The sequence below is a fragment of the Nuphar pumila genome, chromosome 6 (genome assembly GCF_984573655.1).
Source record: "Nuphar pumila chromosome 6, dmNupPumi1.hap1.1, whole genome shotgun sequence".
Taxonomy (NCBI): Eukaryota; Viridiplantae; Streptophyta; class Magnoliopsida; order Nymphaeales; family Nymphaeaceae; genus Nuphar; species Nuphar pumila.
The window spans coordinates 129,324,410-129,396,498 of record NC_143254.1 but is presented as its reverse complement, the minus strand read 5'-3'; the positions used below and the strand labels follow the sequence as shown (position 1 = coordinate 129,396,498).

Sequence of the window (72,089 nt, the reverse complement as noted above, 5' to 3'; positions counted from 1 at the left end):
TAAACTTTTATAATTGGATCCAATATGACATTGAGTATGCATTTATATATCAAAAAGTATTAATTCTTATTTTTTAGATTACCCAAATTTTAAATATTTTTTAGTTTTTAGATTCAATTTGATATCCATATCTGGTTTTAAAATAAATAAGAAACATGTTAAAACACTTATGTGGTGGATCGATTGAATAGTACGATCCAAAACAAAGTTATCTGACCTATTACCCATATGTGTCTAAGTTGTCCTCACAAAGTAAAAATCAAACAGCGAATATAACTTTTTGTCCAATCGACACAAACGTTGAATATAGTAAAGTTGTTACAGAATAGATAGGACATGTGTTTTGTCTGTTATGTTGTATTGTTTCATCTAATCTTAGACAATCAATCAAACACACCCTTAAGGGATGTTTGATTGCAGGAATGGCCCCGTCTGCAAATTCCTGCAAGGCGTGAGGGTCACGTAAATGCACGAAGCATAGACAATGCATCATGCACCATTCCATGCCTACCCCTAAAACGGTGGTGTGTGAACGCCACAAGATGCCTCGAGGAAAAAAAATCCCACACACCTACCAATAGGGATGGCAGTGGACTGGGGTGGGGGCGGGGGACAAGGTCTCCACCCCTGCCCCATTTCAAAATCCGAACCTTCATCCCCACCTCCATCCTCGCATGGGGATGGATTTCAACCTCCACCCTTGCCTCCATCTCCGTTTCATGTCCTCCATCCCCGGTCCAAACAGGGGCGGGGCACCGGGGCCCCGTTTCCCCTTAGTCTATAGTCATCCCTTAAAGGATTGGGGACGGGACGAGGCTAAGCGGGGATTGGGATGGGGATAGGGCAGGGCGGGGAAAAGCTTAAGTCCATCCCCGCACGGGGATAGATTTTAACCTTCATCCCCGCCTCCATCCCTGTTTCATGCCCTTCATCCCCAGTCTAAACGGGGAGAGGCGGGGTGGAGCCCCATTGTCCCCCGGTCCACTACCATCCCTACCCACCAACCCTAAATTTGTCTCTTTCTGCTCTCCTTCGTTGTCAACAGCCTCTATCTCTCACACACAATCATCTCTCTCTCTCTCGTGAACCCTAACTCAATTTTAGGGTTAGGGTTTGCTAAATCTGAATTCGAATATGCTTAGATTTTAACATTTTTTTGTAATTTATTGAGTAACTGATGCTTAAATCTAATTCTTTTGGATATGCTTTAGATTTTAGGGGTTTTGTATTTTGATCTCTGTTTTTGCAATTTATTGAGTGAATGATGCTAAATTCGATTTTTTATATGCTTTATATTTTAGGAATTTTGTATTTTAATCCTTATCTTTGCAATTTATTGAGTAAATAATGCTAACTTTAATTTTTTATATACTTAAGCTTTTATTGATTTTGTATTTTAATCCCTATTTTTGCAATTTGTTGAGTGAATTATATTAAATTTGATTTTTTTATTCTTTAGATTTTAGGAATTTTATATTTTAATCCTTATTTTTGCATTTTATTGAGTTAATAATAAAAAATCTGATTTTTTTTTTTTGCTTTTGATTTTAGGGATTTTGCATTTTAATCTATAATTTTCAATTTATTGAGTGAATGATACTAAATCTGATTTTTTTTAGGTATACTTTAAATTTTAAGGATTTTGTATTTTAATTTTAAATTTTGTAATTTATTGAGTGAATGATGCTAAATCTATATTTTTTTTATGCTTTACATTTTAAGAATTTTGTATTTTAATCTCTATTTTTGTAATTTATTAGGTGAATGATGCTAATTAAATCTGAATTTTTTCTGTGTGCTTTAGATTTTAGAAATTTTTACATTTTAATCCCTATTTTTGCAATGCATTGAATGATGCTAATCTAAATTTTTTTGAGGAACGCTTTAGATTTTAAAGATTTTGTATTTTAATCCCTTTTTTGTAATCTCTTGAGATGAATGCATCGGACTCATATTATATATTTGTCAAAGTTGTTCGCAAAGATGAATCAAATGATACACATGGACTGTAATGTTCTAACATGGTTGATGCAAACACTGAATAAGAAGGGTTGTCACTGTCCAAGACCTGGTCAAGACATAACCGAACAAAACAGGATGTCCTTGTCCAGCATTGTCCGTGAATCAAACGGGCCCTTAGGGTTTGATTCCAAACAGGCTTAGACAAGGACATCCTATCTTGTCTTGTCCTGTTCATGGACAGCTCTGAAAGAGGACGTGGACACTACTAAAATATTTTTTTAAAGTGTAGAGAATATTTTGTCCTCTCCTGTTTCAGGGGAGAGGGCGGAAATCCTCTGGATGCTTTTTCAAACTTGTCCTGCCTGTCTGCGCTTTCTGCATTTGCATTGGTGCATATGAGCCCCATGCATTGCGCAAACGGTGGACACTGCCTCCATGCAATCAAACGCCCATGGTCTGAGAAACTTCCTTTGGGTTCTATAAATGTTTCCAGTATCGTCGGCCGATACGCACCGTTTGGGAAGAATTTTGATACGCTGCAGGGCTCAGGTCGGTTTCTATAAGCTCGTTAAGTAGTAATAAGCATATTTTAAATATATTTTGCAAACTGAATATGAACAACCGATCTTTGGCTCAGCTCGGTTTATATAAGCTCGTTAAGTACTAATAAGCATATTTTCAGTATATTTACATCATACAATGTAGTTGTTGTACAACATGTGATTGAAATATTTCGTTTGCAAGGTTAGAGATAAAATCTTGTTGTTGATAACTGCTTTGAAACAATTTATTTTTTTTATATATAATTCTATTACTTCCAGCTTTGAAACAATATATTTCTTTTTTGGTAAATTACAAGCAGCTCGATCTCGGCTCATTTGGATTAAGCTTATTATGAGCTCGAACTCGACTCAGCTCACCACGAGTCACCCACTTTGCCCCCGTTTGGACCGGGGATGGAGGACATGAAACGGGGATAGAGGCGGGGGTGGAGGTTAAAATCCAAACCCGTATGGGGATGGAGGTCCGGATTTTGAGATGGGGCGGGGGTAGAGACATTGTCCCCCGCACCAGTCCACTGCCATCCCTATTAGCTGGTATGGGTGATTATGCATAATTGTGATGAGAAGTGAGGTCTTCTCACCTTTGTATTTACACTAAAGAATGGAATTCACAGCTACCACCTGCCAAATCCAGGATTTGGCGGTTTCCACTTCTTCAAATGGCACTTTCTATCCTAGCTATTAGTTTCCAAACAAGGCCTAAATAAATAAAGAAGAGTTGAGGGCAAGCATATTTTATGGAATCATGTTTGAGTTTGTCGACACCCACTTGTCTTTTTCAATTCCTTTGTTTTAATCTTATGGATGTGAGACGGATAAGCTATGGTACCCTTGGTAGTTTGTTTTCCCTGTTTGAGATGCTTAAGAAAAATTGAGAGCTGGATAAACAGAAAAAACTTTGGTGAATTTTTATGGAGCTGAGTTGGGCATGGTCAATCACTGGTAGCTTGGCATGTTGCAATAAAACAAAACTGTTGTGGGGGACTGATGCAAGAGTAGATATAATTTATTTTAGATTTTGTTTTGGATCTTTGTGTTTAGATATAGGTTAAGTTTTATTTTTTTTTAAAAGTTATCTAAATAAGTTAATTAATTTAATTGTAATTAGTAAACTCTCATCTATAAAAAGACGAGATCTAGGAGCTTAAGCAGTTTTTGAAGAAAAGATAAATCTCAGTTAATTTCTTTTAATTTTCAATTTCCTGTCATTTTCTGCCTTTTTTTAGCTTTTCCTAGATATAATAGCAGATGGTAGATTTTTTTGGTAAATCGAGTCCTCTGTTTACATCAGAGACTTGGAATTTGGTGTCTGCAAATCCTAAACTATGGTTTGATTCTCAAGGGAAAATCCAACTGCCATTTTGGAAGCTGGAAAAAGATTGTCAATTCACCATTTTCTACTGCTATCATGTTCAGCTGGAAGATGATGTGGAATAGCTACCTGCTAATGCCCTTTGGAGCTTTGGCCCCTCTCCAACATCGAGCGAGACACTTTGATTGAATCCTTCTTGTTGGACAGGACAGGTCAACTCACTTGATCGAATCCAAAAGATTGGGACACATTAGGGCAACGGATGCATTTTGTGTAGGGGTGTCAACGGGTCTGTTTTACCCGGACCAAACCCTATAGGGTCCGGGTACGGTGACTAGGGATGCACACTGAAACCGAGCTGGCTCGGACTCGACAGGTTCGATAAGGCTCAGTTCATTGCAAACCCTGTGTATATAATATCTTTGCAAAACAATTGAACTGAATTGTTATTGTAATAGATAGAGCATTAGTCTTATTAAGAATGTGTTAGGTTCGAATCCTTCGGCTTGCACCTTTTTCGTTGAGAAGTTTTAGTATTTATAGAATTTTTCAGTAATAATAATTAAAAGACATGTTTTAGCTTAATGTTAGGTTCTTTGGATAGTGGTAACGAGCTTGAGGAATCAAATGCCTCCTCTGCAATTTTTTTTTTAAATAAATCTTGTTTAAATTCGGCTTGGCTTGAGCTCAGAACCGAGCCAAGATCGAACAATGCCTTACAAGCTCGGCTCTAAGCTCAAGCCGAGCTTGGACAAAGTGATTTTGAACCAAGCCGAGTTTGAGCAGCCCAGGCTCGGCTTGTGTGCATCCCTAATGGTGACAAATAAGAAGACCCATGTTCAGACCGGAAGATCCGATTAATAAAATGGACCCGGGTATAGTTTGTGAAATTTTATACCAGACTCGGACCTGACCCGAATTCTGTTTAAAACCCGCAATTTTTCAATGTAAAAATGATAAAAAATATTATTTTACCGGGCATGGTCTGGGTTTGATTCATGTAGTTCTTATTGGCTTTGGGTATGGTTTCTCTTATAGTAGATCCGATTAAACCCTAATCCAGACCCAAAAATCTGATCCAAGTCTTGTTCCACCTGGATCCCAATCAAACCCAACCCATTGACACCCTTAATTTTGTGCTTGCAAGACGAGGAGAATGATACCCATATATTATGATCTTGCTTTCAGATGCTCCTTCGCCGCTCTTGGCCGAACATCGAAATGAATATCGACCCACAATCATGCTTCAGGCAGCTGATCATTGAACCGCTATGTCTATGCCATCCTGGGAAAACATTTCTTATGGAAATGGTGGAGAATTGGAATAAAAGAAATTAGAGGTGGGTGAGTCCATTGCTCAGGTGCACCGTTTGATTCATACAGATGTCTTCCTTAACTTTGTTGTTGTAAATGGATGACTTCTCATCATTCACTGATTCATTTCATTAATAAATTTTTTTATTCCTTTAAAGAAATTTAAATACCAAAAGTTAAAAAAAGTAACCATGAAATTTTAAAAATATTTTTTTTTTATAAAAACAATTTACAAAATATCTTTACTTTTAAAAACATTTTAGTCATTTCAACAAATTGAAAGCATTTAATGTTAAATACAACTAGCTTAACGTTAAATAAACACCCCCACCCACACACAACTTGAGAAGAGGGAAGTACGACTGTTAAATAATGGATGAAGCCAAGCATAATTTTGGTGACCCAACCCACTTGTAAAGAAGAGGCAATGAGGATTGGAGAAGCCAAGCATAATTGCAAACCAAATGTGACCATTTCTATATTCTGAAGATGCAACTTGCGTGAAGGGTAGAATTTAGGCATTATCAAATCGGACATAATTGGATCTTACCTAATCAGATTCAGCGTTGGAAGAAAAAAGATAGAACCGAATCCAGATTCAACTAGTCTAAAATCCAATATTTACTCTTAATCTGATCCCATTCGGGTTTTAGTCATATTTTGATACATATTTCAATGCGAAATTAATACTGAATTCGAATATGATTTTTTATCGGATCTGGATTAGGCTACGAAATTTGTCTAATCGGATTTGGATTTGGGTCGGATATCGAGTTTCATTGATGCTTTTATGTCCCTACATAAAGCCTAGGTTTTGCATTATCATTCCCCAAAATGGGCAGTCGAGTATAGGTTAGCCCATGTTTTACTTGCAACTGGATCAGGCTAATGCGTTAAACCCTAGATTCTGAAATTAAAAATTTCAAATATAAGTCATGTTTGAAATCCCAATTCCATAATCCATAGACCAGGTCAGCAAGCTTAGAAGCCCATAGAGGATCATCTGGACTTTGGATTCTGAGATCAAAATAAAAGTCTGGCAATGCAAATGCCCTTTCATTGTTCGAAATTCTAATTTCAGCACCCACAAGTCCAGATAATCCAGGTTTTTACAAGCCAACTTTGAAGTCATGCGCTTAAAGGTGTCAAACAAGGGTGTCAACGGGTCGGGTTTGGTTTGGACCCTGGTGGAACAATATTTGGACCATATTTTGGGTATGGTATGGGGTCCAAATCCAGGTCTAATTGAATCCACTATAAGAAAAACCATACCCAAACCCGATAAAAAACTACATAAACCAGACCCAAACCATACCCAGTAAAACCATATTTTTTATCATTTTTACATTGAAAATTTGTAGGTCTTACTCGAAACTTGGGTCAGGTATGAGTCTGGTATAAAATTTCACAAACTATACCCGATTCCATGTATTAATCAAACCATCAGGTTCAGACTCGAGTCTTCGTATTTATCACCTTAACCAGACCCTATAGGCTTTGGTTCAAGTCGGGTATGGGTAAACTAGGCCAGCTGACACCCCTAATGTCAATGTAACACCCAAATTTTTTAAATAAAAAATTTAAAGATTTTTTTTAAAAATCCTCTTTACATGATTTTTAAGAAATAGAACAAAAACTCTTTCAAATATGGTTCAAATCTTGAGTGGGTTATAGTTCTCAACTCACACATGTAAGACTAGAATTAACCAAATAAAATTATTAATTAAATTAAAATAAGTCAGCATTAATCTCACTTACTCAGAGTTTATAAGTTTAGTGAAATGTTCAAATCATAACTAATAAAAATAAATCAAGTCCTCCCAGAAGCCTAAAAAAAATGTGACTCTCTTGACACTACCCTCAGTCTCCCACCATCCCCAGTCAGCTTACTCGCTACCTGAAAATGGTAAAAGTATGGGCATTAACAACGGCCTCAATAAGAAACATCACACAATATAAGCATAAAAGAAACACAACACATCCCATACATCTTTCAATAATCTAAAACATTTACAACATGATAATTGCATGGCATACAAACAAATATAATATGAGTCAAGATTTCACATAACACAACAAGGATACAAGCATCTCTAATTAACTGATCTTACCCACAAGTAAGAGCACCTACAACTATATCCGATAAAAATCCAAATCATAGACAAATACAGTACAAAGTATATCAATATTCACCACCTATGCATATCATCACAAAAATATGCATGAAACGCATAAACATACATAACACTGATTTACTTGTAAACATTTTTATTGCATTGTTATATTATTTCTCTTTCCTTACCCGGGAGTATACTCTCAAACCTTAACTTTCACTCAACAATCATTTGTGAGGTTTATTATTATGTGTATTTTAATTACCCTAAAGATTCGAAGGGTATATAAACTTTCACTAGGATGGTCTATAATGGTGAAAACCTATAGTGAACCATACGGAATCCTGATTCCCACTCTGCCGAGCGATAAACTACCTACCTAAGCCTTTTTGATAGCTTGGATTCCTATGTCCGAGGATGAAGAACTCTTTGCTCTCTAAAAGCATTAACAATATTTTTTCTGATCGTGTGTACACCGACTATCCTCTCCAAGATAGTCACGGTTTGAATAGGCTACTAGGTGTTCTTTATTTACGGTTGTTGAAGTGCTCTCAACACTAAGGATCTCATAGCTCAAACCCCTTCGAGGACTACAACATAACATAGGTTTTTTGTAGTCATTCAAGATCGAGCTCGCAATCATACCCCATATGGATACCCTTGAGGTTTAAGTGTGTATGTGCATGTCAATCATATATTTAACTTGATGCTCATTAGCACCCATGGTTCCACTGGACCTAGCTCACTCACAACCTGAGTGAACGCATATCTTACATAACTTACAACACATCACATGTCACATACCACTCAACATGATGCATAAGACTCATTTCAATATAGTATGAACCATGAATAATATAAAACATCATATGTATGCCAATGCATATTATATGACTCATCTATAATGCTCAAAACTCATATGCTAACATGCAGTCTCTTATGTCATCATGCATAAATCATAAACATGCTTGTATACAACATAAATATGGAACATCACATATTACAAAATACGTAATTAACAATCCATATCATAAGCAAGCATAAAATATAAAACAAAGCAATTTCACAAGACATGACATGTCCCAAAGAGAGACTGTATATAGTAGAATTTTAATGTTGTTCTCGAGTCTGTTAGACCATCTTATAGAACACATAAGAGCCCTAATCATAGATACACCAAAGGGTGTTAGCTTTCCTATCTAAGTGATAGTTCAAAGAAAACCAATTTCATTGGACCATAAAAATTCACGAACCAGAAACTGTTTTTTAGTTTTGTCAAAATATGATAAAATTTTGCTTCATAAAGAAGCAGTCTCCAAACTCAATCTGGTTGGAATCTTGGCCTATTTTCTAGTGATAGCTATACTTGTTACCTTTTAAATGAATTTGATTTCATTAAAAAACTTCATTATATGAATTTTCAAGATTTTCTGGACTGAACCCTGTTTGAAACAGTTTCAAATCTAAATTTTTTGCAGAAACTTGAATTTTACTCGACTTATGTGAGATTCTAGGATTCAGAGATAATGAGTCTAATTTTTTTGTTATTTTTCTCAGATTCATTCACATAACAACCATAATACATCAAAAATCAACCATAAATACTAAATCATTGTTTTATTAGATTTTTCACAAAACTGATTATCGAAATTCACTTTGTCTTGTGTTGCAACAATCATAACCAGCAATTTCGTATCACAACTTGGACCAAATTTTTTTCTGGAATACCTTCTAGATGTCTAGAAGGTCATCATAAAGAATTTGGCCAAAGGTTGTTCGATTTGAGAGTTATTATTTTTTTACCGCAACCGGTCAATTAAGAAAATCATGATAATATATGCATCATAAGACAAACATGCTTTAAAAAATGATACACATGCTTCAATGTATAAAACTAATTTACAGCCATGCAACAATCATATAAACAGTATCTACACACCATGTAGGCTCATGAAAATCATCACATGATCATAAGATATACAACAAATCTTAAATTATTCATATAACTCATTATTTATGCAGAAAATATATAGTTTAATATGCTAGGATGATAAATCATCATAAAATACATGAAATAAACTTGTAAAACCATGATTCATGTTGTAAACACATGAAATATATCAGATATTCATTTGATCATGCTGAACCAAAAGGAGATCTATCATCCTATGCCAAGATATAGCATTAACCAGGCATGAATATGTGATTTTTCATAAAAACATGTATTTTTCCTCTTTTAATCATGCAAGAATACAATAAACCATAAAAGAAAGTTTTTAGAACATAATACATGTTGAATACATCAAGATTCATACAACACCTAATCTAGAATTACATAGGAACACAAAATTATACGTTCTACACTACTCGATTTTCCGATTTTGGGCATTTAGGCATAGTTTTACCGAAAACATGTTTTTCAATCATTTTCAAAGCATGATATTGATTCAAAAACAATTTTAAAACACTTTTATAACTTGTTTCATGTCTGATCTACCATGGATCAGCTTGTAGAATTGGCAAGACGCACGATCTATGCGCTTGTACTTGATCTATGATTATGGATGAGATGAATCTTACCTTAATCATTTTTTCAAATGTGCACTCGCCTTTGTCACTCATCGTGACACCTTAAAGCAATATTAATGGCTACTAGAAATTCTTCACTTAGCTTGAAGAAGGAGAAAAAGAGAAAGGGAGAGATAGATAAGGCGTTGGAAATATGAGAAAGAAGAGAGAGACTTATGAGAGAGATCTCATATTTATAATGGATAGGTGGTTTCCCAAACTTACCAACTTAGGGAAAGAGAGAAAGAGGGAGTTACCAAACTCTTAATGTTTTATGAAAACTTCTCTAATTATCTTAATTTTTAATTATTAGATAATTACCCAAAATTTTAAATATTATGAGACCCACTTGTAGAATCTTTAAGCATTCTGAAATCACCACATGGTGTAGAGAGGGTGCAAAAGATTATAATACTCATGGCTACCTCTGCAGCCCCAGGGGGCCCCTTACATTGACACGTGGTGCCCCACTGAGATGGGTGTGACCCACTGAGCCCCATATGCCACTCATGTTATCCTATTGGGACTCTAGGTTGGGTCTGTAATTATTAACATAAAAATTTTTGAATGGAAAAAGCTCGGACTCACCCGGATTCACAAAATCTTTTTTTTAAATTGTGTGAACATCGTATGCAAGTCTTAACCATCGTTTGCCCGAAAAAAAAGTTAAAGTCAAGACAAGTTTTAAATTTTCATAGCTCGAAACAGATCATCGCAGATTCAGATATGTAAATAAAATAAAAACGTGTATAAGTACCAATCAAAAGAATAAACGAAATTGAAGTAAATAAATTAGGGATCTAAAAAATATATTTTTTGAACTCGGGGGTTCATTTAACTTTTAGGCTCCTTTAGTTCCGACAACACCTCTACGTAGGTACGGGGGTTCTTCAATGGCATTAGAACAAAGTGCCATTAAGGCTTGAGTAGACTTGTTCTATAAGGCCAACACCTAGTTATCTAGTTTTCAAATCCTCCACTTCTAGGAGAAGGGTCCTATTTATAAGTTTTTTGGACGGGATATAGACTATTGGATTCTTGAATCTGAATCCAACTCAGATGGGTTCAGGCCTATCCCAATGAAGATAACACCTACCTAGAATAGTCTCCTATTTTTTAAAAACCCATGAAGAGAGGAGAGAACAGTTAGGGATAAATCAAATGGCTTATCTACACATTTGGTGTACTAAATGATAAAAGGCTTTTGTAGTCCACCGATCGAAAGACAAAGCTTTTTTGCCATCCCCAAACCTGGATGGGTCAAACTGAGATAGGACTACACTATGTTGTGTCGTCTCCTAACCTAAACGACATTAATGAAGTATCATTACGAGGGACAAGACGGTTAGACAAGACACTTTGCCGTCCCCAACACTAGATGACATTTCTAGAAAACCACACTCCTACCATACAACAAATTTCTATCGGACAATAATTCCTAAAATTTAGGGATTTTTTCATATTTTGGGTATTTTTGATATTTTTATAGGATTTTCTTAGAATTCTAAAGGTTATACCCAACCTTGAAACAATTTTTTCTAAACTAGGGTAAGAAATGACTCGATTTTGGGATTTCCACCTTAGGACATGAAAAAAATACTTTTTAACAATATCATTATTTGAGCATCTTGAAAAAATTAGGTGTCTATAATAATACGGCCCGATCAATTTTGAAAAATTTGCTTTTATATCCAATCTAAGTTTAAAAACCTAAAATGGATGTCGGTTCATTTTAAAAAATGTATTTTTTGAATCAACCTAAATCCAAAATTGTCAAATCCGATCTCCTAAGAGATCTATGTCTCATAACAAATCTAACTAGTGTTCCAATTTAATTTAAACTTTTGAATTTCACTTGAATTTAACTTAAATTTTTCTCAAATTTAAAAGTTAAAAAAATAAAATTTACAGGTATTACAATCAATGGGTCAAAACTGACACGGACCGAACCCTATAAGGCCTAAGTTTGGTGATAAAGAAAGAGGTTCAATTAGAATCCGAGTCAGACTCAAAGGGTCCAATTAGTAGATGTAACTGGGTTTAGTTTGTGAAAATTTATATCTGTGTCTGACCCAAGTTTCAAATATTGCCAGCCTTAATGTAAACGGTTTGGAATTGGTTAGGATGTGTCCAATACCAGATCCAACTATTCAGATATTGGTTAATTGAAGTCGGATTCAAATTCAGATGGAAATAAAACTTTACTGAATTAAATTTTTTTATATGAAATTGGGATTGAATATCCATTAGATTTGGTAGCAAAACTCAAAACTAAATTCAAATACAATTGTTAATCATATTTTATTTGGCATACTGAATCCAACTAATCAAAGTCAGGTTCAGTCAGATCCTAGAAAAAAGCTAATCCATTGACATGAGATACTTTTTCATCCATACCCAAACTCGACTTGTTTACGACTCAAGCCGGTTAGGCCCGACTTTTATCGGGTTTGGGGCTGCACAGGCTACCCCAGCCCAACCAATCTCGGGTTGGGCATCCGATTACATATCGGAGTACCCAATGTTAGCCTCTCTTATAGGTAGGGCTGGAAACGTATTGGATATCATCTGATATCCAATCCAAGTCCAACATGTTATTTTCAGATCTTTTAAGTAAAATCTGAATGTGCATTCAAATTGGATTCAGATATGTTCAATCTGATTACTTTCAGATTCGGGTCGGATTCAGATCAGCATTTTAAGGCAGATCTGGAGTTGATCCGAATAAAAAAACTGACCTGATTGAATTTTTTACATATAAATAGTTTGTTTTTGTTTTATTTTTTTCAGATCCAGTATTACCACATGTATTTTAGATTGAGATTCAACCTTACCTCTCCAGATCTGATTCGGATTCGGATTCTGATTCAAACTTATTGTTACTTTAGGATTCGAATCTGATAAGATCCGGCCAGAATCCGACCCGTATGCACCCCCCCCCTACTTATAGGCCCTGAATTGAGAGAATTCAAAATGGTTAGTGCCTTGGGAACAATTGGCTCTCTCTCTCTCTCTCTCTCTCTCTGTATGTTCTTATCAAAATTTTGCTTTAAACTTTTTGGGTTTTTGATTTAGTTCCTTATAGATGGTGATGGTGTTTATGTTTCTTGTTGTTTTGCGTATTCAAATGCTGTGATTGTTTGTATTATGACAACGGTGATGATGGTGATTGGATTATATGATTTTGATTTAGAGTTTCACCTTTTAATCTGCCCTAAACTTGTAATGTATCACGAGAGCATGTATCTTGTTTTTCTGCCCTAAACTTATAAGTTATATCGGATAATATCTAATGAATACCAGATATTGGTATTTTCTGATACTAGTCTCCTGTAATATGATATTTTGGCCATTAGCGATGTTGGTTGCCTTTGCATCTTATCAAACTCTTTTGTGCTGCATGACAGTCTTTCAGCTTTTCCCTGTTCTGCTATATACTTTATGCCATGATACTGGATACTGCTTAAGGCATATATGGAGAATGGACATGAAGAAATTTGCTTTTCTGAAAATATTCAATCAGAGCATGCAACCAGATGGTTTCATTCCAAGGCCTGTTTGTCTCGTGCAGAAGGCCTCAAATGGGGTTCCCCGTCCGGTTTTGTTTCCGCAGATTGTCCAAGGTTCTGTAGAAACAAGTTCATGTTTTAGTTGACACAGGTGAGGCACGCAGAAACAGCGCCATCCATTTCTGTGCCACACAAACAGGTCCTAAATGCAGCTATTCATCCACATGCGGATGGAGCAGGTAGGCATGCACAACGAACCTAGCTGACCCGGGCTCGGCCCGGTTAAGCTCAGCCCAAAGCTCGTCCGTTCTTTTAAATGAGCCGAGCTCGGACGAGGAAATGAGCCGATCTTGGTACTGAGCTCGAGTGGTCGCAGCCTACTCGCCTTCTCCTTCCCTGCCACCACCAGTGTCCTCGTTGCCCCTCGCCCTCTTCACTCCAGTCGCCTTTTCACCCCTCACTGATGAGTTGTGGAGCCTGATTCACTGTTTTTGCCCTTGCAGGAAGGGGGGTCCGGGGGCTCCCGCTGCGCGGTCAGCGGGCGGGGGTCCATGGGGGGGCCGCCCCTGGCGGGGGGTTATAGGGGGGCAGCGCCCCCCCCCCCCCCCCCCCCCCCCGGAAGATTTTTTTTTGGGACTTATGTTTGGGACTCGGTTTTCAGTGGATCCGACCCGATTTGGTTAGGGTTAGGGTTGTCGCCCTTGCCTTGTTTATATTCTCGATTTTCTTTCCCTAGCTTGTAACTGTCTGATAAGAGTAATAAGATTTCTCTCTGGGCGGCCGTGGTTTTTTACTCTCTCTCGGATTTGAGAAGAGGTTTTTCCACGTAAATCTGTGTTCTTCTTGTGTTTCGTTAGATTGTTTTTTGTTCTTTGTTTCCTTTTGGTTGTTTCTTGCTCGTGGTTTTCCTAACACTCACCACTCGCCCGTTCGTGATTGTGACTTCATCCCCTTCTCCTTTCAGCTTCCGCCACCTCCAGTCCTGGTAAGAAAACAAAATCAGCTTGCCAGTCGGCTCGGGCTGAGCCCATAGCTCAGAACGAGCTTACGAACTGGGCCGAAAAAGAACTCGATACTCGGCACAAGCCGAGCCTGAACACCAGTGGTTCAGGCTCTGGCTGAGCTCAAGCCAAGCCTGTACATCCAGTTTTTTGGGCGAGCCGAGCTCGTACATGCCAAGTTATCCATAATCATTCATGTTCTTGAGTTTGTTAACATGCCAGTCTTGGCGTTTCAGAAAAAATTGTGGGTTGGGCTGAGAGTTAGAGCATGAATGGTTATGGATAACTGGACAGCTTCATGGTTAGCAGTACCTAATGCTTGTTGATCTATTCTGTTGATAGATATTGGATTTTTTGTGTCATATGACCATGGTTGATTCAGTGCTAGTTGGTTCTCCTCTTGAACTTCATCTAGCCATGGGCATCGGGTCGAGCAGCCCGCAGGCCGCCTATGGCTGGTGCTGGCTCATGCGAGCCTGATTGTTCATCTCGGACTGGGTTGGACAACCCCATGACCTGTCATTGGCTGGTCAAGCTTGCCCATATATGGACCTGTGCTGAGCCGGGCTGCTCCTGTCCATTGGTTTGGGTCGCAAGGCTCACAGTTCAGCACATCCACAAACCAAGCCAGGCCGAGCTGCTCGGTTGCCTACCCATAAGTGCTGTTGTCGAACATTTTGGATATGCTAGACGCTAAAAGGTATCAGATACTGTCCCAGATCATTGTTGATCCAAATCTTGAATTTTAAGTGATAAATCTGAATCCGTATATGAATCCATATAAGATCTGATGAAGTAGGATCCAGATAATTCTATATGGCAGTACTGGTTCTAGGTAAAAAGGTTGGAAACAAGCTTGTTTCGTACAGAAATAGCAAACGAGGATTGAATTTGATCCTGATCCAAATATAGATCTAATAGAAACTTGTGACCTTAATCCGAAAAAGTCCAATCAAACGAATTCAAATCCTATTGCATGGTGTATTTGGATCTTATTACAAAAACCTTTTAAGAATAAGGTGTTCAGCGACATTGCTTGGTACAATGATAAAGTGCTTGTGCTGTTTTTAGAGTGGGTCCAGTTTACAGCTCTCGGCGATCCGGTATCTGAATATCTAGTGCAACATAATGGACACGGAATATAACACTCAATTGTATGTTTTCACACATTATTCTTGAATTTGGATCTAAATGTATTTTCTGAATGGGTATTCGGGCTGAACTGATCGGCAATTATTGGATTTGGATCCAGAATTCGATCAGTATTTTTGGTCAGATTTACATTTGGATTTGAATGAAATCCAATCTATTTCTATTTTTTCACACGCAAGACCTTCACTCTCAAATATTTTTCTACCGGGTCTGCTTTTATACATATCAAAGCATATCCATATTCAACCCAACACTTTTGGAGTTAAATTGAATATGGATTCAGTATTTAATCTCTACCATATAGATCGAACTCATTAAATCCCCAGTCCACTCGACCCAAATCAGATTTTGTGCCCTCTATTGTTATCCAAATGAATGAGGATCTTGAAACCTCAGGGGTAATATACCCACCTAGCCAGTTAAATGTGTGGAAGTCATGCTCTAAAAAGACACTGATTTGGGCTCCTTTGTGGACCTGTAGTCCGTGGATTTAACAGGCCTCTGTTTGTATTAACCATAGCTTCAAATATCAGCAATATTTTGAAAATATCATGTTTTTTATCAATATATTTGTAAAGCTGATACATCTTCAGAGAAAACGTGATATTTCTAAAATATCATAATTTAGTGTTTTTAATTGTTTTATGTTTTTTACAATTTTCTTGTATATATAGAGAAATGGGTAGGTGCAAAATTGATATTTGCTAAATGGATTTTTCTGCCCTTCTAGTGTTTTTTTCGCAGTTCCAACCCCATTAATGTGCTGGACATGGTCGATTTACGAGGAATCCTCACCTGGATCATGTGTTTTCGATGAAAAAATAATATTTGGAGCCTTAAAAATTTATAAAGATTTTGGACCGATGATTCTTTGAACCTTATAAAAACCCACCTGTATCAGAATTGAACACTTCAAGTGCTGATAAATCAAGAAAATATATCACATCTATAAGGTTAGAATTTAAAAATAAAATAACTCAAGAACTCATTTAGCATGTATCATTTCGCACCTATATATATATATATATATATATATATATATATATATATATAGAGAGAGAGAGAGAGAGAGAGAGTCACTAGTCACTAGTCACTAGAATATGAGAACTAATGTGAGCCATGATTTTCATAGATTTTTTGTACTTTTCTCTTGAATCTAACAATAAGAATGTGATTTATATGGTTGGTTAATCATCTGATTTTGATGCATAAATGAGATTTTTTTAAGGCGTAAATATTCAAGCATTCAAAAATTACATGTTTTCATCTCAAATAGATGATCCAATGTTTATTTCCTAGCAAATTCACCGTGCCAAGCACATCCACATGGTTGGATTTGCGAAAAAATAGGGTTATAAATGTCCATATTTCTTTAAAACATATATATATGTGTGTGTGTTTTAAATGCCCACAAAGGCTCCCTCATTTAGTGGGGGAGACTTTTGAACGTCACCTAGTTGACCGGACATCCCAAGTTCAAAATTCATCAGTGACATCCCTTGTCGCATGGTCAAAGCTGAGCATACTCCCTGGCGGGGGGACCTCAAGGGTTTATCAACGGGAGGCCAGCCAATGTGGGTCGGTGATGGGTTTTTTCTTTGTATTATCCAAAAGGTTATATATATTTTAAATATGATACAAAACTTGTTTTTAGAAAAAAAAAATTCAAAAACATACGTTTCAATATATCTCAAAAGTTGACTTCCCCTCATCGGCAAAGAAATCTCGATATAGATGCATTTGACACTGGCACAAACCAGGACTCATTGGGTCTAAAATCTAAACCCACTTCATTCTGCTTGGGGTTGGGAATTGGGATACCTGATGCCTAGTCCGAGTAAACTGGAGTGAGAGATCCAAAAATCTAAACCGTTTATGTCCAGTGGAGCCATGCTACAAATGGATCGGATTTGGTCGGATATTCGATCCAAGTCTGACATGTTTTTTGGGATATGGATGGTTTAAATAAAATCTGAATGTAGATTCGGATCGGATTTCTATCTATTCAATCGCTTTTGGATTCGAGTTGGATTCAAATCAGCAATTTAAGTCGTTATAGAGTTGATCCGAATCAAAATCTGACCCGAATGCATTTTTTTTACATGTAAATAGATCGTTTTGTTTTGTTTTTTCAGATCCAGTATTATCACATGTATTTCGGATTCGAATTCGAATTCGAATTCATTCTAACCTTCTCGGATCTAATTCGGATTCGGATCTACTGTTTGCATTTCGGATTTAGTTTCGGATCTGAGGAGATCCTGACCGAATCCGACCCCTAGGCTGATAAAAGAACGTTTCTTGCCCCGAAAGAAAGACGGGACTCCATCGAATCGGGCGTTTGCTCTTTTGCGTTTTTCTTCGTTTGGGGGGAGACGACGATCGATTCACTTGTGTTGCCTTCAGTTTCTGCCCTAACAGAAGAGATGAACGTCAGCTCTCTCTCTCTCTCTCTCTCTCTCTCTCTCTCTCTCTCTCTCTTGCCGGAGGATGGCTGTTTTCCGATCTTCGCCTGAAATCTGTTGTTTTTTGGGTGTTTCAGATGATGGCTTCCAACTCTTCCGGTGAATCCGTTGGTAAATTCGACGCTGATTCACAGAGAACTCTGTAAGATCTCCTCTGTTTGCTTTTTCTCTTCTATGTTTAGGTTCTTATCTGCACATGCATGATCGATTCCTGAGATCTTCACGGTGATGGCTTTATGTGGTCTTTCTAAGTGCATTTTAGGGTTTTTTTGGCAGCGTTTGGCCTCTGAGATATTAGGGTTTGATGATACTGGAATGCGACGAAATGCTTCTTCTTCTTGTTCATACCCTAAATTACGTGTCAGTGGGTTTATTCGCGTGGGAGAGCGTTTAGTTAAAATGGGTTTTCTTGTTGATCGCCGGAATAGATTGTTTTCGCGATTGGGACGAAAAATCCAGTGGGATTCATGGTATTTTTGACATGGAGAAAGGCAAATGGCTGGTGGGTTGTAGTATGGGCATTCTTAAGATCATGGGTTAACAGTAAACAAGTTGCTTTCTTGGCGTCTTCTGATTTTCGTGGGAAACTTAAGCATGTCAAAATCAAGTCAAATTTGTTTTATTCGGAAAAAGATGGAGGATGTAGAGCTTGCTGGAAAATTTGTTGGAATGAATGGACAAGGGGATGCTAAATTCACGAAAGTGCTTGAGTGGTTCAGTGTTAAATTGTCGAAACTGAAGGTACCCATGTTGGTAATGAACACAACACAACAATATTGGGCTGGAAATCATAGGTGTACCTATATAACTCAATTTGGCCACATAGATGTGTCCAGAATGGTTTGTTTGCTAGGGTTTACACCTTGAATTATGTTTTTCTGAAGTAAAAACATGATTGCGGACTGATGATTTTTGAAACCTTTGAAAGACATTCTTACACATGATCCAAGACCCGTTTTCTACTAAGAAAACCATGTAGAATGCCTGTAGGGTCTGTTCTAAAAACGATCAAAAGTGATTTCAGTAGTGCAGTACCTTGAAAGTTTAAGCAACATTACTAAGATCATAGAGAGTGACCTGTTCATGATAGTATATATGTTTATTTTTTTTATTCAAGGATGTTCGTTACCACTTTACATATGATATATGCTAGATGACAACATATATGCTATGAATATGATTAGTTTTGCAAGCCAACAAAGAGGATATCATAAAGATCTGAGAAAGTTATGTCATTTCTTTCTTAGATTGTTTATCTGTTTCCAACATTTCTAATTTCCATGCCCTTAAAGTTTGAATCAGTTCTTGTTGGAAGGACTCTTCATTGGTTGAATGTCTAATTTGGCTTTTTTAACCAACGGGAACTTTGCTTGTTTGGTAGGAGCAGTTAGTGAATGTCACCATGTAATGGAACATCGCAAGTTCGATACCCACTGGTATGTAGGTGGTTGTGTAACCCTTGTAAAAGGAGGGGCACTTAATTCCCCCAGCTCTGCTATGGGAAAAAAATAGGTTTGTTTATTATTTAGAGCTGACACAATAAGATTGTCACATTTTTTTGTGTAAAAAATTAAAACATCTTTTGAAGAAGAAAAGGGAGAAATAGAATTCAATATTTTGATTTTCCATATGTCCTGCTCCTAATGTCTTCTTGAACCCCAATATCAAAGAAATGTTTCGTATTTGGTAATTGACAGGCTAACATATATGATTTCTAAACTTGACTTTGAGACTTGGAGTGATATCTGTAGTGAAGGACACACTTATCGGAAATCATCTGATTGATCAAAGTCAGCACCCTCATTGTGTAATTTTTAGTTGCTTCCTGAGTATAATTGCCGGCCTATGTGCTATGATCAACTGTAGACTCTAGAGAAGGAAATTTAGTGGGTCATAGTTGTGGACGTCAATGTACAGAATGTTGTGGAGTTTTTATTGGAGGCTTTGGATGGACTCAAGATTCAAAATCATATTGACAATTTGGGCATACAATACAGAACATGAACATGGGGAATTAATTTTCATTTTCATTTTTAACTTGTTTCCTTGTAAGCTTGTGGGTAGTTATTGCCTTTGTTTTCTTTTTATGCTTCCACTCTTCTTTTCTTATTTTGGATGTTTCATTCTGTTGCACATCTATTATCATCTGCAATGGTGTTCTTTTCTTCAACAATCAGCATAATTCAACCGGCGTCCCATGAGCTTATTGAACTTCTAAGTTTCTTTTGGGCTACTGGGCTGTTGATTTCCTTGAGAGAACTTGCTTTTTTCTTGTGACATGTTGATATGCTATTGACACTTAGAATGTCTTCGTGTAATTTCCAAGTTCTAACTTTGAATTTGCGTTCTTTGATTGATATTGCTCGAAATGGTCTCTGTTTGTTGTTTAGTAGAACTGCCACTTATGTTATCTTGCAACTAATTACTTTAAACTCCTAAATGTTTCATGGAATATTTCTGCATGCCAATCATGATGCTACTGGAAGATCTATGCATAATTATCCAAATTGGTGTATCTTTTGTTAATTGTATAATTAACCAATGGATGGATCCTTTTGATGGATCTATTATGGTGAAATTCCAGTCAGGGCTCTACTGAACCTCATGTTGGGTGATGCCTTTAGTACTGGAGCAGTTTGGCTGAATTGTATTTGACTAGTATAAGTGGGAATCAGTCCTGGCTGTTTGAACTCGAAGCTCCTTGGACTAAGAATTGTCTGAGCCTTTCAGGAGTTGCTTGGTTTTTATGTCTTGCATGAGGCTCCATCAAGTTGATGTGAATCATGTTTCAGATTTAGGCTCTTCACTCTATGATGTGATGATATCTCTGTTCATTTGGTAGCTAATGTGATTGCTCAACATCTGAATTTTTGTTATTTTGATTTTCTTTCTTGATTGCCTTCAAAATGGATTTTGAAATTTGAATTATAACATGCAGAATCCTTCAGAGTTTATATCTCATTAAAAAAAACTTGTTCTGTTGAATGCATGAAAAGTAAAATAGACTTGTGCATCTGCAGTTGTCCATTTATGTGTTTTATTTCATTTACGAGAGATTCAATTGTCCTATTGCTTCTGCAGGTATCCATATGTCACTGGTACATCTGTTGTTGCTGTTAAATACAAGGATGGAATTCTTATGGCTGCTGATACGGGAGGTTAGACACTGAACTCTTTGTTAGGATTCAAATGAAGTTATCTTCTTATCCAATGAAAGGCAAAGCAAGATGCTCAGTACTTTTTAAGTAATCTATGGTCTGATGATGGCTTATAACTTCCTTGGTTCTGTTTCGATTCTGAATCTGAAGGGCACTAGCATTGCGAGAACAAAAATGATTATTGTAAAGCTAACTGAATGTATTTCTAAGCTGAGTTGAGGCCAAGATGCATATGCCACTATGCCTATGCATTTTGTCACTTGAAAATTACCTTCTTTTTGGTTTATGTTGTCATACTTTTTCATATCACCTCTTTTCTCCTCTTGGATTTTCTTTTCATGTTTCAGTGATTTTTTCACTTTGTGTATGTTTGCATTCAGAAATTTCCACTACCCTGATAAATTTCAAAATTCCATGGAAGTACTGTCTTGTATTGCACCACAAGAAACATTTTTTTGTCTTTATTTTGAAAACTACAACTAAGTTACTAATGAATTCAATAATTCTTTATATAACTCTTGGTGCTGATGATTCCCCCTTGTATACTGGCAACATGTTTGCCTGGACTTCATCTAATAGGAAGATCATTGCTGACAAAACTCTGTTTTTTATTACTTGCTTGCTGCTAATGTTACCTGTCTTGGGTATGGTTATGGATGAACCTCTTGTGGCCGGTTCTTGTAGAACAGAAACCAAATTTTTACCTCTGATAAAGTCCATATTCCTTAATTTGATGGTTCTTTCCTTTCCTCATCTTGCTTTCATTGCACTCAAGGGCTGTGTCATATTGAAAACTCAATAAAAATGGCCGTATCCCCATGTCCGCATCTGTATCCATGTGACATAGCTTAAGGGTGATTGCTTATCACCCTGCTACTATATTTCAATCAAAGATTCCATCTTCCATTTCCAAAAGATGATGTAACTGTTTGTGTAAGTAAATTTGTTTAGGCAAATCAGTTTAATGTTTAACATAGTAAAAGACACTTATTTGAATTATAAGAGTTAACAGTTTCCCTCTTAAAGGCCACAGAGGTATTATATCAATAAAAGAGTTCTAGACTCGTTGTACATTTGGATATAAAAAGTTCTAGATCCATTGTATACCTGGATAATTTTCTTTTGATATGGTATATTTTTGTTGGCAGGTTCCTATGGATCTACTTTACGATACAAGAGTGTGGACAGAATTAAACCAATTGGTAAACATTCTATTTTGGGTGCAAGTGGGGAAATAAGTGATTTTCAGGAGATATTGCGATACCTTGATGAGCTGATGTATGTATTCATTCCTGTGATTCTCCCTTTTCGTGATAAGAGTAGCCATATTATGTTGGTGCAAACTTATACTTTTCTCTGCTTTATAGTCATTAATGGTTCAAATATCCGCAGCTTGTATGATAATATGTGGGATGATGGGAATTCTCTGGGGCCTAAAGAAGTTCACAGCTATCTTACTCGAGTGATGTACAATAGGCGCAACAAATTTAATCCCCTATGGAATTCACTCATTCTTGGAGGAGTGAAAAATGGCCAGAAGTACCTTGGCATGGTAAATAACTGTTTATGATCTTTCGTTACTTTACAATATTGACTCTTTTGGTGCGCGATGATATTTTGGCTTCAATTTGTCATTCGTTATCATCCAGGTCAACATGATAGGGGTTCATTTTGAAGACAACCATGTTGCAACTGGGTTTGGAAATCATCTTGCCCGGCCTATCCTCCGTGATGAGTGGCATGAAGACATGAGTTTTGAGGAGGCTGTTAAGCTGCTTGAGAAATGCATGCTCGTGCTTCTATACCGCGATCGATCAGCTATCAACAAGATTCAGGTCGCTATTCTATGTTACCTGGTTGTATTTATTACTTTCCTTTTAGATAGCCAATGGGAAAATAGTGACTGTGTAGCAGTCGTTGAAGGTCTCTCCCAAGGGCCCAGGGGGCTAGCCAATCTGGCTAGATCGGTTGGAAAGTTCATCCTCCAATGGGAAATAGTGACTATGTAGCAGTCATTGAAGGTCTCTCCCAAGGGCCCAGGGGGCTAGCCAATCTGGCTAGATCAGTTGAAAAGTTCATCGTCTGAGTGGCATCCTCTAACTGAGGTGTAATCACCTTGAATAGATAATTACATTTTCTATTAAACTGGTAGGGGTATGCCTAATCCCAGTTTGCCTATCCAAAAAAAAAAAAGGAAAAAGTTCTCTCAAGGGGCCATCTTAACCACTGAATCATGTTAACTAATTTTTTTGTTACAGATTGTCAAGATTACCGACGAAGGTTTCCAGAGCTTCCAGCCTTACGCTTTGAAGACGTTCTGGGGGTTTTCTGCATTTGAGAATCCAGCAAAAGGAGCTGTAGGGACATGGTAGATGCTTTGGCAGTTCGAAGTTGGCACTATCTAAAGGCAAAGTCCAGAGCGGTCTCCAGTGTGTTTGCTCTTTCTATCAAAATCAGATATCTGATGTATGATTCCTTGCCCATCTGTTCACAATGATGATTCAATTCCCAGGAACTTTAGCTGTTCTGCAATTAGCCAACTTCTACTGGAATCTCCGTTTACCTTTTTCTGGCAAAAGTTTAACTTGCTATTGTTTTCTACTTTTTAATGCATACGTTGAAATTCACCTTTTGAAGTAGCATATTGAAGATTTTTCTCTGATTATACCTGGCTGTTGCTCTCACAGCCATGGAGGTGTTGCCGAGTCCCACCTTACTCTGCCAAGATTGCAGCAGAATGTCCCGAATAAGCAGAAACTTTCGATGATCTGTTTGCCAATCCCATTTGAGCCATTTCTAGGCGTTGTGGTTGATGTTTTCATGGAGACCCTGGAAGTATTCGGTTCCCTTGTGTTCTTTACAGAGTTGTTTTTCTCATTTGGAGAAAAATCATAGGGTCCAATTGCAAGACACACACACACACACACACAAAAAGCAGATAAAGTGCATATCTTATACTACACGTTCCTGCACGCACGTACACCCACAACCCCACAGATACAATCAGATAAAGTTCCTAGATTATACCACATGCAAGCATCACACACACACACACACACACACACACACATGGATGCTGAGGGCATGAGCTATGAGCAGTCAGGGAACTAGGGCTGGGCACAGTCGGGCTACCTACCCATGGCCAAGCCATTTGTGTGGGCTTGGGCTGTTTTTTTGGGCCTCTACCAAGACAAGCCCCGCCCGGGGCTAGGCCCCAACCTGTGGCTTATCAATGGGCTGAGTGTTACAATCTATGCACAGGCTAGGCTAGACAGGCTGCCCATGCAGAACGAATGTGTAATCTGGCTTGCATGGGCCAGGCCTTGGCAGGGATTTTGAGCCCCTGCACTTTGTCGGACTAGCTTAGCCCAGTCGATTATGGGCTGTGGCAGGCTGTTTCCCACCCCTACCGCACAATAGCTGGTTAAGAATTGATATTCCAATCTAAGTCTAGATTTGGTATATGATAACTGGACTCAGGGCTATCAATGGGTAGGGTTTGTGTCCAATGCCTGACCTGAATATCTGGCTATAGGAATGAAAATTACTGAACCAAATGTTATTTGGGTTGATCTGAACTTTGGCCCAATTAACATGCAGGTTGGGTTTAAGATATGCTCCAGTTAACCGATCTGGTCCACCTGATCCTAGCATTATGGATGTATTTTCAAGTGTAAACATAAGTATTGAATTTTCTTTAAATTATATGAGTTGGGTTTGGATTCCATTTTCTTGATTTGACGTAATCCGAACCTGAACTTAACTGTTTATTCTGGGTGGGTTTGAGTGAATAGCGATGAGGCAGATACCCTACCAGTTGACAGCCTGGTAGATTTTGGTTTCGGATCCCCCACGTTTTAGCAAAAAAGAGGTCTGGAACTGACTTTCCAATTAAGGCAAAATTTGGTATGTGATAGTTGGAGTGCAAGTGTCTTAGGCTCTGTTTGGGAGCCCATGATGGGGGTTAACTCCAACTCCCTCTTCCATCTCCGTCACTTAGTTTCTCGATTTTGGGAGGGGCAGCCGAGATGAGAGCAAAGTTAAGAGGGGTGATGCAGTAGAAATCAGCAGATTCAAACAACATTCGCAAGAGGATATTGTTACGAAATCTGCCGATTTTGTTCCCACCCCTCTTAACTCCGTTCCCATCACGGGCTCCCAAACAGAGCCTTAAACAAGCTGGAATATCCTGAAGTTGGAAAGATTAGAAAACTAGTAGACTAAATTCTTTTGCGTGGGAGCACTTCCAAAATGCTTTAGAGTGGAATGTGAATAAAACCATGGCCCAATTTGTCGACGGTAACCCACTTGGCCAATTTTGGGTGGGCAGCGTTTTGAACTATCAGGTCTGAGAATTGAAGAGTTGACATCATTGCTTGTGTATTTTCAAAAGTTAGCAGTAGAATGTTGAATCAAGGACCACCTTTTGGATACATGAACCTGTATACAGCACCCAACCATTTCTTTGACAGAAGATGGTTTGACATATGAATAGCAACAAAAGACTTCCAGTTGTGCTCGCGACCACGAGATTGGCAAGAATTCTTTAGAACCTTGGGCAGGATTATAAGTATTCCATTATAATAAGGTTGAGAAATAGGAAAGTATATAAATTTTTATATTCCAAGTTTGCCACAGGCGGAAGCCTGAAGTTGTAATAAATTCAACTACATCATATCTCAAAACAAGAGGACTCGGAGGTAAAAAAAAGGAAGAGTACACGTTAATCCACTCCAACAAGTGGACTACAAAAAGGTGAAGGGGGGATACAAGGGGGAAAAAGAATCGACCTCATAAGGTTAGAGAAACACATTAATTTACAAGAACATTGAGAAGAAAAGGAGTGGAGCAAAAGGAAAAAGAGGTACAACACATTTGATGCTCTGGCCATTCCGCTGCCACAACCTAATGGTTCTAGGATGTGGAAGCAGAGCACACCTCCTTAGAAGCAAAATACTAGAAAGAAGATGACTAAACTATACACGGTCCCGGGGTGGACGGCCAATTAGCCTGCACTGTTCGGGAAGCAATGAAGCAACAATATGACCATTCATCGGAAGAAGCTCACCGTCAATGCCACAGCCATTATGGGCATTCTTCCCAGGTGTAAGCCGCAACGATTTTACCTGCATCACCATTGGAGCTCACAATAGGTTAGCATTAGTTTCATAAATTCTCAAACAATGCAAGCTCATTACATGTCTTTCCATCAGAATGGATCGTGTGCAGTTTAAATGAGACATACCTGTACATACTCCACATAGGGCAGTGAAAGGTGTTTGCCAAATTGCATTAGCAAAAAGAATCTCAATAACTTTAGCCTGCCATTCCCATGAACTAGCAACAAGTCCAATGCCTTGTCGTCATGCTCTGCTTTCGGCGCAAGCACTTGCGAATTCAAATTCTGCACCGTCTTGCATGCGTGGTTGCAGAGCAACACGCCAAGGAACTCTCCTTTCTTAGCAACCCACTTCTCTTCTTGTTTTGGAACTTCATTTTTCTTTCCTGTTTCTATATCATCATCTAGTCCCAGCAGCTTAAACGGATCCTCAGGAATCCAGGTGGTCTCTGTATTCCACTTGGGCTCAGTGTCCCACTTCGGTTCTGAATCCCAGATTGGCCCTGGATCTGACATTGTTGATGAAATATCTTCTTTGTCATTTCCTGATGAATTTCCCCAAGGTCCCCGAGAATCATTTGTGGAAGTCAAACCTGTCCAACCTTTATCAGTCCTTGATTTTGATCTTGTCCTTGGCCAGTTAGGGTTTGCTGATAACTGCAGGTGAGGATGAAGAACTTCTTCTGGTTCATGCGTTGCATTGTTTCTGCCAGAAGACATGCGCTTCATTTTGGGGTCTATACCACGAACATAATCAGAAGGTTCACTGCCCGCAAGAGTACTGCAAGTTGTATCCAGATCCCCTGACATTCGACTTGGAGTCAAACTGGAGTCAATACTTGATAAACTTGATGCCCTAGGTATGCCAGCAGTTGTAGCCTTTCTCATTGTGTCTGGATAAATTGATGAATCTTGGAGATCTCCATTTGCTGGAGCAGTTCCTTCAACATCTGGTGTGTCCTTTGACACAGGAAGATATTCCACCTCAAAGCTATACTTTGGCAAACAGAAAAATTTGAGTACTCCAGCCACAAGGTAGCGAAGAGGTCCAAAACGCTTCTGATACTTCTCAGAAAGCTCCAGTACTGCAACAAGAGAAACCAACAAAATTGCTACAACAGCACTCCTTTATCCATGAAACTTGAAAAAGTGAACACAGACTCAACAGATGAACATTTGAGGCAACACACACACACATTTTTTTTAGGAAAAAGTCACTAGTTATCCACTATGAAAAAAGCAGCACCATCCGTTGCACCAAATCCAGAATGTATGGAGTCAAGACACATCTGAGCATTCATATCTTTCCAGAGCTTAGCATGTTTGCATGTGCACGTGAGCACACACAGGGACACTCCATGGCAAATTACATTGATAGTAGTCATTTCCACAGGATATTTCACAAGGACAATGACAACCATGGAGGTCCATATCCCAGATATTCCAGGAATTAACATATGACTAACTTGAAAGTCTTACTAGATGACCACAATACCGTTCAGCTTACCAACATTGATGCATCATGCATGTACAGGATAATCAATCCATGCTGGTGACAAAGCATGCTAGTTAAAGTGACAGGCACACTGGCTTGAACTAGGGGCGCCCTGAGAGGGACCTCCAATGTTTTCTGTGTCTACTAGGTAATAGCAGTGGTTGCTGACAGAGAGCAGATGTCACACTATACATTCAGTGACATTGACATCAGAAAAAAAAAAAGAAACATGGAAACGGAAAGCAAGGAGGAACACAAAAAAGCATGACATTTAGGGGCAGACATTGGACTGACCCAACCCACCTCACCTGATGCCCGCTAGAGCCCAATGGGCCATGGTCTGCTGACAGCCTAACCCAACCCTTGTCAGGCTCAGGCTGGGCCCAGGTCTTAACAAGCTTGGGTTGGGCCTCAATGAAATTTCTTGCACCCCGGCCCCAGCCCAGTTTAGTGCCCAGGACAGGTAAGATCTGGGTCTTATTGAGTTTCCGGATGCACAGGCAGACAAACCCATCCCATCTCAGAGCAGGTACCCAAAATCCCATCCAGCACCTGACCTCACCCTTAGTGACGTGCAAGATGATACCCATTACTTTTTTTGTTATGAATAGGAACCCTTGCCGAAGTGAGGAAAACCCCAGGTGGGGCTCCACAACCACCCTGCCTTACGTGGCCCACCTCTGAAAGCTACGGACACACCTGTGCACCAGTGCGGTTTGATCCGGTGCCTTCATCTCAGCACCCTCACAACCACCCCGCTAGCCACGTGGGCAACCCCTGCGGCGGTGATGATACCCATTACTGAAAAATCATAAAAAACCATACCAACATATTTCAGATGCTTATGTACAGACCTTAATGCATGGTCTAACATGACATAAACACACTTTGGAATAGAGTAAACTGGTTGCCATATCATCTATAGAAAACTAGGATAAAAAAGAAAAGGAAATCAAACAAGTAGCTCACAGCATTTGCAGAAGTGGCAACAATGCACCAGAATTGGCAATTCCACATCTACTGAATATGTTCCACTTCAAGAGAAGAATCATCTTACCATCAAGAACAAGTGCTTTTTTATGCATTGAAACAGAACCACATGCAACAAAACGAGGAGATAAAATGCCTTCAAAAGTATTGTTGTACTGAATGGAAATGAAATGTCTAACAAAAGGTTCTTGTTGCAACAATAGAATATTGTCTTGTGTATGCTTATGGCAGAATGATTTTTCCTACAATTGCAACACAATCATCTAAAGCACAGTTGTTGAAATTACCATCACTGACAAACCCGTAATATGCAACAGTTATGCCAAAGTGTATGGCACCAGTTTGAATCCACTCCACAGCAAAAACATCTGTAGCTGTGAGCCGCCCCTTCATACAGCAAACAGAAGAAAGAGAAGTACATAAATCAAATCAAAGGAACACGTCTTAGGAAAGAAAAATAATCTAACAAGACACCTCAAAATAGGAAGATTGTCCAAACAACAAAAAAAGAATGGTTCCATAATTTTCAAGTATTACAATGGTACAAGACATTAAAATCAACTGCATTAACCATACTATAGTTTGAGTTTTCAAAATAGATTTTTGAATTACAATCTTAATGTTTATTCTTATATGGCAAGGAAGTAGATAATGTTTAAGAACTTTTGTTTGAAACCCATGTGCTTAATGAGTAGAAGCAATAACAAAGTGGTAATAGTTAAAGAAATTAACAATGAAATGTAAGTTTGAGGAAATAAACCAAATAGAAAAGCACAATGGAAAGATGGCAGAAGACCATCACTGATAATAGCATTTGGTAGACAAAAAACAATTGGGAAGTTGTATTATACAGCACTGCACCCGGATCATGTTTGGGTTGTCCAAGCTCTCTCGTTAAGAATAACGACAAGCTCAAACTGCGCTTGAGATCAGATGTTTGAGCTTGCATTTGATATATGATTATACAGTATATACACACATATTATTTACATATACATATATATGCACATTATTTATAACATATATTATATACAAAAGTTATATAATATATAGTATAATGTATAACAACCATATTATATATGTTTCATATTATATAAAATCATAAAAAATAAAGTTGTCATGACCCCGCCGAGTCACAAGTCAACCCATGCAGAGTCGAGTTGCACATCATTGGGTTTTAAAACACTGGTTCTTGGTCTTGACTAGATTAACCTAACTCAGGATTACATCCTAAGATTTTCCTAAATAAATAAAAGCCATATGCAACTTCTTTCTCTCGACTTCTCAATAAGATGTCATTGCAAGAAAATGGTTTCTTCGTTGGCCATACAGACATAAACCCTAATTGGATTTAGGAAACCGCTAATTCTCTTCTTGGTTGTTGCTCCATTAATCTTTTGCTGATAATGATTTAGTTTTATGTGCAGCTTTCTATATCTCTTTTATTTTATAAATAGAAGACAACATGATTTTCCTCCAATTATTGACTGTTCTTACGTAAAACCTTGTCGAACAATCTAGCCAGCCATGAAATCTCCACCTTCATCCACCAAAACGGATGACTCTTTAGGAACACAATTAGTTATTAATGCTTCGTTTTCATCATTTTTATGGAAATAATTTTAACTTCCACTGAAACAAAATTAACTCGACCACACATTCCTTGACCATCTTCTCCTTAGTTATCTATGTAACCACCACCTCCCACTTTACATACTCTCCTAACCACATTATTCTTTATCTAACATGCTTCATCTCTCTTTTATTAAAACCCTTTGGTTTTGAGTATCCTGAACACATCTTAAATAGTAGGACTTTTGGCATTCCTTTTCACTAATTTCAGCAATGTTATAGAAATATTTTATGCCTTCATCTAACAAATCTGATCTAATCTTATAATATATTTCATATTTAACGTCACTATTATAAATGTTAGCTCCTTCTTGCTAATTTATATCTCTCAAGGTTTATCCTATAAATGTTAGCTTCTTCTTGCTAATTTATCTCTCTCAAGGTTTATCCTATTTCATATCTTATGCAATTCTTTATATGTTCCTTTTAGTGATTTATATAATTTTGCCTTTTCACTCTTCTTGAAAGCCTTGCTTTCCTGAACATATGACCCTCTCCAAAATACTTCTTTTTTCTCTTGTTTTGTACAAACTGACTTGTCGATAGTTCATTCACATTCTAATCCCACTATCCCCACAAATGTTGCAAGCCTTACACATTCTTTGGGATTCTATTCTTGCCAACTGACTCTTGAATTGCAAACCTAGAATCTTAACATATTTGTACAATACTAGTACTCACTAGATATGGTCTTTCAATTCCTGCATGTTTCCCACTATCTTCACCATCATAAAAACTTGGGAGTATATAATGAATGGTTTTGACAATGATGATGATGATGATGTGAAATTACAGGAGCCATAATAACATTTTTGAGTTTTGTAACTAGGGAGATCCTGTATAAATTACAAACATATCCAGGTTCCGGTTGTTGAGAATATTAAGGATTAGACATCTGAAACTTAGTGAAAATGGTTTGAAACTAGAAGGAAATGAACATGAAGAAAAACAGGAATGAATCCAGCTAACTTTCTTAGAGAGGATTATATAATAAAATTGATAAAAAATAAGAATCTACTGCCCAGGAAGGAAAACATAAATACCTTTACTATAGCTATTGCAGCCGATACAGGGTCTCTAACTCCTAGAACAGTCCAAACAAGTGAATTATCGGAACCAGCAGGGATGATGCCAATTGGAATTGAAATAGCTTCTTTTTGGTCATTTCTACTAAGCAAACCATTTAAAACCTGAAAAAATCCATGACAAGACAAAACATCAGTTTGCATCTTATCAGTCAACAGCTCAAGACAGGTCCACAGACTGCATACGCATTAAACTAATATACAGAAAACATTAAATTTAAAACAACACCAAAACCAAGAAATTGTTGGGACTTCAAAACTGTCACTAGAAAACAATATGATCTTTGTTACGAGTGGACCAGGATGGATGATTTCACGGATCAACATTTGAAAATGTAAAAGTAAAGAAATACTATGAACTAAGGTTGACTGACTGCATCACTGGAAATAGCATGAGTGATGATGAATCTTGTTCTCAAATATGCTATTTGACACAACATTAAAGAAAAAGATAAGATAACCTTTTTTTACTAATAAATATCACAGCAATAAGCAACCATTTAGGCCACCAGGTACATCTGTTCAACCTGTCAGTATGCTAATCAAACAACTGATATTTAAGCCACAGGCAGATACTTAAGAGCACAGCTTCCGAACTCCACTAGATTTTTTAATAATTACATGGTTATTACAAAAGCATTGGTTTGATTCACAAATTGGTATCCAGAGATACACTGCTTTTTCAGGTTAAAAAAGCTATCAACAATCAGGTTCCTATCAAGAGAACATAAACAAGTAATGCACAGCTGTAGCACATCAAAGTTAAAAAAGAAATAGCCTTCAGAGAAAAAATAAAAAAAGTATCATAATTCAACAGCAAACTGACCAGTTTCCATTCATATCAAAATGTTTTCACAATAGTCACCAAAAATAACTTTGAAGCTCTAGGAGATTTGTGTAAGGGAGGGGTGGGGTGGGTGGTGTGTGCAGGCACTCTGATGAATAAGATATCTCAGTGACAAAGTTGCTATTTGTAAAATATCAGCAGTTAGCTTTCAGCTCATAAGAACCAGAATTCTGTGCATCCTATTATCACAGTCGGAAAATAGCCTCACTAGTTGTGTCATTGCCCCAAGTGCAATAATTCCTCTTTAACTGGTGGGCTCTGTAAGGGCTTGGATGTCGGTAACCCCACCCCCCAGGTTTACCTTGCAGGGAGGCGGGCCCATTAAGTGAGTCGATTCTCGGCAAGGATTCTTCATCATAAAAAAAATAATTCTACTTTTTTAAATAACTAACTAATTCCTGGGGAATTTATTGCCACAAGAACCTGTTCTCCATCATATTTCCAAGGGAAGACTCAATCTTAGAAAAAGCTAAAACTAAACATGGGAAAACTAGTATGCATATTATATATGTGTATAGATGGATAGATTGGAGGGAAACTTGAAAAGGCAAATCAAGAAAATAATCTCTGATTTTTTGAAATTCCCAGGGTCATGAGAAAAAAAACTCAACCTATTGAGAATTGGCGCTTAATGACAGCTGGGAGAAGGAAGACAAATCATATGGCCATCACTGAGAGGATGCAAAAAGAACCTATTGTCTCTAGACCTCTCTTGAGCTAAATAAGTGGTGTATGGCATCTAGTTCAGTGATGCATTTTGAGATAATCTATTTGCCCATCCACTGGAAAGAGTGAATTTTCATGCAATAATGAAAGCAGCAGCATTTGCTTAAAGATGACGTGGAAAACTAAAGCCTACTTTTCAAGGAGACAAATTTGAACTTGCATAAACATTCAGATATAAGAGAAATATCAGCTTCCGTGATGAGGATCACTGCCATAATTTCCATAATATTGGAATAAACATTACGCTTCAAGAGGAGCTTCACCAGAACAAGGTTAATCTTAAGTTACATTCATAATCCAAGATTAAGTTTCCAAGAGTGCATATGTTGCAAATGTAAAAGTAGCATTCCTAGCTCATCTAAAAGTATATTCTAAAGACTATATTCAGCATCTATGATTACTGGAGGATATCAGGATGATTTCCTTTTAACAAGGAAGAAAAACAATAAGTACTGCAACTTGTTCTCAAAGAATTTCTGACTTGTAGTGTGACAAATAATCCAAATATCATGCAGCATAGATAAACATTTTGTTGTTCCAACATCAAACTAATATGTCCCTTCATATCAGATCCAACAAGACACTCTATATCACCTATTGACTGCATTTCCAGCAAAAATGCTTACAAAGATCAGACCTTATCTTTATTCAAATCTGGACCACGTGCATTAGGGTTTCACAATGAGAAGCACAAAGAAGTGAAGAAGAAACTTCATTAACAAGAAAGAGAAGAGAAAATACAACATATAAGGGTCCACCCCCTCATTGCACAAAAAGACAAACGTAGTTGACCTCTAACCTCCTAATAGATTACATTGATGCCCCTAATAAATAACATGGAGACTTCTAGTGGGGTAGTACAAATGAATATAGATACATAGAATACATGTATATACATGTATATTACACTGTTCAACACTACCCCTCAAACTTGAAATGATGCAAGAGGAATCATCCCAAGTTTGAAAAGAAAGGACCGAAGGTGTAATGAGGCTAAACTCTCTTAGTAAAAACATCTGCAATTTTCTCTTTTGTGTCAACATGCTCTAGAGCTATGTCTCCATCCTCATAAGCTATTCTGTTGAAGTGATAATCGATACCAATATGTTTCGTTCGTTCATGAAACTCGAGATTCTTAACAATATGGATAGCACTAAAATTGTCACAATATAGAGGTGTCCTCTAAAAAACTATCACTCCAAGCTCTTTCAAAAGTCATCTGATCTATATGATTTCAGCAGTAGCTTGAGTCATAGCCCTATATTCTTCCTCTGCAGTAGACAGAGCAACTCACTGTTGCTTTTTACTCTTCCAAGAAATCAAAGAACTCCCAATAAACATGCAAAAACCAATGGTAGAGAGACGATCTCTAGTCGATCCTCCAAAGTTTGAATCACAAAAGGCTCTAACATCTGTAAAGGATGAGGAAGAGAAAACATCCCAAAATGCATAGTCTCTCACATATCGGATAATCCTAAGCACAACAGCCGGACGTAGATGAACTCATAATCATGCACTGCATGGGTAATGTCTAGTTTTGTGATGGTTAAATATATCAAACTGCACATTGCCTATACCACAAGATCTTTAAGCTTCTCACCATTTGAACTTCTCAGCTTAATATTTCTTTCCATAGGAATAGAAAGCTTTTTGGAATAATCTACCAGCCCCACTTTAGTTACAAGAATTGCTGCATATTTGTTTTGTGACAAGAAAATCCCTTTTCTAGAGTAAGCAACCTCAAGACCCAAGAAATATTTCAAATATCCTGGGTCTTTCATCTCAAAGTTACCAAATAGTCTACTTTTGGTATCAAGTATTTTATGCACTCATGCCATGTAATAATCATGTCATCTACATACATGAGCAATATATATTTCCCATGAGCAGAGGAATCCATAAACAAAGTAGGAACATGAAGACTCTGCTCAAACCCAAGCGACTTTACAACAATGTTAAACTTCTCAAATCAAGCATGAGGCAGCTCGTCTCAACCAGCACACTCCGTCCTGAGAATAAGAATAACCAGGTGGTAGTTCCATATACACCTCCTCCTCCAAGTCTTCATTCAAAAATGTGTTCTTCACATCCAATTGCCAAAGATTCTATTGCGTTATTGCAGCCACAACAAATAATGTTCTTATAGCAGTCATGTGAGCAACTGGAACAAATGTCTCGACAAAGTCAATACTGAATTTCTGGTTATATCCCTTAAATACCAGTCTGGCATGATATCTTTCAATGGACCCGTCTGTATACCACAACTCACTGTTGCTTTTTACTCTTCCAAGAAATCAAAGAGCTCCCAATAAACATGCAAAAACCAATGGTAGAGAGACGATCTCTAGTCGATCCTCCAAAGTTTGAATTACAAAAGGCTCTAACATATGTGAAGGATAAGGAAGAGAAAAATATCCCAAAATGCATAATGTCTCTCACATATCGGATAATCCTAAGCACAACAGCCAGATGCAATGACGTAGATGAACTCATAAACTGGCTGACAACATGAACTGCATGGGTAATGTCTAGTATAGTGATGGTTAAATGTATCAAATTGCCCATTGCCTGTATACCACTCACCATTTGAACTTCTCGGCTTAATATTTCTTTCCATAGGAATAAAAATCTTTTTGGAATAATCTACCAGCCCCACTTTAGTTACAGGAATTGCTGCATATTTGTGTTGTGACAAGAAAAGCTCTCTTCTAGAGTAAGCAACCTCAAGACTCAGGAAATATTTCAAATATCCTAAGTCTTTCATCTCAAAGATACCAGATAGTCTACTTTTGGTATCAAGTATTTTAAGCACATCATCTCATGTAATAATCATGCCATCTACATACATGAGCAATACATATTTCCCATGAGCAGAGAAATCCATAAACAAAGAGAAATCCATAAACAAAGCAGGAATGTGATGACTCTGCTCAAACCCAAGTGACTTTACAACAATGCTAAATTTCTCAAATCAAGCACGAGGCAGCTCGCCTCAACCTGCACACTCTGTTCTGAGAATCAGAATAACCAGTTGATAGTTCCATATACACCTCCTCCTTCAAGTCTTCATTCAAAAATGTCCTCTTCACATCAAATTGCGAAAGATTCTATTACGCTATTACAGCCACAACAAGTAATGTTCTTATGGTAGTCATGCAAGCAACTGTAACAAATGTCTCGACAAAGTCAATACTGAATTTCTGGTTATATCCCTTAAATACCAATCTGGCATGATATCTTTCAATGGACCCATCTGCATTAGTGTTGATATTGTAGACCCACTTGCATCCAACAACATTTTTTCTTGGTGGAAGTTATACAAGATCCCAAGCATGCATCCTCTCCAGTGCACTCAACTCTGCATAAGAATTAGTCTCAACATAGGAGAAGATTAGAGCTAAATAGACACAATGTTGAGAAAAAAAATTATAAGACACAAAACGAGTGGGAGAAACAAATATTTTGGAGCTTATACGTACCTGAGGAGGTGAGGGAGATGAGAGTGACTCTAGACTCGTGCTTTGGATCAGCCAGGAGAGAATCAAAATTGGCCTCTAAGTGCCCTATCTCTAACTCTATTCGATCCAGAAAAGGTATTTCCATTATATTTTCTTGTCTTCTAATATAAGTCTGCCCAAATCTGTTACACTTCTTAACAGATTCCTCCCCCTCCCCCTGAACATCCACACTCTTTTTAGCTACTCTTTTTTCAAGGAATGGAACTAAGAAAGAAAAGTCGACATCTTCTTTTTCTTTATGTTCTCCTTTACCAAAGTAAGGTGTGTCCGCGTGAAAAACATGCCTTGATACCCAAACTCTTCACTTAATCGGGTCATAGAATTTATACCCCTTTTGTCCATGAGAACCCCAAGAAACAACACTTCACTGATATTGGCGATAGCTTGTCCCTATATCTGCCAGGCAATAGTACAAAGCAAGTACAACCAAAGACTTTCAACATCTTATAATTTGGAGCAGTTCTATACAACTTTTGGAATGAAGATATACCTTTAATTACCCTTGATGACATCCGATTTATCTAATATATTGCCATACATATTGCACCTGCCCAAAGATGTCTAGGGGCACATCCACCAAAGAGCAAAGCTCTAGTAGTCTCTAAAGTGTGTCTGGTTTTCTTTTTTGCTACACCATTTTGATTAGGTGTATATGGACAAGTTTTTTTATGTTCAATTTATTTTTCCTATAAAAAAATTTCAAACATACCATTGACATACTCCCCATCAGAATCGGTATGGAGCACTTTAATTTTAACAGAAAACTGAGTTTCAATCATCACACAAAAATTTCTTGAAATTACAAAAAGCTCACTTTTATTCTTTATGAAATAAACCCAAGTAAATCTTGTACAATCATCTATAAAAGTGACAAAATATGATGAACCACTCTTAAACAAAATGGGTGAAGGGCCCCATGTATCTGAATGTACAAGCTTAAAAAAAATATTAAACTCTTTCTCTCTCATCCCAAATGGCAAGGCATGACCCTTTGCCCACACTCTTGAACACACTTAGACACTACTAACCAGGATCTACCCAAAACTACTTGAGGTAATCAAATGCTGCAACCTAGAGTTGGAAATAGCCATAATCTCTCGTGCCATAAAACTAACTCATCCACCACAACTCTACTCAGGCCGGCTCCACAACTCCTCAGTTCGCTCATGTCCAGCCAATTTAAGTAATACAAATCTCCTCTTCTATGGTCAATCCCAATCATCTTCCTGAATAGTTGATCCTACACAATACAATCAATAGGAGAAAATGTCACATTACAATTATACTTAGGCTCTGTTTAGGAGCTCGAGATGAGAGTGAAAATGGTATTTAATGAGGGTGTAATTGTTAAAATATATATCTCTGTATATATACATATTCATATATATATATATATATATATAATATATATTTTTTGTATTAGTTTGCCCGATAAGGTAGAGTTAGTAGATGTTATGTGTAGGAGAAAGATTGATATTTTATGTCTACAAGAGACCAAATGGGTAGGTGAGAAGGAAAAAGTGATAGAACCTCGGGGATATAAGATTTGGTATACAGGAATAAATAGAAATAGAAATGGAGTAGGGATTGCTATGAGACGTGAGTTTATAGATAATGTAGTTGAGGTCAGTGTTTTAAAACTCGCCGAGTCAACTCGTTGACTCGGCTGACTCGGCTCGGCTCGCCCCTCCAGCGAGTCAACCCGGCAAGGCAAACTCGGTTTGCCAAAACTCGGGCTTGACTCGGCCTGACTCGGCGGCCTGACTCGGGCGAGTTTTGTGATGTTTGAAATTTGTTTTTTGAGTTCCAAATTACAGTTTTTTGAGTTTTGGATGCCTATGGGAAGTCATATTTAGGTTTCATCATCCATTTGTTATGTGAACAAGCATTGTACATATTCAAATATTAGTAGTCTTTTTATAGTTGTGCCATTAATATATTTCCTGCATAGTTTTATACATGAGAAAATTGCTTATTTATGTTGATATTGGGCATTTTGTAAACTTTCAATATGCACATATATCCCTGTTTTACATTTATGGATTTGTTAGAGAGGGAATTAAAACTTTTAAAACAAGCTAGCATATATGATTGGCCATTTTAGGAACCTTAGGTAGTAGCAGACTGAACTCATGGTGACCAAATCCTCTAATTCAAGTCATGAATTAGTCAAAGTGCTTGTATAGATATCAAATTCAATTATTCAAGCAAACCTCTATAGCTCTTTGCAGTTGTTTTTATATTCTTATAGACATTTGGAGACTATGTTTACTCAAAAACATGGTTTCAGACAAATTATATATTGTTTTTCTTTTAAAATCAAAAGTTAACAAAACCCAGTCCGAGTCACCGAGTTGACCCGCCGAGTCACGAGTCAATAAAGAACGAGTCGAGTTCTGAGTCACGGGTTTTAAAACCTTGGTTGAGGTCCGTAGGAAGGGTGATAGGATTTTACTTATTAAATTAATATTAGGTACAGATGTTATTAATATTATTAGTGTTTATGCACCTCAAGTAGGTTTAGATGATTCCATTAAGCATCAATTTTGGGAAGATTTAGATGGAGTAGTACAAGGGATATCTTATGGTGAAAAGCTTTTCATCGACGGTGACCTTAATGGACATGTAGGCATTAGTAGGAATGGATTTGAGAGTATCCATGGAGGCTATGGTATAGGAGAAAGAAACGAAAGTGGAGAAAGGATTTTAGACTTTGGTTTGTCCTATGACATGATCTTAGCAAACACTTGGTTAAGGAAGAAGGAGTCTCACCTAGTAACATTTAAAAGTGGGGTTAATACGAGTCAGATAGATTTTTTCCTACTTAGAAAGAGAGATAGGGGTTGTTGCATCGATTGTAAGGTTATACCGGAAGAAAGTGTAGCTACACAACATAGAGTCTTAGTTTTAGTTCTTAAAATTAGACAATGCCGCAAAAGGGATAGACATAGGATAGATCCTAGAATTAAGTTGTGAGCACTGAATGGAGCTAAACAAAGAATGTCTGTAGAGCAAGTAGTTAAGGAAGCTGATTGGTGTCTCGAGGAGGATTCAAACTCAATGTGGAATAAGATAGCGGGTTGCATGAGAAAGGTAGCTAAGGAGGTATTGGGTGAGTCTAAAGGCGGTGCACTGTTAGGTAAGGATACATCATGGTGGAACGAGGATGTCAAATTAACTATTAAGGTTAAAAGAGAGTGTTATAGAAATCTAAGTAAGAGTCGTGATAATGAGAATTTGGAGAAGTATATGATAGCAAAAAAAGAAGCTAAAAAAGTAGTCTGAAACACGAGGGATAAGGTATATAAGGAGGTTTATGACAAGTTGGATACCAAAGAAAGCGAGAAGGATATTTATAGGCTTGCAAAGATGAGAGATAGGAAGTCGAAGGATCTGGGTATGATTAGATGTATCAAAGATGAAACACAAAGGGTTTTAGTCAAAGATGAGGAGATTAAGGAGAGATAGAAAGATTATTTTGATAATCTATTTAATGGAAGTCATGCTCAAGATCTTGGAGACTTGTCCATTCTTTTTCATGAGATGAATCGTGACTTCATGCGCAAGATTCAAAAGAAAGAAATTGCAGAGGCTTTGAAGAAAATGAAATCAAGAAGGGCACTTGGCCCAGATGGTATACCTATCGAGGCTTGGAAATGCTTGGGAGAGAAAGGTTTAGAATGGTTGACAAATATTTTTAACAAGATTTGACGGACAAATAAGATGCCTAATGAGTGGAGGAAGAGTACTTTGGTGCCTCTATATAAGAATAAGGGTGATATACAAGATTGCACAAACTATCGTGGTATAAAACTCATGAGTCATACTATGAAACTTTGGGAGAGGGTGATTGAGTCTAGGTTGAGGAAGGTTGTCATGATATCGGAGAATCAATTTGGTTTTATGCCTGGAAGATCAACTATGGAAGCTATGCATCTTCTTAGACAACTTATTGAGAGAAATAGAGAGAGAAACAAAGATTTGCATATAGTTTTTATTGATTTGGAGAAGGCATACGATAGAGTACCTAGGAATATTCTCTGGTGGACAATGATGAAGAAAGGTGTTTCTCTCAAGTACATTAGTATAATTAAGGATATGTATGAAGGAGTAGTAACCAATGTCCACACTTATAGAGGGGTGACAACCAATTTTCCTATAACGGTTGGGTTACATCAAGGATATGCTTTAAGCCCTTTCCTATTTGCTATAGTGATGGATGAGCTTACGAGATCAATTCAAGAAAATGTACCATGGTGTATGTTGTTTGCTGATGATATTGTTTTGATTGATGAGTCTAGAGTTGGGGTTAATGCTAAGTTAGAATTATGGAGACATACATTGGAAGCAAGAGGTTTTAAGTTGAGTAAGAGTAAGACAGAATATATGGAATGTCGGTTTAGTAAGCAACGAAGTAGTGATGGGAGTGTAGTGAAGCTAGGTGAGCAAGAAATACCGGTGGATGATTGTTTCAAATATTTGAGATCTATCATTCAAAAGTATGGAGAAATTGATGGAGATGTAAATCATAGGATAAAGGTTTGGTGGATGAAATGGAAAAGTGCAATTGGAGTGTTGTGCGATCGTAGAATGCCATTGGGGTTGAAGGGAAAGTTTTATAAGATGACTATTAGGCCCACTTTACTATATGGTACGAAATGTTGGGCTGCCAAGAGACATTATATTCAAAAAATGAGTGTAGCTGAGATGCGTATGCTTAGATGGATGTGTGAAAATACAATAAAAGATAAGATTCAGAACGAGGAGATACGTAAGAAGGTAGGTGTTGCACCCATTGAAAATAAGATGAGAGAGAATCGTTTACGGTGGTTTGGACATATTCGGCGAAGGCCTAATGATGCTCCAGTTAGAAGGATGGAGAAATGGAAAAATATATTAGTTAAAAGAGGTCGGGGTAGGCCTAGGAAGACTTGGATGGAGATGATAGGAAAGGATATGAATGCTTTGAACCTCACCGAGGACATGGCATTGGATAGAAATGATTGGAGAAGGATTGATGCAGCCCACAATGGAGGAAGGGTGAAACAAATGGCCCACCGTGAATCGGTGTGGCTGAACTTCTTTATTAAACTCACAAATGTTTCAATAAGCAAGGGAAAATCAATAAACAGTAAAGAATGTAAAGGAACACAGTAAGCAAGTAAATAAAGGAATAGGAATAGGAAAATGCAAAAGGCAAAAGGCGGCTGGAGTTTCAATCTTCTTTGCTTCCACGCAACCCTAGGCAGGGCCTTTTAAAGGCTGTTTACTGGACCCGGGTCGTGGGTCCAGATTTGGATCCGACCCGCGATCCAGGTCAGCCTGTATCTGCAGTTGGTTCTGGGGCGTGCGAACTCCACCACGCCTGACGTAGGTGCGCAGGGGTACCTCCCTGCGTCGTGGCTCCGTCCCTGCAAGTGAGTCATATGCGCGGGGTCCTTCATCTGCCCTTTGTGGCGGATCGGGTGGCACGATGGACCCAATCGGGTCCTGCCCTGCATCAAGGATTCATGTGGAAGACCCAGAATGATTTTCTTTGTTGGTTCATATCGCCGACCCCAATTGTTTTGGGATGAAGGCGTAGTTGTTGTAGTTTGCCCGATAAGGGCATTTTTGTCTTTTCACAAGTAATTATAATTGTTTATTAGAAACAACTATATTTTTGTTTTTTTTTGTTTTTTTATTTTTCATATTTTTTTTGAAATTTTATCTCTGCCATTGGGGCCCCACTCCATAGAGTCGTTGGGGCCCCAACGGTCATCAATATGACCGTTGGGAGCTCCCCAGCAACTCTATGAAGGGAACTCTCAATGGCCTCTCCTTTATGTTGTATATAAATAGGGAAGGTGTTCCCCTTATTTATTATTAATAAAATCCTATTCTTTTACTCGTTGGTGTTGCCCTTTATAGGCACTTTGTATTGTCCCATTGTGGATTTTTGCTTATGCACTTTTGTGCCTATTGTGCCTTGTAATTGTCCACTCTTGGACTTCTTTTGTGCTTTTGCACTTTGTTCTTGTAATTCAGCATACTTCATTACATGGTATCAGAGCAATAGTGCTCTTGGTCTCTCGAATAGTGACCATTGAAAGATCGTGATTCAGGGATCGACATGCTTGCGATAACTCAAGTGGAAGGGCTCTTCTGTGTTCTTCCATAATCCTTCTTGCCTCTTCTACTAAGCCAAAATGAAGAATGAGCAAAAGATTGATCTCTCTTTCAAGTTGAATGGTACCAATTACATGATGTGAGCATTTGCCATAAAAAATAACCTCAAAGGAAGTTTTGGGGATATGTGATGGGCTCTATTCCGGAACCTCAACTCAAACTCACTAAGTTGAAAGGAGGTCAAGAAAAGGCTTTAGCAGGAAATGCTCACGTAAAAGCTATTGAAGACCATTAATCCAAGATAGAAGATTGGGAAAGTAAACATGTAAAAATTCTTGCATGGTTTATGAATAATGTTGAGCTCAAAATATGTGTCAACATCACTAAGTTCTGCAAAGCAAATGAGACATGGTTTTTATGAAAGGCATGCATACACAAAAAGATCTTGCAAGGCAATCCTTTCTTCAAGAAAGGATATGTACCATCAAACAAGGGGACATGAGTGTCCGTGATTACTTTAGCACTCTTAGCCCCTTATAGGATGAATTATCTTTTCTTGAACCCACAGTGAGTAGATAGATAGTGAAGATGTTAAACTAAGAAGAGAGCAAATGAAAAGGAAGCATTTTTTCCAAATCTTACGTGGGCTTAAGCCTGAATATGAACAAGTTAGATCTTCTCTTCTTCATAGATCTAAACCTCTTCTTTTGGAGGACACCGTTGCCGAAATATCCCAAGAGGAGACTCGTCTTGGTATGATAAAAGGAGGAGATGAAGTGTTAGTCGTGTCCAAACCTAGCAATCATGTAAAAACTTACAAGCCTCCATACTTTGGGAGGCAAAATAGCTATAATGGTGGCTCCAAGAAGGCTATTTGTCATCATTGTCATGAACCGAGTCATATACAATCAAATTGTCCCAAGTTATATGACACCCCAAAGAACAAAATGGCTTCCGTTGAAGAAACCACACCAAGGAAGGAAGAACCAATCAAAGAAAAAGATTTATTTTCACTTGCTCAATTATTGGAAGCACTTTAAATGTTACTCAAATCTCCATCTACATCGAGCGCTGCGATAGCCTCATCTTCTCATCCAAGTATATCTCCTTGATTCAGGAGTTTCCTTTCATATGACGCCTCATGAGAATGGTCTATTTGATTTATGCACTAACTCAAAAACTATCTATGTTTCAACTGTCGATGGAACATTTTTGCAAATTAAAAGTATTGGAACCTTAAATTCCTCTCAAAGTTTTTTTGTGCCAAAAGTAAGGGTTGTTCCTCAACTAAATTTAAGCCTTCTTTTTGTTTCACAAATTTTTTATCATGGATATGAAATCTCCTTATCATCTAGGGGTTGCTCCATGCAAGATCTCCAGTCCGAGAAACAGATTGAGTAAGGCGATAGGAGGAAAGATCTCTACTTCATGAATTATCTAAATCTTCCTCTAATTTTTTTTTGTAATTATGTCCAAGATAAGGATATTGAAACTTGGCATAAAAGACTTGGACACCCAAGCTTCTTAAAGATGTATCTTCTTCCTTTTGGGAAAAAATTTTGTAATAAAAAAAGTTTAGTTTGAAAAGATGAAATTCACTCGTTTTCCTAATAGAACTTTTGTCTCTAAGAGACCTTTTGAATTAGTACATTCAGATATTTGGGGACCTTCTCCCATCATATCAAAACGAGGATGTTCATATTATGTTACCTTTATGGATGATTTCACTAGATATGTATGGATCTACTTTCTTAATTTCACATTCGATGTGTTCTCTTTTAAAAAAAAAATCATATGAATGTCAAAAATCAATTTCAAAGCAGCATTTTTATTCTTAGATCCGATTCGAGTGGTGAATACTTATCAAATGAGTTTCAAAATTATTTAAAACAAAACGAGATTTGTCACCAAGAGTCGTGTCCTAAAACTCCCCAACAAAATGGATTAGCCGAAAAAAAAACCATAGACATTATAAAAACCACTAGGACACTACTTATTTCTAAAGATATTCCAAAAAGCGCTCAAACATCAACATATTTGATAAATAGAATGGCCTCATCATCCTTGCAAAATGCATTTCCTTAAGAAAAATTATTTGAAAGAACACCCGATTTCAAGCCGTTGCGAATTTTTTGTTGCAAGTGTTTTGTACTCTTGCATAAAGGAGATAAATTGTCTCCAAAATTCATTGAATATGTATTTATGGGTTATGGAGAAAACCAAAAAGGATATAGATGTTTCGACTCTAAGAGTAACAAATTATATGTTTCTAAATATGTAACATTTTTAGAAAATGAAAATGGTTTTGAGAGAACCAAGGAAAACAATGAAGTTGATTATACTTTTTTATTTGATCTCTTGCCACAAGAAGAGTTGCCTTTGTGTGATGATTCTTTGAATGACATCGGAGATAATACCTTAAATGATAATGAAAATGGTGATGTGCATTCAATTGATGAGAATAAGGAATCATCTATAAGAAATAATGATATTGTTGATAAACCCATACAAATATATAACTGACGTGAGCAAAGGTATCCTTTAAATGCTTTAGAAAAATATTCACAAAATTCATCATTAGAAGAAACCTTTGTTAAAAGATCCAATTGTATCTCCAACCTACCAAGTAGGTTTGTATCTTATGACACATTGACACCAAAATATAGGTCAAGACTAATAGCTTTACATTTCTATCATGAACTGTCACACTATAATCTATAATGAAGCCAGAAATCTTCCACAAGGGGTTAAAATAATGAATATAAAACTTAAAGCTCTTAAAAAAGCTAAAACATGAGAAATACCTTCATTACCCATAGAAAAAAAATCTATAGGATGTAGATGGGTTTTTAAGGTTAAAACTAAGAGTGATGGGACTCTAGAATGATATAAAGCTAGGTTAGTGGCCAAAGAGTACTCTCAAAAATATGAAATTGATTATGAAAAAACATTTGCCCCAATAGCTAGAACCACTAGTGTTAGGATTCTCATAATCGTTTTATCTATTCAAAAATGACCCATATACCAACTAGATGTGAAAAATGCTTTTGTAAATGATGAATTAAATGAAGAGGTATACATGGATGCTCCGCCAGGGTTTTGTATTGAAAAAGGTAAAATCCTTAAACTTAAAAAGGCTTTATATGGTCTAAAACAAGACCCTAAAGCTTGACATGATAAAATGACTTATCCAGGTTTTCATTCTTGCTACACTGACACTGCTCTTTTTGTTAAAAGTACAGGTTTTACGATTGTTATTCTTCTACTTTACGTAGATGATATAATTATCACCGAAAGTGACAAACAGGGAATTAGTGATATTAAACATATTAAAAAAAAATATGTCAGATTTAGGTTTTTTAAGATATTTCTTAAGCATTGAAGTTACGTACTCTCCCAGAGGGTACATTATCAAATGAAACTTGCTACTGATATTTGTATCAAGTCTGGCATTAGAGATGATAAGAAGATAGAAACCCCATAAGTGATTAATGTTAAATTGAAACTGAAAAATGGGACTCTGCTTGAAGATCTTACGCCTTACCACCAACTAGTTGGGTCGCTCAGTTACTTATCTATCACTCGGCCAGACATAGCTCATGCAATGCAGTTCATTCTGTCAACCAGTTTCAACATGCTCCTACCATTGTGCATATGAGTGTTGTCTTGAGAATTGTTAGATACATCAAGAATACTATAACCAAAGGAGCTTTTCTATCCACATCATCTTCATTTGATTATCATGCTTATACTGATGTTGATTTGGGTGGAAATCCCAACGATAAAGTCTCAACTACCGGCTTTTGTGTATTTTTAGGTGACTATGATTTCATAGAGATGCAAGAAGCAGCAAAAAGTATCATTATCCTCAACTAAAGTTGAATATCGTGCAATGGTTGCAACAACAATGGAGCTTGTGTGGCTTAAAAGTTTTTTCAGTGATATGGGAATAATCATCTAATACCTTCGAAGATGTGCAGCGACAATAAGAGTGCAATCTACATTGTAAGCAACCACACCTTCCATGAGCAAACTAAACATATTGAGATGGATTGTCACTATGTACGTGATGAAAATCTGAAAGGAACTATTACGTTGCCATATGTCATATCGGAATACCAGTTGGCGAATTTCTTCACCAAAGCTCTTCTTGTTCCTCAGTTTATTTTTCTCCTTAGCAAATTTTTGATCATTTTCTCGTAAGTTTGAGGAGTGTTAAAATATATATGTTTGTATATATATATACTCATATATATATATATAATCTATTTTTGTATTAGTTTGCCCGATAGGGCCATTTTTGTCTTTTCACATGTAATTATAGTTGTTTATTAGAAACTATATTTTTGTTTATATTATTTTCCTTATTTTCTTTTTCTTTTTTTAATTTTATTTCTTTGCCATTGGGGGAATCACTCCATAGAGTCATTAGGGCCCCAACGGTCATAATGATCGTTGGGAGCTCCCAAACAACTCTATGAAGGGAACTCGTAATGGCCTCCCCTTTATGTTGTTGTATATAAATAGGGGAGGTGTTCCCCCTATTTCTTTTAATGCTCTCAAGCATATTATTAATAAAATCCTATTATTTTACTTGTTGGTGTTGCCCTTTGTAGGCACTTTGTATTGTCCTATTGTGGACTTTTGCTTATGCACTTTTGTGCCTTTGTAATTGTCTACTCTTGGACTTGTTTTGTGCTTTTGCACTTTGTTCTTGTAATTTCACATACTTTGCTACAATAATTAATGCCACCTACCCCCACAAATGTTTGGGAACCCTGTTTTAGGAGATGAGGCTGTTGTTGGGAGTGGAGATGGGCCATTTTCATCTCCACCCCCACAAAGATGTTGTCGACAACTCCAGCCTCATCTCCCACTTTCATCTCCACTCCCATCACCCCTCTCATCTCCTCTCCAACACCGGCTCCCAAACACAACCTTAATGATTTGGCCAACATAAATAAGATTTATGGCTAAAGAAGGCACATAGTAGACTTAGAAATATTTAAATTGCAACCAAGATAGAAGTTTGAAGAAATGCAGCCAATTTATGAAACAGACATAGAGGAACCATCTGCAGTGTGAAACACACCACTACAAGGTCGACAATTGGTTAGAATAGACTCATGTGCCATCATATGATATGAGGCACCCGAAGAAGAGGAAGGAGCAGAGGACAAAGCAATAGCTGACTGAGCAAGGAGCGGTAACTGAAGAATCTACTATAAAATCTTCTCAAGAAATTGAAGTTAACTACCACCAGACTGCTCTGTGGATATATTAGCAAGAGAAGCAGACTCAGCACCAACATCAATATGATCCTCCTTAGGCTTTGTGCCCTCACCATTTGATATTGCATATGCTTCACCTCTCTTTTTCCTCAAAGATGGACAAGAATTATTCATGTGATCAAAGCCTTTGCAGTAATGACATTGAATAGAGCTTAAACCACCTCTACCTCAAATTCTTCCACCACCTCTACCACGAAATACCACCTAACTACAGGGGCGCTGCCATAATCGAATCACTAGGAGGATATATACCAAGAGACTTCATAGTCTCTTCAGCAATCAACTCAGCTGATGTATTAGTCACTGAGGGCAAAAGATAATGATGAAATATGACACTCCTCATACCATTAAACTCTTGTCCGAGTGCCATAAAAAACTCTTAAGTCTAGTTGTCTCCTTATGTTGATCAAGTAGCCCCATACAAGTTTGGCATGCGATACATTTCTCACACTTTGCACACTTTTCATATTTGGTTTGACCCTCCGTGAGTGTAATTGCATATCCCAAACTTGTTTTCTTGACAAGTAGCCCTTAATTCTTGCACAAGCTTAGTATTATCTAGCCCAATTTTCTTGCTTGTAGACTTGCTTGAGATACCCCCAAGCTTCTTTAGCTTCTTGGAACTTGGACAAATTCACAACAATTATTTGTTCAACCGAACCTAATTCCAAGCATTGACCCTTGCATTATTCACAATCCACTCCTTGAACAACTGGTCATAATCAACATAAGTGGGCATGGGTTTCACCTTTGTGTCATCAAGCCTTTTCCCCACAATTACAACAATCATAAATTCTGCCCAATAGGCATAGTTTGTTCCATTGAGCTTTACTGGAACAATATGAATTCCTTGTCCTTTCTCCATACCTCGGAACAACCCCCAACTACAATATGATTTTTCTGCACAAAAAATACCAACACAAGCAAGTGCAAAATATGCCAAAGCAATGTGCCTTGCACCAACTGCTCAAATGGCACAAACCAATACACCGAATCTTCACAATTTGCAATTGCTCGCGAGAAAACTAAGCTAAAATATCAAACTCACAATCACAATGCACATCAAACATCAAAATACCAGTCTCTAAATGTAATATCAAGACTAATATGCAGCCATAACGAAAAACAGCAGTCAACCAAGCTGAAACTGAAATAGACAGTACATGACTTCCCAAAAAAGGCTTCAAAACTTCATCAAAACACCAAAGATATACCAAACTAGGGCAAATCACCACACCCAATGCCTTTTGTTACTCAAAAATGGCTTGAATCGACACCTTAAGGGAAAACAATCTCCACTGATAATGCCAGAACAACCTAAAATGTCAAATCTGGACATTATTTGTCAATACTAAAAAAATATTGAAAAAATCGTAGAAAATCAGATATAAGTCCGATTACCACGAATTTTTATTCAATGATCTTCTAAACTCACCCTCTATCAAATCCTTATACCAAATAAAACAAACTGAAACCTTCATCTGGGTGTGCTGATGTCAGCACCTCGAGAAGCGCACCCACAGAAGAAATGCTGAAAATCCCAGAATGAAGCTTCCAATACCCTCCTTTGGATCTTTGGTGAACTCTCCTTAGAGCCACAATGGCTCTGATACCATATTCAAATCTGAACCATGTGCATTAGGGTTTCACAAAGAGAAGCACAAAGGAGAAGTGAAGAAGAAACTTCATTAACAAGAAAGAGAGGAGAAAATGCAACATATAGGGGTCGACCCCTCATTGCACAAAAAGACAAAAGTAGTTGACTTCTAACCTCCTAACATATTACATTGTTACCCCTAATAAATAGCAATATGTACACTTCCAGTGGGGTAACACAAATGAATAGAAATACATAGAATACATGCATATTACACTGTTCAACACTCTTCACAAAGGAAACACCCAAGCACGTGTAACCAAACCAAACATGGCTGTTAGAGGAGGTACTAAAGGGAAATTAATGGGCACTGATCTCAATACTTTGTAGATATATTGCATGCTGACCTCAATGCCATGATGCCTTTATCAAATGAATAGTACCTCACACACTAATGTGCTTATAATATAGTCTCTGCAAGAAAACTTGTAAAAAAAGGAAAATGAAAGAATGAAAGAAAGAACTAAGAAAAAGGGCAAATTTTCTAATTTGGTAGTGATGTAATTATAAAGCTGAAGGCAAGACTTCCTTCAAAGAGCTCAATAATTACAGCTGATATGGAAAAGGGTATAACCACAGAACAGCAAGTAAATCCTCAATCTTTGAAGAGCAATATGGTGGTTAAAGTGGTGTTCTACTAAAGTGGGACCTTGTATTTTTAAGATATAATGTGAATCAGAACAATTTTTGGCTTGGTTCAGGTTACAGACACTGAAAGCAACAGAAATAGCAAGTTGTCTGATATTTTTTGGAAAACAGAAGTCTAGTTGAGCTTCGCAACTAGTTCCTGTATCCCTTCTCCTTTTGTTTCATTTCCAATCATGACACAATCATGAGTCCAGCTCAGGTTCACTCAATTATCAAAGGTACCCAGGCTTGCATAATCTTCCCCACCCCCCCTAGTCTCAAGCCATGTACAGTTCAGGAATTATCCTGATCTATGGTTATTTCAAGCATCAATAATAAAACTTAGTATTCAACCTTGTGTAGGAGACTGAAGTTGAAGGATATTAGGAATTATCATTTCAACAATAGCTGATATTGTTGCATTAGTTTCTTTCTGACCTAATATATTACGCACTTAGGCATCACCACCGTAATACTAACATTGCAAAACACTAGTTCAGTTTTTTCATTTTCAGCGATTCGCTCAAAACAGCATATGTAAGGGTGATACCCTAAATCACCGCGACGACAATCATGTTCATGTTCTACACGATTAGCAAAACCATTGCTACTGTTGTGCCTTGACATATGGGATGACATTCATGTTGACATGGTGCATTTCTGATATCCCACCACTGCTCTCCCTCAATTTGCAATTTGACAATTAAACAGTTAATTGTACAGCATTAGAGCCTAAGAAGCATTTGACGTCACACAGGAATTATTCCTATAGTGAAGAGTAGATCGTGCTTGTTGCTAGCTTTAAACTTGCTGCAACATGACTTATTCAAATATTTATTAGGCGGCGACAATGCTGTCAATGTCGTTAGATTGCACATTGCTAGCATATCCTCTAATGCACCCCAACAACAACTGACAATTACCATCCTGATAATTTAGAAAACCCGTCCCACATTCCAAGAGCCTCACTATTTGATGATCATTTTTACTTGTAGAGGATCTTTTTGAACAACGTAATTAATGGTCACTGTTTTCAGAAGACATCCACTATTGTACATCACTCCTAATGAAAAACTTTCAAATTCATGTGCAGAATCAAACCATTTACCCATATAAATATAATAACGCCTGTCAAAAAAAACTGCATACCATTGAGCTGTGGGTTAGTTCTACCATGAACAATTTCAATAAATGGTAAGATAGAGTGACTCATACAATATTAGAGTAATGCGTACAGCTGAAAAACAGATATCAAACACAAACAGTGAAAGTGAACCTAACCTCATTGATAATTCCATCTCCGCCAACACATATAATTCCTGTCAGCAGATGCGAGACAAAGATTTAGAGCTAATCCTTCTTCTTAATTAGTCAGATGCACGTCATGTGCATTACATACAAATATTCATCATTTAATTTAATGCGCATTTGAAAGAAAGATCAAGAATTACCATCTGGGCAAGTGTTAAAGTCAGCAGTAGAAGCAAGAGTCCTCGCATGACCAGGCGATTTGGTATTGACTACTTCCATATTGAAACCTGCAAGCTGGTCAGTAGTTTTGAACCTCGATCATCAGCAGTGAGAGAATAGTTTGTTCTTATAGTCTAAATGCTCAACAGTATAACTGTATCCAAATACAATCGTAGTTAGATTAGTCAGTGCAACATATATGACATGGTACGTTTGTTGGACCAAAAGTAAAGAAGGATATTTTTCTTTTCTTGTTCATGGTAAATGGAGGCCATACATGCCCCAACTAGAGGATTTCATTCCTTCCTGCAAAACAACAAAGGGTAACAGGCCATCCCCAAAGGAAAGAATATTTCCTTGGCTAATGGTCCTTTAAAAGGTTTGAACAAGTTACAATACATAGCAAATGGGACATAGATATATCAATAAAATGCTATTCTGTGGAAGAGAAGATGAATCCTGCATCTATCTGTTCCATAGATGTGAATTCTTTGCTTCTAGGAAACACACAATAATCAGCCTGGCCAAACTGGTGGTGAATCTTTGAGACATTGTAATGCAATAAAGCCCTATCAGTTAAAAAAATATGCGAGAAACAGGGGAAAACAAAGATTTTGAACAATTATGCCTAAGACAAAGCAAAACAGTAAAGTGGGCAAAGATACACGGACAGGAGACAACTTACACTGGACACAAAATTGCAAAGCATCTAACTGTGTCTATGAACAGTTCCAGCTCCTAATTTATATATTAACAAAGTAATAAAGGTAAACCAAAGAATCCCAAAACAACCATAAGATCCACAAAAGAATCTTGAATCTTCCATCAAGCAACTGACCTTAAATATGGGTTCCACTTTGCTGTAGAAAACTTTGCTTGAACGACCATGTCCTGAGCGTGGATTCAGTATAACAAGAACTCTTGGAGGGCTTTTACATCTGAAATATTGCTCAGGTGGGAAATCACTAGCAACCATGTTAGATTCTTGCCTCTTGGAAGATACTGGATGAGGCAAGCAATTCACATAGCAGTGCTGATCTGCAAATCCACTAACCCACTTAAGGGCCTCTTCTGGAGTTGAAGCCAAGAACCTGAAGTCCTTTCTGCTCCTCTTAGGCTTAAAAAAGCAAGACAGACCACTTGGTTTCCTCTGTATCGGATATGCATGCACTGTAAAATGTTTGAGTCCATTATTATAGGAGACCTACCAAAATAAGGAAGAAGATCTCAGAAATGAACAACTAAGCTAAACAGAAGAATAAATCAAGCACAGAATGCATGTATTATATTCACAGCAAACTTACAGAGATTATGTCATCAAGATACAGGGTGTGAATCCTCCAAACCAATGCCTTGCTTGTAAGCTTTGCATCAAATCCATTCAGATCTATACTTTCTTTTGCTGTCTGCACATCGGCATTTGCATTGGTAATTTTCTTGTCCAAGACTAGCTTCCCTGAGACCACCACATAGCCTAACAAGTCTGATTGTTCATCTCCTATGTCAATTCTGTGATCATGCACCTTTACTTTATCTGGATCTTCATTGACCACATTTCCCTCACTTGCCCTCATAGATCTAACCTTGCCACGTTTCTCTGGAAGGACGGCAGGGAGTGAGTGCTGCTAGGTCACTACCTGGGGTGATTTATTACCTGAACAGTGAAGAGAATGTCGTGACAATACATGCAAGGGATTAACATTTTGGGTAAGAGATCCATGTTTCTGCATCTCTATCAACAATCAACGACTTTGAGAAAACTCACGAAACAACTGTAGAAGAGACTTTTGACCTTGCAGAGCTTTGTCCACACAGTTTCCCGAAAAGCAATTGGAACTAACATCACCAATTCTGAAAATTCAAATGATGAAAAAATTCTTCTATTAATGCCAAATATAGGAATAAAACTCATCATTAAAAATGAAAAAAAAGGTTAAGATACAACCATCAATCCAACCTAACCAGAATGATGTACAAAGATCAACTTCTCATCCATATGCCTCATTTGAATGCTAGCATAAAGCAAAAAGATTTGTGGGAAAAAAACATACTGATTGGATAGACATGTAAATCACGTAACTTGATGAGCTCAAAGAGTATGCAACACTGCATATTACGTACACTGACCATCATATGTGCATTCCACTGTCTTTTTCCCTTAGCCCCACAAGATTACCATTAACTAACAGACCTATGTGATCGAATCTGAGCTAAATAGCAGAATCCTTGATGCCTAGTTGACTTGGATGTCAAATCATTTTTGCCATATTATTACTGAATCTATCTCAACCTATACTAACAGAAGGATAAACTACTTGTATGTCCTATGTTGAAATACATATGATGATGCAAATCAAAAGCATTAGCAAGATCAGCAATAAGGCAAGGTGCATCTGTATGAGATGCATTGGCAACATTGAGATTGGGCAGCTTCAAATAAGGAGCATCTTTGCAGCAAGTTGACGATGAGGTTCGTTCGAGGAAGAGGATGACCCAATAAGAGTAAAACTTGAAATGCATCCAAGAAAACAAACATCAACGAGAACAGAAACATTTGCATAACATGAGATGAAACAAAAGGGTACGTGCACAAACAGCAATAAGTTTATCAAAGATTCAAAGCATAACAAATCGTGAAAATGACACTCTCCTAATAAGAAGGATGTGCAACTTCGACAAAATCCATCCAAACAAAAACCTTTCGGAGCTAGAAATACAAAATTAGCAATTCCACGCCAATTCGAGTGAGCTCAACAGGACGGCATCAATTACTCGAGTCCATCTCTACAACTTGAAAACGCTCCCAAGAAATCTCCAAATTTCACACTCTTTGGTTTGTTCTAGAACACAAAAACCAGCATTCCGGAAAGCGACCGAAACAAACGGAAAACATCTTCGTTCTCGGACGCAAACTCTCGATCCATTAATCAAAATTCTTCACTTTCCAGACTCTTCGTCATCGCACAACATCACAATCAGAAAAATCACATCCAAAACCCAGCATTCCCAAAGATCAACCAAAACAAGCAACCGATTTCCGCTGAATTCCCAGCTGATTCCACTCAAATTCAGATCTCACCAAAAGAGAAACCATAACAAAAAAAAAACAATTCCCGAATACAATCCTCACCTTCCCCAAGAAGCTGCTCCACATAACACCATCCAGAAAAAAAGGCCTTAAATTTCACAAAAATCCACAAAAAAATCAAAAGAAGAACATCGCTTACATGGATCACCGGCCGATTCTTCACCCGCATCCACCAACAAAGCCAACAAAAAATCCCATAAAAAAAGGAAATCAATATCAAAAATCCATCATCCAGAAAACCGATTCCCCCCAAAAAAAACAAGAATTTATCGTCGGAGAAACGATCTGATCGGATCCTTCGGACAGGAATCGCCGGAGAGTCACCGGAAATCCGAACTTCGACAAGAAGAAGATCGCCGGAAAATATTTCTCGGGGCCGAAGCTGCTTCTTTTCCCTCTCACATTTCGGCTCTCCTCCTTCCTTCCCATTAATCAAATGGCAAACTGAAAGCGAAGGCTATTTAATTACTCTCCTAATCTAAGATTAATTATTAATCAAATTGTTAATTTAAGCAATCCGAGACACACTCGTACATCCGGTACATATGAGTCTCGTTCCGTACCGGATGAGTTGACTCGTTCAGGGTAACACGGGGGCATTTTGGGGATACCGAAAAAGGAATGGGTGGGGTCTGAGCGGGAGAGCCGAGCCTCGTGATTGGTGCGTTTGGCATACGCATGGAGGCCGTCCTAACCGAGTAATTACGCAACCTGGTCAGTGTCATTTAATTCCTTGGGTTGACAGTTGACTAGTGATGCAGAGCGGTCCGCTCGTACCACAGCTACGCTACGGAGGGGTCGCCAAAACCAATGATGTTGCGCTATGGCGCATTAAGTTGGGTGGGTGTGGTCCAACTTCATCCTTGGCTCGTTCTGGGTTGGGGCTCGAGCCTGGCTTGGGTTGAGTTGATGGCTTGGCTGAGCTGGGTGAGCCACAGGCTCTGTTATGATTTGATGATTGTGACGATGTAAACGTAGTGATGAGGAGGTATGGATCAGATTTTATCCGATGGAACCCGACTCTATTTACTCGGATTTGGTAAACCAAAACCATATCCGACTATAACCGGGATGTGAATACGTTTTAATCTTTTTTATTATCAAATCCGATGAATATTCAGATTTAACGGATATCCCAATTAGTTTACATATAAAACAAAACGGATTTGGTACGAGCTTTTCACTGTCAGAATCCAAATTTAATTTCGAATCTGTTTAGCCAATATCAAGTTAACGGGATATGGTATTGGCTACATCTGATCCGAATCCAAACCATTTACATCCCTAAAATATTTTGAAAATGTCAGAAAAAAACGTTATATTTTGGTTGCCGATGAAACCACCAAAATATCGGGTTATTTTTAAAATATCATTATATATTATTGTTTATGCCAAAATATCGTGATGTGTACCATTGTATTAGTTGTTTTTTCCTATAAAAAAAAGAGACAATGTCACTTTATTTGTATATATTTTTTTCCATTTCTTCAAAATATATTTTATTTTTTAATTTATTTTGTTTCTACCGATATATTGCTAATAAAAAATGTGAGAAAGCTGAAAATCTTCTATATAAATAATATTTTTTATTCTTTTTCAGAGATTTTTTGTTATTGTGATCATAAATCACAATCAATATACCTTCTCAAGGTTAGTGGAACAAGAAAAAATAGTTGTGATTGTGATTGAAATTTGTGAAAGTGGATAAAAAGTAGATAACAAGGTCACACCGATGACCAAAACAAACATGCCTAAAAATATAATTAAGAACTTAATTTGTTTTGCAACTAATTTTTACTATTTCAACAGTAACAAATAAAATACCAATCAAACTTCGTCCGTATGATATGGTTCTATAAAGAATGAAGATGGAAGTGTCACAGGCTTGAAAGCCAACGCCCTTGCGATGGTGCCTTAGTGGATCCCAACACCGAAAGCAGGTCTTTCAAGCGCATAAGGAAACTCTCAACACGTGCAAGAGCGAAAGCAAAGCAGGTGCATACACAAACACGTAAAGAGAGTAAGAAGGCAAAAAAGCATAAACTTCTTTATAACAATTGTAAGAAAGTACATAAAAGAGAGGGGGAAAGAGGTTTGTTACCGAAGTAGGTCTTTTACAAGCTCTTGAGAGAGCCAAAGCGGTATACACATCAAATGCAAAAAGTAAAAAACATGGTGATCTGGAACACGCTTCCCCACCTAAGCTAATGGCATCCTCGACGTCGATCGTTCATGGTAATCCTCTACAAGTTGATGGTGATGCAATATGTGAGTAGTTTTCTCTCATGTGGCTTCACTCTCTGGTAAACCATTCAACTGCACTAGGTATTTCTTCATTTCCGCCAATGTAGTTGTTTAAGTGGTTAAAGATGACTTATGGTTCTCTGTAGTTGTTTATGTTTCAATTGTTATTGTTATTCTGACCATTTTGTCAGCCATGATTTTGCTGGTTCCCATGAATCAACCATGTTTGCTTCAAAGCCAACATCTTGCTACAAGCCATTTTATTATTATTCTTAAGCAAAAAGTATTCACATATTTCTCTTTTGATATCCTTCCATGAATCTACCATGACCAATCCACATCTAATACTGCCTTGATGGTGTATCCACCAAAACATAGTGTCATCTGCAAAGGTACATCATTGTGTTATGCAAGGTATTTGCGCCTTCCACAATACTTTCAGCCTCGAGGTACTGGTCCATCAAGTAAATAAAATTCTTGAGATCTCTAGAGTTTCAAGTGCCCTTATACTTTGCAAATTTTGAGCAACTTGATGCGCAGCCTATCCACATGTACTGCTACTCCACCAGTCAGGACAGTCCTCAATTGTCTTTCCAACTGGTCATACTTTCATAAGACAATATCTATTTCTGCAACCATAATGTTAACTACCAAATCATCAAATCTAGTGCTAAAAATTTCAATAGAATATTCGAATTTAGTAAAAAGACTTTCTACAGAGTCATTCACTCTGTCTAATGCAGTCTTAATCTCTTGATCAAGCATCACAAAGGCAATATTAATGTCATTAACCAACTTCTCCACATTGGTCATGATATCTGTCAGCTCGACGACATCGCGCATTATCAATCCCAATGTCAACAATGCTCTAGTGTCAACTTGTCACGGGCTTAAAAGCAAACGCCCACTCGATGATGCCTCAGTTTATCCCAACATTGAAAGCAAGCTTTTCAAGACCACATGCAAACTCTCAATACATGCGCAGGAGCAAAAGCAAGACTACGTGCATGCACAAACTCATAGAAAGAGATCAAGGACGTAACACACCAAAATTTTAACCCAAAAAAACTCATAATTTTTTTCCTTTTAAACTCAATGGAAACAACCTTTTGTTTTGGGTTAAATATTCTTGACATGTTACAGAATGAACAATCATCATAACTGAATTAAAATGTGAATAACAATCACTATTAAAATTTAATTAAGTCTCAATAATTTCAAATTCATATCAGAATAGTTCCAATCCAAAATAACAATAAATATTTTTTCAAAATTATCATCAGGAAAGAAAAGAATTGGCTTTCAATGCCGCTCCAGTATCACACATTCGCTCTACAACTATACATCATATTTTACCTGAAAACCTATAAAATAGGTCAGACTCGTGAAAGCTTAGTAGAAAATACCAACACAGATAAACCGAATCAATATGCATAAACATGCTTCATTCGCTTTACAACCGATTATTTAGGCAGACAATCATTTTACTCATGCTTTCAATACACATTGCATATCATAAATTGATTCAGAAATGAATACTAAATTGATGCATTATCACAGTTACATATCACAAATCAATTCATAAACAAATAATAACTTTATGCATGAGCAGATAGCTAATGCATGCACTTATCATTTTAGAACAAGAGATCATTTATGCATGAATGAATTTAATTATCTTTATTTAAGTTTTCTTTTTACGTGAAGCAAGTTATGACTATATAAATGCACAAACATTCAGGGTTTCACTTCTTAGCTCTATGAGTACTACACGGGCTTAACCTAGATCAGGATCACAACTCATGAGGAGTATATTCAAACAAGTTGCAGCTTAACCCTGATCGGGCACCTTTCACCAGTCCCGAGTGAGGAATAACCTAGTCGAAAAAGAACTCTCAATAACTTCAACCTGATACATCAGACTTCACTCATGAGTTCGTTAACATGCACCCCGCGACTAATGTGAAGATTTTTTCTATCTTTGTGGTTGGAGAGGAACAACCTTTCATACTCAAAAACTTAGTTTCATAGAGCCTGAAGTACTACTTATCATTTCATTGTAAGCCTCAATAAAATTAATGTTCATATTACATTATTTTAATATCACTAATTCTATTATTTTTTTATACACATACATAATGAATCTATCACTAACATTTGTGCCTCTAGTTTGGGCATCTTGATGCATGATTCAATGTCAATAATACTTTCATGTCATAATGTAAACTGTAACATATTCATTTTCACTTATGTATTCATTCATAGACATTGAATATGTTTAATAACATGCATCTACACATAGTCACATGCCACATTACAATGCACATGCATATGCAAAATCTTAATAGTAGTGTTTATTCATTCATTTACTTGCAATAACAATTCATCCAATGTCATGCTTATTAAAAATTTAAAACATGCATTTACACAACATTCTAGGTCATAATTTCATGTTAATTTAGCATTCGAATCCATGCATTAACATCAAGAGTTCATATTTTGCATAACTTTACCAGCCTGTATTCGGTTTGGGACTCGGTTAGGCAAGATTTGCCTTGCAGTTACAACAATCACCATTCTATACACATATTGAGACTTGAGCTCTTTTTTTGTCGTACATGCACATTTTCGTTAGCTTTCATATGATGTAAACCGTTTGTAAAAACTCCACATAACAAAGAAGATACAATATTTTATCGGATAGTGGTTAGTAGCCATACACAATGATGGGTTCACTAGGACGAGTAGAAAAGTCAAATCATGTCATTTGTGATTTTCTTTTTTTTTCTTTAAATCATAACCCACATAGTAGAGATTTTCTCGCTGATACATATGAAAACACTTATCAAGAATAACAACTATGAAAAACAAGACATGACTAAAAATTAATAATGCATGCAAAATAGACATTTTTTATCTTGTCGATCTAAAGGTTTTCACATAACTGATATTAAAAATTTAATTTAAAGCATGACTAATGTATTTGAATTCATAAAGAATTATGGCATGACTGAACCATAAGTGATTCAACCCTCTACACCAGAACAAATCCATATCCATCATAGACACTCAAAGATTGGTAAAAAAACATCAATCTTTATCCTTTTTCAATCTCATGCTTTATTTGATTTTAATAATATATCCTTTTTTTAATAAATGTATCACAGACAAAGGTTGGTCTGGTCTGATTCTTACCAAATAAGTGCTTAGAACTGATCCACAAATAGGCCAACTTCTTGCGTCATAACCAAAAGCACAAACAAAACCAAATTCTCTTACCTGATAGCCTACAGGTGGCGTTCCAAAATCTTTTTTTTTTTTAAACAGATCAACCCTTGCTCAGACTGGGACTGATCCAGACTAATTCGAATTACAGATCCTTGACCGATCCACGTATGGATTAGTCCCTCCATCGGTTTCGCTATCAACCTTCGAAAATGCCCATATCCAAGTTCTTTTTAAAATTGTTTTTTCTTATTATTATTATATATATTTTTGTGTTGGGACTGCAGCTTAACTGCAGCTTGCTGCCTTCCAACCACGGCGCACCAGCAAGGTCTCACCTTGCTGGCCACACATGGCATGTTAGCAAGACGGGGTCGGGCTGGCCTCAGCATGCAGCAACCAAGGAGGTGCAGCAGCTGTTGCCCATCCACCAACACAGGAACATTGATCTCCTTTTTTTTTTTTGTCATACTCAACTGGCTGGATTTGATGAAACCAATCAGACCCATTCCCAAACAAGGGTCGGTCTGACCCATTTCAAAAAGTCGGTTCAAGTTTGGTCTGATTTGGAACGGTCATACCCAATAGCTCCTGAATTTTTTTTTCCAAATCATTACAGGCCCAACCCGTTCAGGGCTGAATTGTTATATTGTTTTTTTTTTATGGACCAATCACTGGAATTGGTCAGACCCAGTCTAGGTCTGGTTTGATTTGGTTCAGCAAACAAGTTCTGGTCTGATCCGTAAACCCAAGAACTATGTTATTTGTTTCCAAATAGCCCACCAGTTTCCTCAAATTACCACCCAAAACAAGTTCATGAATTAAAAAAAATTGCAAACGATGCACCTGATATCCAAAATATAACTTGTTTGTTCAAAAACATATTTGTATACCTTACATGTAATGGATCCCACGTTAATATCATAAGCAAAGTTGTGATGCTGAATAAAATAAGGTTTTTAGCAGTAACACAAGAAGCAAATCGATACATAAATAAATTCAAAGGTCCAACCCACTACGCCTAATGTACGTAGTTAACATTTTTTTTTTTAAGTTTTAACTTCAATGATAAGTCCCGGCACGACCAGGGACTGATTCGAGCAAGTTTTCATGCATATGCATGAATGATTCTGGTATGGATCATTCATAGGGACATGTTTCTTTGTTTTTCAATCGATTCAACGGGTTATGGGTTTGAATTGATATTGATTCCACCTTTAATTAAGGTCAACATATTGGTTCAGATCCATATGCTTTTAAAGTATGCTCACATATACAGGTCCAGCCAACCCGTATCAAATTAGAACCCCTACATTGAAAAAGCCGAATCTGATACGAAGTCTCGAGATTCGCACAAGCCGACTGGATCCTATGATAGGTTTCTCCTCTTGCAGCCTCGCTCTACCTTCAATGGAGGTCAACCCTTCCTTAGGGAGAAGAAGAAGCAAACCAGAAGATAAAAGAAGAACAAGAGGGAGAGAGAGAGAGTAAAGATAAGGAAAGAGGAGAGAATAAGGAGGGATTAGAGAACTTGTATGGGAGGAAGAAGAGTCTCTCTTTACATAATAGGTGTTGACTTTTCAAATGCCCCTTTGGTTTTTTAAAAGTCTTCTAACACACCCCTTACAAAATGTGTGAAAGAGACAGGTATTTCCTAAACCTTTCCTATTTATTTTATTCATTAAGTGAGATAAATTTTTTTTGTTAGGTTTTCAAGTAGTATATTTAGTTCAAACTTTCAGTTAATGTATTTAGTTAGGACTTCATTTCCAGCCTTTTGTTTCCATTTTGACAAAATCTCAAAAACTCTTGTATTTAAAATTTTTCAAAATATCTTGCCTTAAGATTTTTATTTAAATTTAGTAAGTTTAAGATCCTCTTTGGCTTGCCTCAAGTAGAGGCTCAAGCCATTTACTAGGGTGGGATGTCCCACCCTAAGTGGCCTCTTGACTCATTTTTTTTAAAGATTTTTAAGTTTTTATTTGGGAAACCTTTAAACAAAATCTCATTGGACTTGACTTAGGAATTTTTTTAAAATAAATCCATTATCATTATTAGTTTTTTTTTAAATATAGAGCATCCATTAGGTTGGGCCCACATAGGGGGGACATCCAACCCATAGACTCCTACCATCCCTCTTGAACCTTGTTTAATCAAAATTTTCATTTCATAAAATTTAATTTTCATTAAATTTTTTTCTAATGTAGATTCCTCTTTTTAGATTTCAATCCAATCAGGATCCAAACTCAATTTAGAAACCCTAGATCAAACCTACAAACCTATCCAAACACTATTATAAAACCCAAATCCAATAATTAACTATCTTTCAATTCTAGGCAAAATTTTATTCTATTTAAACTTCGAATCCAAAAAAAAATCAAACTCTACTCAATTGAAAATTTAACATGTAATTTAAATTTTATGTTGACATTAAATATTCAAAATCTATATTTTATTATTTAATTAATTCCAAAAAAGTTGCAGTTGTAACAAAGGAAGCACAAAAGCATAAACTTATTTATAACAATTATAAAAAAAACATAGAGAGAGAGAGGGAGAGAGAGACCCGTTACCGAAGCATAAGGGGTTCTTAAGCCAAAGGTCGTCTACAAGCTTTTGAGAGGACCAAAGAGATATACACATGATATGCAAAAAGTGAAAAACAACAGGAGGATTGATAATTAATGAAAGTGTAGAAAACATATGAAAAGTCCAAAAATATTCTTAGTTAGAGATTAGAAAATGAATGATTTCTTGATTAAGTATAAATGAAAGATCTGCTCGTGTGTGTGTGAATTGATTCCTAGGTCTTTTTTTCACCAATAAATAAATAATTTTTTAGAGCTTGCATATTTATGAAATTTTTGATCAATTGATTTTCAAACCTGATAAAAGCATGCTAACTATGTTAAGCATATATTCCTATGAAATTAAATATTTTGGACGCATCCAAATAGTTGGATTTAAAAAACAAAAGTAAAATAATATAACCATCCAAAAACATAAATCGGGGTAATGTTTGCAACCCTCATGGGTAAGAAATCCCCTAGTGTCAAACTGTGATATGTAACCCTCGAGACATGACCTACATATTAACCTTAATAGCAACTGAACTTTGGACCAAAGGTGCTCCACTTGTCTTGGTAGGAGCAGCTAATTCACTACACCTTGTGTTGGGAAGTTGCAAGTTCAAATCCCAAGGTATCGTTGTATAACTAGTAGGGGTCTGCCTAACCCCAAAGAAGCGACTGACCTTTGGATCATGTTTGCTTGAAGTATATACCAGATTTCACGAGGGTTGAAAAATCAATAGCCTATAATGTACCAATTTTTCAAACATCAAATAACATTTTTATGCTTGACCATGCTGAACACATCCATATACTTAGATTTGATCAAAACAACCTCTCACTATGAGTTTCAACTAGAAGGTATGTTACCGGTTAGGATAGCAAATGCTATATATATATATATATATATATATATATATATATATATATATATATAACCCCCATGCTAACTGTGCTTTCACTGAGTTTTTCTACTTAAGTTTGACCATACAGATGTGTTTGGCACAGTTGGATCATGTTTTTTGAATGCAAACATAATTTTTAAGCCTTTCATATTAAAAAAATCTTAAACCATAGATTTTTAAAACCTCATAAAAACCTATTGGCGTAGTGGAATCAGATTATGCAAAAGTCAATACCTATAAAATCAAGCATGTAGAAAACATATCAAATTTAAGGAAAACATGAAAAAATGCTCAAATAGACTGTTTAGCTAGAAAAGTTGTTAGCAACTATCACCTTCTATATATATATATATATAAAGAGAGAGAGAGAGAAAATTGAACATATTAAGCCCTCTGGCCCTATATTTGAAGTTGTTTATAATAGATTTGAACAATTAGATGAGTTTAGCATGTTGGATTTAGTGAGAATCGACTTTTGGATCATGTTTTTTTATGAGAAAATAACTTTTATGAGTTGGGAAAATTGATGCCTTCATAGCCATTGATTTTGGATCACCGGAAAAATTTGTATACAGGTCAGAGTTCGGTGATCCTAAAGTCGGTTTCCACTGAGAAAGAGAGAGAGTGTTGAACATATTATGCCCTATTTCTCCTTCTGCCCCATTGTTTTGAAGTGTTTTATGATAGATTTGAGCTGTTAGATGTGTTTAGCATGCTTAATTTAGAGAAAATCGACTCTTGGATCATGTTTTTTCATTAAAAATATATATTTTTATGAGCCGAAAAGAATTGGTACCTTCATAACCCTTGATTTTGGATCACAAAAAAAACTTGTATACAAGTTAGATTCCGATGATCCAAAAGTCGATCCCACTAAACAAAACATATAGATCACATAGATGGTATTAGATGTGAGAAAAAAATGGCAGAACGAGGTGGGCAGAAGGAGCGCATTACTCATCTATCTATCTATATATCTATCTATCTATCTATCTATCTATATATATATATATATATATATATATATATATATATATATATATATATATATAAGAAGCCTTTAACAATGTTATCAGACCAATATCCACCATTGGGGTCCCACACAGATCAACGATGGTGGGATCCCAATGGTGTTCACAACCACCGCGAATTGTCATTTTTTCAAACAAAATATTAGCAGCAGTCGCCACTAATTGTTTGAAATTAACGCATCCAACATTTAACTCATTCGATGTTACATGTTTTTCTATATATATATATATATATATATATATATATATGTGTGTGTGTGTGTGTGTGTGAGAGAGAGAGAGAGAACATAACATATTACATCCTCTTTTTTTGTTCTGCCCTATTAGGCCCCATAGTTTGAAGTGTTTTATGATAGATTTGAACCATTAGATATCTTTAAAATGCTTGATTTAGTTGGAATCAACTCTTGGATCATGTTTTCGGATGAAATAATGTATACATGTTTCTCTCTCTCTCTCTATCTATCTATATATATTAGTTCATCTTTTCTCGTCCGGTCCCATAATTAGGCCTCGTTTGAAGTGTTTTATGATAGATTTGAACCGTTAGCTGTCTCTATTTAGTAGGAATTGACACTTGCGTCCAGTGTTTAACACATTTGATGTTACATGTTTCTCTCTCTCATATATATATATATATATATATATATATGAGAAGTGAACATATTAGGCCCTTTTTTCTGGTTCGGCCCAGTTAGGCCCCATAGTTTGAAGTGTTTTATGATAGATTTGAACCGTTAGATGTCTAACATGCTAGATTTAGTGAGGCTAGATTTAGTGAGAGTTAACTGTTGGATATGTTTTTATAAGCCAGAAAAAATTGATGTCTTCGTAGCCATTGATTTTGGATCATTGAAAAAACATGTATATAGGTTTGATTCGGGTGATCCAAAAGCCGGTTCCCACTAAACAAAACTTATGGATTACATCTATGGTGTTAGATATCAGAAAAAATACCAAAAACTAAGTTTTTTGAAAGAGCCTAATGGGGGCAGAACGAGCACATTAGTCTCTCTCTCTCTCTCTCTCTCTCTATATATATATATATATATATATATATATATATATATATATATATATATATATATATATATATATATATATATATATATATATATATATGAGAACTGAACATATTAGACTCCATTTCTTGTTTTGTCCCATAGGTTTTGACTGTTTTACAAATTAGTAGATGTGTTTAGCATGCTCGATTTAGTAGGAATAGACTCTTGAAACTTGGGATGGCAGTGGACAGGGGGAAAGCGGCCCCCCGCCTCGCCCGTTTGGACCGGGGATGAAGGGTATGAAACGGGGATGGAGGCGGGGACGAAGGTTAAAATCCATCCCCGTCCGGGGATGGAGGCGGGGATGGACGTGCACTTTTCCCCGCCCCGTCCTGTCCCCGCCATGATCCCCGCCCCGACCACTTTTCCCCGCAATATCCCCGCCCTGCCCCACATCATCCCCGTTTGAATAGGGGATGGAGGACATGAAACAGGGATGAAGGCGGGGGTGGAGGATAAAATCTTGAGGCGGGGCGGGGGTGAAGACCTTGTCCCCCGCCCCGGCCCACTGCCATTCCTACTTGAAACATGCTTTTTAGACAAAAAAGATATTTTTATGAACTGGAAAAAAACTGGTACATTCATAGCCATTGATTTTGGATCACCAGAAAAACTTGTTTACAGGTCAGATTCTGGTGATCCAAAAGCCGATTCCCACTAACCAAATCCTATAGATCACATCTACAGTGTTAGATGTGATAAAAAAAATTAACTAAGATTTTTGAAGGAGCCTAATAAGACCCAACGGAAAAGGGGGCCTAATGAACACATTACAGAAATGTACGTGCTAAGCGGGGGTTTTTGCCCTTTCGGTATTTTTTTTTGCAGTTTCGATCCCGTAAATGTGTTGGGCATGGTTGATTTATGAGGAATCCACATGGATCATGTGTTTTCTATAAAAAAAAAAAACTATATTTGGTTCCTACAAAATTTACAAAAAATTTGGACCGATGATTTTTCAAACCTTATAAAAAACCCACCCATGTGCAGGAACACTCCCTATAAAATCAAGTATCATTTTATATAACAATTAAAAATAAAACAAAAAAACCCTGAAAAACTTATTTAGCATGTATCATTTGGTACCTCTCTCTCTCTCTCTCTATATATATATATATATATATATATATATATTAGGTGGTAGCTGCAACAGGGTTGACGCTGGTGGACGTACTATGGATGCTCAGCGCCTGCACGCTTGAGTCTTTGGGAGTGCATTAAGAATGCTAACTTTTAGCGGCACTTCACTTTCGTCGGGCACACTAGATAGATAGAGAGAAAGAGAGACAGGCTCGAATCATTTTTCAGATCTCAGTTACGGCTTAATGAAGACATCAGTCGTGTGGTCCAATATTTTCTCTTTTTTGAAGCAAGTCTTGTGGTCCAAATCAACTTTAGCTATTTCTCTGCCGTCAGCAATAGTTCAGGGTTGGCAGGAATCACAGTTTTGACCCCTGTCAGACCCAGACTGGTGTATCATCTGACATAAAAGGACCAGATGTCCTTGTATCACTAAATAACATTCAATACTCAGTGAGTCAGTCTGACCATTTTGGGCCTTTCTCCTTGTTTGTGCATCAGAGAAAGTTGACATGCTTGACCTAAAAGGCTCAATTGTCCTGCCGTTAGTAAATGCAACCCCCCATTCGGTTTCCTCTCTCTGATAACAAACCATGTTTATCAAAAAGAACGTTAGGGACTAAGTTGCCACTGTATTTCCCTCTCACCAGCCGTTTGTGAACAAGAAAAGAGAAGGTAAGGCTTAGAGTAACTATTCTAGGAACTAGTCACAATTCACAAATCTAGTCTTGTCTGTTTCGTTCTCATCTAATGGAACGCTATTTCGTGTGAAGGGACACGATTTTCTAAAAAAATCTCGCCACTGTGGCCTTTCCACAGAGCAGCAGATCTTGTCAAACTCTGGGTGAGCCCTCTTTACTGCATCTCAGTACAAGTGAGACCCACAGAGGGATGGGGTTTTGTGGTTGTAAAAGCTGGGTCAGATTGCTAATTTCACCCAGCTTTTGAACGGATCTGCTGTCTTTTCACAAATGAGCGTTTGTTTCATCTCCACATCCAATGAAAGAGGCCCTTTTTTTATAGAAAAGGTGCACGTGCGGTTGTGGAGGGTTTTCTTCGATAACTGTGAAACAAACACCTTTCGGGGATTTTAGATGGTGGGACCCACATACTAAATGACATGGAGCCATTTTTTGCTGTCAAAATTGACCCACATCCTCCAAACACACCCCCCGACTTTCCTCTCGTTTTTTTAATCTTTTTGGTGGCAAAAGGGCATTTCTTCCTAGTGGCGTGTAACAAATACCCGTTTGCTTCTTTCCTACCAATAAGAAAGGACTCCATGAACATCACATGATGGGAAAGGTCATCCCATGCAGGAAAAAATGCTTAGGTAAATTCATTCACAAGGGGTCGTGTGTATGGATCACAGTGACAAACGTTATAAACGGCAAAATCGCATTTTTCAAAAACTAGTGGAAAATTGATTTTTTTTAATAAATCTTACATTTTTTTGGCAATAAAAAATAAATTTAAAAATATAAAAAAAATTTATAAGAAAATATTAATAAAAATTATTTAAAAATAAAAACACAGTTTTTTCTTGATAAATAGCCATTTAAATTTGGATGCTCATTTTTTATTATAAATACATTCCATGATAATGATTACTATCATGGTGTTAATTGTAATAAATTGGGCATGATAAATAACATGGGATTGTGATCCAAGCTTTAACTTTATTTTCCTTTTGTTTATCTGTTTTTTCTAATGAAAGAGTTAGCATCCCCAAAGCCTACCAGCACCCAATCATAAACTTAGATTTTATAAGAACTTTGTATGATTCACATGGCATCCCTAATAATTATAAGTAGGGGTGTCAATGGGTCGGGTAGGGCCAGGGTTTGGTGATAAATAAGAGGGCCCCATTAGAATCCGGGTTGAACCCGAAGGGACCGATTAATATATGGAGCTGGGTATGGTTTGTGAAATTTCATACCAGACCTGGGCCGGACCTGAGCTCCAACTAAGATCTGTAATTTTTCAATGTAAAAAGATAAAATTTATTATTTTATCGGGTATGATTAGGGTCTGGTTCATGTAATGCTTATAGAATCCGGGTATGGTTTCTCTTATGGTGAGTCCGATTGGAAAATATCATGTTTTTTAATAATAGGTGACATGTTGAAAACATAATATTTTTTCGTTAATATTACTACAGCCTTTGAAAGAATTGCAATAAAATTACGATATTTTCAAAATATCCACAATATTTGTGACACAATTGCAGACAACATAACAGGTCATGGCATCGAATTCTCAATGTTTTAATGAGGAAATAATTCTCCATATCCAAACACAAGCTAAAAGGTAGGGTTATCCCATTTTGCTAGCATAAGAAACTTTTTTTGTTGCATAGTTTTTGCTATTTCTGTTCATTTCTATTTCCATTGTAAGTTGGAGAGGGTGAGGGGCAGCCACTAGGCTAACTCCAAAAATGGGGCAAACAGAAAATCATCAAAATAGTGGGAGGGAATATGAATCTGCCAATTTTCAAGAATTATATAAGTGAAAACAATTTACTGCACTTTACAAAATTGCCCTTGTTTTACAATAGAAAGATTGCAACAAATCAAAGAGATTGGAGACTGGGCCGAGGAATCGAAACCGGGTCCGTTATGGACTCGGCTTTAGATCACCGGGAAGATCCTCGACCAGGAAGAGCATATGGACCTGGTTACTGGCCAATGTTCCCATATGGCAACATTATTATGAAAATGTTGTTAAAGAAATCATCACTGGTGATGGGTCCTTTTGTCTCATTTTTAAGCTGTGAGATACAAAAAAATATGGGGAGGAAAGTGTAATGATTGAATTATGCAAGTTGACATCAAACTTTAGTAGTCGATTGGTTAGAACTAATTATCAAGTTGGTTCTTCCATTGGAACCAAGTCAAGTCAACCGAACCAAGAACCAACTAGGCTCGAGCGAATGGTGTTTAAACATAGACACATGGGTGATAGGTCCTACACAATCAGATGTAGCACAATGTGATTCAAAGGGTCCAACTAAAGCAAGGAATAATACATTTATGAGAGAAGGCTGACTCTCTACCCTATTGCCACTCTACAACTAAAGCAAGGAATAAAGAAAAGCTGTGAAACATGTCTGGTGGTATGATGCTTCTACAAGAGGTCCTGCCCAAATAACTTTTGGTTCGAGGGTGGGACACTGAGCAAGTCCTAAGTTAAGGTCTCGTTTGGATGTCACCCAAAATCAGGTTGATAACTTGGTTTTGGATGTCAAACCAGGTTTTAGTCGCAGAACTTGGTTTGGGTACCACCAAACTAGGTTTTGCAAAACCTGTTTTTTTTTCAAAACTGAGTCAAAACCCAGTTTTGAAAAAATCACCTTTTTTTTAAAGGCAAGCTGGGTTTAGGCAGACCCCACAAGTTCTTATTAAAGGTAGGGTTTGAACCTGCAATGTCCCATCACAAGGAGACGTGCACTGACAACTCCTACCAACCACGAGGAGCCCCCGTTGTTGAAAAATCACCACTGCCTTTGAGATTTGGAGGAAGCCATGACAAAGTAATTGACGAAGATCCCAACACCAAGTGCAGTCAGATCCTGGTCAAAGTTAGTCTTAGTCTGGCTTGACCTATTGCACCTTTTTTTTTTTGACAGAGGAAGCTGAGGTTAGGCAGACTCTTACCAGTTATACAACCATGTACTATTGGGATTCGAACTTGTCCCAACACAAGATGACGTACACTAACTGCTCCTGCCAGACAAAGCTGAGCAGTGTTTAATCATATTGCACCTTTTTTCATATAAAAGTCCAGTGTTTATCCATTTGCACCTATTCCTTCACATAAATTTTGCACCTATTATTCTGTTGCGAGATCCGAATTGGACACATATCCCGAACTGGATCCACTTTCCACAAGTAAGCGGCTCATATCTGACCTGTTTCCATCCCTATTTTCTACATGTCTTGGATTTGAGACTCTCTCTCTCTGATTTGGATGCAACTGATATGACATGCAAGAGTGTATTTAATGCATGTATACAATAGTTATTTCCTTAAATATATGAACCAAACCCAATCCATTGACATCCCTAATCTAGTGGTGCTTAGCCATGTTATCGGTGGGCATCAGCCTGTTTTGACTGATACACATGGTATCGTATAAAATCGATACACTTCACTCCTGAATCAGCTATTTTTTAATAAATGCAAAAACATATTACAAATTAAATTTTTATCATTATTTTAATAATTTTAACATGTATCATGTTATGATTGACACAATAATTTTTTGACCAATACAAAAGATTCACTTGAGTATCGGTATCGGCCAATAGAGCAGAATCGGTGGCCCAACGATTCAGGGCCGATACCAATACTGACAACATTGGTGCTTAGCCTTAAGCATTATGGCTTCACCATTTGTAGGGTTAGTTTTTGGTTGTTTTGTAAATTGGCTTCTCCAGTCAGTCAAGACATCTTAGAACCTCACGAGCTAAAGGATTTTCTGGGCATGTGGGGGCCAACCCTACCCACCTATTGTGCTTGGGTTGTCTCACATCTTTGCCCTAGTGCTATAACAATAGCCCCCATGTGGCAGAAAGATTGGATCCGGGGCCTTCAGCTTGACATAGGACCCCGCTTACCACATGGGACACCACCTCGGTCGTGGTTATAGGTTATGTTGGTGTAACAAAATTATGTATATAAATTAAGAAACAATAACCAAATTTAGTGCAGTTGAATGCTTAATTCACAAACTTGATCCAGTTTCACATCATACCTTAACTGTCCATATGTTTCTTCCTTCGATAGCTGTCATTTTTATAGTTCATTTAACAACAAAGTGAAACAGTATCGCTTTAATAGAAGTGCTTTTTGGCCTTTTTTTTTAATTTTTTTTTCAAAATGGCACCTAGAATTTTGGCATAATGCAAAACTGCACCTATGCTTTGAGGATTTTCAAAACAACATCACGTTTTTCTTTTACCAAATCAAGGAAAAACAGTAACTGCGCATTAACCTCACATTTGGAAGCAAGAAAAACTCTCATAGAAAAAAAAAATTTGCCTACGAAAAGTTTTGATACAATAACTTTTCTAAATAAAAAGATTTCACTTATTTGTGTAACATGAGAAAAACAATGAAAAATTGTGAAAAAATGATAGAGGGAAAGAGAGGGTCGATTAGCCCTCTCTTAGAGAGAAGTGGTTCGACAAGATAGAGA

General features: G+C 37.2%; 2 protein-coding genes across 2 annotated transcripts; one reads left to right on the top strand and one right to left on the bottom strand.

Annotated features, from left to right (window-relative positions):
- The first annotated feature begins 17,814 nt into the window (after positions 1-17,814).
- LOC149836196 (proteasome subunit beta type-4-like) lies at positions 17,815-23,757 on the top strand. Its single transcript, XM_090009050.1, has 7 exons — positions 17,815-17,927; positions 18,038-18,102; positions 21,042-21,118; positions 22,267-22,396; positions 22,511-22,670; positions 22,768-22,953; positions 23,377-23,757. The coding sequence occupies exons 1-7, from the start codon at positions 17,922-17,924 to the stop codon at positions 23,488-23,490; spliced, it is 738 nt and encodes a 245-aa protein (XP_089865176.1). The 5' UTR covers positions 17,815-17,921; the 3' UTR covers positions 23,491-23,757.
- Positions 23,758-25,707: 1,950 nt separating this feature from the next.
- On the bottom strand, positions 25,708-55,175 carry LOC149836195 (sphingoid long-chain bases kinase 1-like). Its single transcript, XM_090009046.1, has 10 exons — positions 54,911-55,175; positions 53,476-53,534; positions 52,988-53,337; positions 52,522-52,887; positions 51,665-51,758; positions 51,495-51,532; positions 31,398-31,544; positions 29,010-29,109; positions 26,364-27,322; positions 25,708-26,244 (listed from the first exon to the last, which is right to left on the bottom strand). Exons 3-10 carry the CDS (start codon positions 53,255-53,257, stop codon positions 26,095-26,097), a joined length of 2,124 nt encoding a protein of 707 aa, XP_089865172.1. The 5' UTR covers positions 53,258-53,337; positions 53,476-53,534; positions 54,911-55,175; the 3' UTR covers positions 25,708-26,094.
- Positions 55,176-72,089: the final 16,914 nt, after the last annotated feature.

Coding starts and splice junctions, on each gene's coding strand:
- LOC149836196 (XM_090009050.1), top strand. Junction 22,671..22,767: donor GCCAGAAGTACCTTGGCATG/GTAAATAACTGT, acceptor GTTATCATCCAG/GTCAACATGATAGGGGTTCA. Junction 22,954..23,376: donor CAGCTATCAACAAGATTCAG/GTCGCTATTCTA, acceptor TTTTTGTTACAG/ATTGTCAAGATTACCGACGA.
- LOC149836195 (XM_090009046.1), bottom strand. CDS start 53,257: ATGAGGGCAAGTGAGGGAAATGTGGTCAATGAAGATCCAGATAAAGTA. Junction 52,888..52,987: donor ATCTTGATGACATAATCTCT/GTAAGTTTGCTG, acceptor TTATTTTGGTAG/GTCTCCTATAATAATGGACT. Junction 27,323..29,009: donor TTACGGGTTTGTCAGTGATG/GTAATTTCAACA, acceptor CTCTTGTTGCAG/TACTGGAGCTTTCTGAGAAG.